The sequence below is a fragment of the Spinacia oleracea genome, chromosome 4 (genome assembly GCF_020520425.1).
Source record: "Spinacia oleracea cultivar Varoflay chromosome 4, BTI_SOV_V1, whole genome shotgun sequence".
Lineage (NCBI taxonomy): Eukaryota > Viridiplantae > Streptophyta > Magnoliopsida > Caryophyllales > Amaranthaceae > Spinacia > Spinacia oleracea.
This window is the reverse complement of record NC_079490.1, coordinates 132,147,685-132,219,773: the sequence shown is the minus strand read 5'-3', so window position 1 is coordinate 132,219,773 and position 72,089 is coordinate 132,147,685. Positions and strand designations below refer to the sequence as shown.

Here is a 72,089-nt window from a genome sequence, read left to right as displayed (position 1 = left end):
ATATTAATATAATAATTTAAAATACGGAATTTAAATAGAATAGGTAAGGAAGAAGAGAATTATACCAATCCGGCCTATAGCACGGAACAACCACGAATTAATGTGATTGGGCGAAAAAGAAATCGAATACGAACACACACACACACGTCCGTGTGTGCGCGCGGGAGAGAGAGGCGACGAGCACGGCTGGCGCGCGGACGAAGAGAGAGGGCGAGCGAGTTTGGGTGTGAGGCTGGGCGAGTGAGGGCAACACACAACACAACAACAACGCAGCAAGGAGAGGAAGGGGTGTAGGTGCTGGGCGCGCGCGAAGAGGGAGCGAGCGAGGGCGAGAGGGAGTGCAGCGCGGGGCGCGACACACTCGAAGGCACAAGGCCGCATGCGGGCGTGAGGCCGAGCACGCGAGGGCACGAGCACTGCTGTGAGGCGTGCGGTGCCGAGCAAAGAGAGGAGAGGAGAGATGGAGTGAGGGGCAAGAAAACAAAAGAGGGTTTATAAATTTTAGGGGCTCATTTAATGATGGGGGAGTCCTATTTATAGTCTCCCTAATCCCTTGATGGGCTAGGCTTACGAGATTTGAGTTGGGCTTAGGAAACAAATGATTGGGCTAGCTTAGGATTTAATTTAAACTCTTTGGATTGAGCTTGATTAATAAAACGAACTGGACTTTTTATTTAAAAAAAACCGAAGCTTTTAAAAATCATTTGCAACTCATTTAATTTCCCGACTCAAGAATTAAATTCGTTTTGTAATTAATTAAAATAATAAATATTCTAATTAATTAAAATACATTAAATACATTTAAATATTATTTAAATGCTAATAAATCATAAAATGCTTTATAAATATAATAAAATATATTTAAAAATATTATAAAAATACGAGGTATTACAGTCTACCCTCCTTAAAAGAAGTTTCGTCCCGAAACTTGGGTTCGGAAATCCAAAATTCAACTCAACTTGAGACTTTCTGAGACTTTTCAATACGTTCCTTTACAAAAGCTTTAAGTTGATGTACTCTTTACATGATTAAACAGGACAATAATAAGTGCAAATTCAATAGAAAGCACTAAATTAAGTATAAAATAGGGGAAAACAAGGTAAAAAGCACGAAATTCTACCGCACTCTACCCCCCTTAAAAGACACGAGTTACGACCCCGTAACTCAACTAACCTCGGGAAAAGCTCGGGATATTTCTTTCTCATTTCGTCCTCCGCTTCCCAAGTGGCTTCCTCAGATTCTTGATTAGACCACAACACTTTGAAAATTTTCACATCTTTAGTACGCGTACTACGCACTTTGCTATCAAGGATTTTAACAGGTCTTTCCTCAAAGGTTAGACTTTGGTCTAATTCTATGGTCTCCGGTTGCAACACATGCGATTTATCAGGGATATATTTCCTTAATTGAGATATGTGGAACACATTATGCACTCTATGCAAGTCCATAGGCAAGGCTAGTCTATAAGCTACCTTTCCGATTCTTTCTAAGATCTCATATGGGCCTATGTACTTAGGGCTTAACTTCCCTTTCTTCCCAAATCTCATGACACCTTTCATTGGTGACACTTTGAGCAACACTTTATCACCTATGTTGAACTCTTCATCCCTACGTTTCAAGTCTGCATAACTCTTTTGGCGATCCTGCGCCGCTTGAATCTTTGATTGGATGGTTCGGATTTGGTTCATGGTGTCCTCTATCATTTGAGGTCCCAATACTATGGCTTCACTAATATCGTTCCAACAAAGTGGACTTCTACACTTTTGTCCATACAAAGCCTCAAATGGTGCCATTCCAATGCTAGCATGATAGCTATTGTTATAGGAAAACTCAATCAAATCTAGGCTATCTTCCCAACTTCCTTGGAAATCAATAATGCATGCCCGAAGCATGTCCTCCAGGGTTTGGATAGTCCTTTTAGTTTGGCCATCCGTGGCTGGGTGGAAGGCTGTACTCATTTTCAATGTCGTACCAAAGCTCTTCTGCACACTTTTCCAGAAATTCGAAAGAAACCTTGAATCTCTATCTGATACGATATCCTTAGGAACTCCATGTAACCTCACCACATTCTTAATGTAGGCTTTAGCAAGTTGTTTCATTTTCCAGGTTTCCTTCATTGGTATAAACACTGCTAACTTGGTCAACCTATCTACCACAACCCAAATTGTATCATTCCCAGTCTTTGACTTAGGTTAACAAGTGACAAAGTCCATAGAAATACAGTCCCATTTCCAGTTTGGAATCTCTAAAGGTTGGACCTTCCCTTGAGGTCTCCTATGCTCAATTTTAACCTTCTGACAAGTCAGACATCTGGCCACAAATTCTGCCACTTCGGTCTTCATCCTTGGCCACCAATAGACCTTTTTCAAGTCCTTATACAACTTGTCACCCCCTGGGTGCACCGAATATGGCGTATTATGCCCTTCTTTCATCAATCTCTCTTTCAGTTCTCCACACTTTTGAGGCACGCACCACCTGCCTTTGTACCTCAAACTTCCATCATCATGGATTCAGAATTCTAACTCCTTACCTTGCGAAATCTTTTCCTTGATTCGCTCCAACTTTACATCACCAGCTTGGTTCTCTCTAATCTCATCAAATATTGACGGTTGGATGGTTAAGGCATTCATTATTCCCACAAGGCTTTCACCACTTACTATTTCGAGGTTCAAACGCTGCATGTCCTTACACAGCTCGTTAGCAACTACTAACGCATTGACACTATGACTTGATTTCCTACTCAAGGCATCCGCAACTACATTGGCTTTTCCCTCATGGTACTGGATATCCAAATCATAGTCCTTAATTAACTCCAACCACCTTCGTTGGCGCATATTCAAATCCTTCTGTGTGAAGATGTACTTCAAACTCTTGTGGTCCGTAAATATCCTACACTTCACACCATACAGATAGTGTCTCCATATCTTCAATGCAAACACTATAGCCGCTAGCTCTAAATCATGGGTAGGGTAATTGGATTCATATGGCTTTAATTGCCTTGACGCATACGCAATAACTTTCCCGTTTTGCATCAATACACACCCCAAACCATTCTTAGAGGCATCACTATACACATCGTATGCACCCCTCTCATCTGGTAAGGTTAACACTGGCGCGGTTGTCAATCGCGTCTTTAAGGCTTGGAATGCTTCCTCACACTGGTCACTCCATTCAAACTTGGTTTCCTTCTTCATTAAGGTAGTCATGGGCTTGGCTATCCTAGAGAAGTCTTGAACAAATCGTCTGTAATAGCCAGCTAATCCCAGAAAACTACGAATGGCAGTCACACTCTTGGGTGTAGGCCATTCACTAACAGCCTTAATCTTAGCAGGGTCAACTGCCACTCCTTCTTTTGACACAAAATGTCCCAAAAATGCAACTCTTTCTAACCAAAACTCACACTTTGAGAATTTGGCATATAACTGGTTATCTCTCAGGGTACTCAACACCGATCTCAAGTGTTCCGCGTGATCTTCTTCACTCTTTGAATACACTAAGATGTCATCTATGAAAACCACTACGAACTTGTCCAAATAGGCATGGAATACACGGTTCATTAAGTCCATAAATATTGCAGGGGCATTGGTTAACCCAAAAGGCATAACAGTGAACTCATAATGTCCGTATCTAGTTCTGAATGCGGTCTTTGGTATGTCGTGGTCGGTGATTCTCAATTGATGATAACCCGAACGCAAATCGATCTTCGAAAAGATTCCTGCTCCTTTTAGTTGGTCATATAGGTCTTTTATCCTAGGTAATGGATATCTGTTCTTGATTGTGACCTTATTGAGCTCCCTGTAGTCTATACAGAGCCTCATACTTCCATCCTTTTTCTTCACAAACAACACTGGCGCTCCCCAAGGCGATGCACTTGGCCTAATATAACCTTTCTCCAATAGATCCTCTAGTTGGCCTTTTAACTCATTCATTTCTGCTGGAGCCATTCTATAAGGTGCTTTTGAAATAGGGGCGGTTCCAGGTACTAAATCTATGGTAAAGTCAATAGGTCGATTGGGAGGCATCCCCGGGATCTCTTCTGGAAATACATCAAGGAATTCTTGGTCACATGCTCTAGGTTCCTCACATTACATAAGAAGGCTGGGTTCCCTTTACTGACTAGCTTCACGAGTTCCATTGCCGTGATGATTCCTATGTTCTTAGGCTTACCAAAGCGGCGATATGACACTACTTTGCCTAGGCTAGACCTCAAGTGAACCTTCTGCTTCTCTCAATCTATTTTGGCTTTGAACTTAGCCAACCAATCCATCCCTAGAATTACATCTAGCTCTCCTAACTCGAATTCGGTTAGGTTAGATAAGAATACGGTCTTGGCTATGGTCATAGGCACATCTCTATGGATTTTGGTACACTTCACTATACTACCAGTAGGTATGACTATAGGTACTTCAATCGATTCAGGCTCTTTCAACCCTAATTTCCCCAAAGCATCTACTGATATAAAAGAATAAGTCGCACCAGAATCAAATAGAACTTTAACTGAAACGGAATTAATAGAAAAAGTACCCGCTATGACGTCAGAGGAAGTCTCCGCTTCTTGCCTAGATATCACATTCAACTTTCCTTGGGCAACTCCTTTGTTATAGCCACCTCCATTGGTGTTCCCATTGTTGTTTCGATTCCCATTCTGCTGTTAGTTCCCTCCAAGCTTTCCATAGTTCTGGTGATTGCCATTGCTATTGCCATTGTTACCACTTTGGTAGTTCCTTTGATTTCCACCTCCATTTCCCCCATTCCGGTTCTGATTATTCCGGTTATTGCCTTGGTGGTTACCTTGGTTAGGCTTTCCATTCTTTGAATAGCATTCATACTCCCTATGGCCTAACTTCTGACAGAATCTACAAGTCACCAAGTTCCCATCACAATCCTTTCCAGGGTGATTCATGTTACAGCGCCTACATTCGTAGGTCCGTACTCCATTCCTTCCAGACTGATTTCCACCACCTTGGTTGTTGCGATTACCACCATTGTTAGCCCTAAACTGGAAATTCCCATTTCCTTTGTGCTTCTTAAAATTCCCCTAATTCTGATGGTTATTTCCTTGATTTGAGTTTCCACCATCCTTTCTCTTTTCAGCGCTACCATTCTTCCTTTGCTGTAACCCATACAGGTGAGCAGCTTTTCCGTACAGGGTGTCTAATGAGGTAAAGGTCTCTCCAGACAACAACAGCTGTAAGTCCATGGTCAAACCATTCTCAAATCTTTGAGCCCTGAGTTCTTCCGTTGCCACCACTTCAGGTGCAAACCTAGACAGCTCTATAAACTTAGAATAGTATTCCGTCACAGACAGACCTCCCATTTTGAGTTCAATGAACTCTTACGCCTTTTGCTTCTTCAGGTAGGGTGGGTAAAACTTGTTCCTTAGTGCAGACCTCCCATTAATGCTTCCCATCCAAAGTTAGGTGTGGCTCTAAGGGTATTTTCACATCGTTGCCACCACAGATCAGCTTCACCTCTCAGGTACTACACAGCACTATTCACCCTAAGGTTTTCGGGGCAATTCATAGCTACAATGAGTTTATCAAACTCTCTCAACCAGTTCTCCAACACACTTGGTTCAATCTCTCCGCTATAGAGAGGAGGCTTGCTTTGAGCTATTTTCTTAAACATTTCCCCAGCCGGGTCATGCATTGGGTTTGCTCTGGTTTGAGCTAAGTCACGAACTACCTCAGCTAGTTGTCTAACCACTTCAGAAATCTCTTGGTTAGCCATATCCCTTCTCCTAAATAAATAAAAAGGCTAACTTCAATATTGGTTGGACACGACATTACTAAGGTACTGGTTCTACAACGAACCTACTCACAACAACAAGAACACACACTTAGGCGCCACCTAGGGGAAGAGTTGGCGCCACTTTCGGGCCTTCTCACCCCACTATTCGATGCAAGTAAATTTAGATGGTTGCTACTAAACCACCTTGCACATAAAATTTCATTGAAGAAATAGCAAATAATCCCTTTGCGATACCCACACGACTTAGAATTGAGAATTAAACTTAAAGGATAATGAAAAGGAAATTCTATTCTTTTATTAAAACTCCAATGAATAAGTCTTACATCCACTAATGCCATAACATTTATTCTCCAACTATAATAGACTAAAACCATAAATAGTAGCTTTGCCACTTTATTACTTCAACGAAAAGAAAGAAACAAAAGAAATAAAACTAAGGATTACATTTCTCTAGAGACTAACGTCATCACGACGATCATTTCTTTCCTTGTATTGCTCTGGAGTAAAGTCTTGATCATTAGGATCATCCAAGTCTTCTTTCGGATCTGAGTCTTCATCCATAGCCTCATTATTTTGTTGTGGCTCACTATCAACCACATTATTCTCTTCAAGCTCATCTTCAGATCCACTGGATATCTCAATGGTTGGTTCAGGAACTATAGGGTTAGGATTCTCAATCTCTACCACATCATCATCACTATCCTCCTCAACATCACTAGCTTGCTCATCATGGATCATATCATCTTCACCATCACTTTCTATTCCTCCATAGCCCATACCTAGACCCGCAGAATACTTTCCATCCTCATAGCTAATTTCTGCAATCTCTAGTATAGTAGCAAGAACCTCAGAATCATACTTCCACCTACCATCACTAGTCCCATATTTGTACCTATTAGGGGTACCATCACTATAATGCATGTCACTGAACCTATTCTTGAGGTCTATGTAGGGGTTCTTATGGGGTAAACAATGTATAATCATACTAGCCATCATATCTTTGTGCCTAAGGTGGGGCATGTTCTTGGTCGAAGCCAAATAGTCACAAGCAAACACGACCTTCTGAACATACGTGCGAGGAGTCTCATTATCCATCTTCTCTAAGTATCCTAAACTGGTAAACTTAGAAGGTAGCATCCTTAATTCCTGAAAATTCACAACACAAAAGTCTTACTAACGCGTTTCCATAGAAATTCCAACCCCAAAAGGATACAATAAATAGTTCGTGGAGCCATACAATTTCAATGCACAAATATATGCTCAACATGAAATATGATGCAATTAATCACATAAAGCAAGATAAAACATGGTTAAAACATATACATGGCACTTAATAATCACATTGTCACATAATATGCATTCTTAGACTAATATGCCCTTCTTAGTCTACCCATTTCTCACTTGAAAATAATATTAATTTTCGAAATTAATTAAGAAATAACTCCTAACTTAGTTGAAATTATTCAAATTAAAATCGAAAATTAATAAAAAATTATCGATTAATTAAATAAATAAATGAATAATTTTCGGACAAAAAAAAAAAAAAGAAATCCGAAAAGTTAAATATAAATTCGAAAGAGAAAAAAAATATTCGAATAAAATAAATAGAATAATAATTAAAATAATTCGGTTAATTAAATAAATTAATTTCCGAAATTAAGAAATAAATTCGAATTTAATTCGAAATTTTCGAATAAATAAAAAAAATCGGAAAGATTAATTAAGTTAAATAATAATTCAAACTTTTCAACTTATTTCAAACGACCCGAAATAATTGGTATTTGACCTTTAAAATATTGAGTACTCAAAATAATACGTTTTGACTTTAGGAAAATAATTTTCGAAAATCCTAAAGTTCCGCAATCGTAGTTTAAGGATTTACCACTTTGCACTATTAATTAATGCAAAGCAGCTCTCAAACTAGAGCTCTGCAAATACCACTTTGTAACACCCTAATAATTCCTTGCTTTTATAAAACCATTTTCCAACTTAAAATGAAGGAATTACTAAAGTATTACCGCCACCGTGATAACGGTTAAGGCTATTACCAGAATTACGCAGCGGAATTAAATGTCAACTAACTTTTATAAACCATAATTAATAAAATATCGAGGCCTCCTACAATTTGGAACCATAATGGCCCAAAACCCAAAGTATAAATAATCCAAACATTTCAAACATAATTAAAATATTAAAGAAATAGTTTCAAAAGACGAAAACATGCAACTCTCTCAATCATCCCAAGCCACATGATTTTGATCGTACTTGATCTACCAACCTGCTATATTATTCTACTACCCAACAATGCAAGTGCAAATGATGGATCATCATAGGGTCATTAAGGCAAAGGCCATGACCGGAAACACACAAAGCACGTAGTCAGCAAAAGCTGAGTACTTACAAGCATAGAGTAATGAAACTAAAGCATGCATCACTCACTAAATACTAATCAACATGCAAAATCCATATAATAACAAATCAAACAATCATGAGATACAAGACTCGACTCTTGACTCGACTCTTGACTCACAATTTAATTAGAATAAGCTTGGAACGGGCCAAAAGAATAATCCACAAAGGGAAAAAGGTGATGGGAGCCAACCAAACACCAAATATAATAATAATAATAAAATCGGGCCATACCGAGTGTCGGGCCATACCGACGGAATTCCTGCGCATAATATAAATGAAACAACGTCTTGTATCATTAGTAGGAGTACGAGCTTTCCGGCAAGACTCCCCCCATTGTTCATACTCAAGGTATATACGTTCCAAGAGTTTTGAAGCTTGTTCCGGTTGCACTTTACGTTTATTAATATTTTAATAAAGGCGAACTCAAGACTCGACAACATGCATACATACAATTAATAAATAACAACCAAAACAATCTTATTTTAATGCTTTAAGACTTGTGATCAACCAAGGAAGACATTGCGATATTACTACCATGTTCCTCCTCACCAAAGTGAGTCTCCACATCATGCATATTAACATGAGGGTTGTGCCCTTGCACGACAAATCCTAATTCATTTCATACATAATATTCCCAACTGAACCCCACATGTGCGATGGCTTACGTGAGCTAACCCTTCACATGTGGTAAAATAAATAGTACAACGAAGTACAGACAAATGGCTCAAAGTATGCTAGACATCCCGTACAATAGCATACAATTAATTAATCCATCCCTTGCATGTGAATTGAACCATACATGCATAAATATTGAACAACATGATTGCCAATGAAATCCATACTCATAATAATTTCAACATGCTTGTTCAACAATTAATTCAATAAATCCAACATCACAAAACACATGCTCGTTCACCAAAATAAACATGATTTCACATAATGTAATTCACATCATCAACAATCATGTAATGTCATCGACAAAAAGGTGTGGTCGCCCTAGACTTGTACGTACCTTGAATACCTAAGCGTAGGGGCCACTTTGCAATAACGAGCACTCAACTAGAAATCACCTCTTATCATCAAAATAATAAAACTTAAATTATTTCCATGTTCATTAAATTTCCAGCAACTTTATAAAAATTAAAACTTCCTTTAGACTTTAGAATTCAATCGTTTTTCAATAATAAAGTCGTCTCAATTTGCAAAATCAATCCCTAGTACAAAAACATACTTTTTCCGCCTTTAAAATCAATAAAAATCGACACTTTAAACCTTTATTCAAATCTGAAAATATAATTGATTATCATAATTAAAATAATCACCTAATTATGTTAATCAATTGACACATTAGGTCTAGGTTAAAACCCTAACTTGAAAATCCCAATAACACTAGTTTAATATCATAAAAATCCATGCTTTACTAAATAAACAAATCTGAAAATTCATTCTTTAATAATTAAAACAAACCTAATGAATCACAACACACAAATCCTCAAACCACGGTATTCATAACCGGTTCCCAGCATTTTAATTACTCAAAACAATATTAATATAATAATTTAAAATACGGAATTTAAATAGAATAGGTAAGGAAGAAGAGAATTATACCAATCCGGCCTATAGCACGGAACAACCACGAATTAATGTGATTGGGCGAAAAAGAAATCGAATACGAACACACACACACACGTCCGTGTGTGCGCGCGGGAGAGAGAGGCGACGAGCACGGCTGGCGCGCGGGACAAGGCAGCAGGGCACGCTGGTGCGCGCGCGGGACAAGGCAGCAGGGCGCTAGGCGCGCGGACGAAGAGAGAGGGCGAGCGAGTGTGGGTGTGAGGCTGGGCGAGTGAGGGCAGCACACAACACAACAACAACGCAGCAAGGAGAGGAAGGGGTGTGGGCACTGGGCGCGCGCAAAGAGGGAGCGAGCGAGGGCGAGAGGGAGTGCAGCGCGGGGCGCGACACACTCGAAGGCACAAGGCAGCGTGCGGCGCGTGAGGCCGAGCACGCGAGGGCACGAGCACTGCTGTGAGGCGTGCGGTGCCGAGCAAAGAGAGGAGAGGAGAGATGGAGTGAGGGGCAAGAAAACAAAAGAGGGTTTATAAATTTTAGGGGCTCATTTAATGATGGGGGAGTCCTATTTATAGCCTCCCTAATCCCTTGATGGGCTAGGCTTAGGAGATTTGAGTTGGGCTTAGGAAACAAATGATTGGGCTAGCTTAGGATTTAATTTAAACTCTTTGGATTGAGCTTGATTAATAAAACGAACTGGACTTTTTATTTAAAAAAAACCGAAGCTTTTAAAAATCATTTGCAACTCATTTAATTTCCCGACTCAAGAATTAAATTCGTTTCGTAATTAATTAAAATAATAAATATTCTAATTAATTAAAATACGTTAAATACATTTAAATATTATTTAAATGCTAATAAATCGTAAAATGCTTTATAAATATAATAAAATATATTTATAAATATTATAAAAATACGAGGTATTACAAATACGACTAATACGAGGAACTAACTTCTGATTTTGGACATGGTAATTTAGAGAAAAGATTGAGAAAGAATTAAGAATAAAGCTGAAATGTATGGATTAACCTAGATAAGTAGATTAGGATTGAGTACCATCCATAATTAAGCTATAAGATGTTAAACCACAAGTGCACTTAAATTTCATGCTGACTGAACTGGCTGATATGCTGACTGAATTGGTTGACTGCTGCTGAGTTGTTGCTGACTGCTGCTGCTCACTGATCTTATGATCTGTTGCTGACTGCTGCTCATCTGTTGTTGACTGCTTTATTCCCTTATTCATTAGATTTTCTATGACAGTAATTCTTCGCTTTAGTTAGAAGATTGCTTTCAATAATCATCTATTTCTCTTTCATTCAGAGCCTCGAATCAGTAAGTCACAGTTTTGCTCTACTCTCACGAGCTCGAAATCAAAAAATATATAAAGCAATGCACAACGCAATATGTTTAATAAACACATAAACTAAGTTTTATTTCATTCATTCAAACACCAAAAGCTTACATTTTTCAAGCCATTTCAACAACCTAAATGCTCTACTTCATTTGAGCATGACTGATCTTACCCTAACCAACAATACTAGCCTATCTTCTTTACTAAAAACATTCCCAAGATCATGAAAAAACAACAAATTGCAACAATAACAATTAACATAAGTATTCACTGAAATTGCCTCATTCCCCCCTTCCATTTTCATCTTCTTTCTGTCAGAACTTAAGGCCTTGTTTTTCTCCTTCAAACTATCCATTTGATTCAGCAAACACCTCCTTTGCTCACTCAAATCATCAACATCCCTCTTCATCAGTTTCTTATCCAACAACAGATTGTTGATCACTTGTGTTTGCCAAGCTGTCTCATCCGGTTCATCCACCCACTCAAAAGCTTTACATCCCCGTTTTTCTGTGATTGGATTGTAGAATTTGCATGACCTGAATTTTCTGCTCGGATTCTCCCTAGTCCAACCAGTTAACATGGCAAGTGGAACTCCACAGGCACATTTTTTCTCTTTTGAAGGTGAGTTCGATACAGACATGAGCTTGATCCTACAATTGACATCAAATAAATATTTGTATTAGTTTCTAGTAATACGAATCAACATTCCCTAACCTTGATTTGTAAAAACATTCAACATTCAAAAAATCACCAATTTGAATTTCATATGAACTCTAACTTTTTTTTTTTGAAAAATTTGGTGTTACTTTCATTGATTGAATCGATAATTGACAAACCAAAATACAAAATTCGCATACCCAAATCATTCACACAAATTTGGCTCAATTTCTGTCAACATTATCATGAATTTCAACATGAAAGTACCTACGAAATTCAACAAACGATCTAAATCCATACCTTATTGTACCTTGATTCTTCTTCTTTCGCCCAACAAATTCTCGAAAATAAAAAGCTAATGAAATCCCTCAATTAATTTCAAGTTTTTTTGTGGAAATTTGTGAATTACATGATACATTCGAAGAAGCAGGAATAAGCAATTGAAAGAAGTTAATGTCGATGTTTTAATAACAAGCAATTGAAAGAAGCTAGCTGTTGGGAGTGGGCCATACTTCACGCCTGTTAACTATTCTGTTAACAGATGGTGAAAAAAAAAATTATATTTTTTTAGGTGGTTATTTAAAAGTTTGAGATTTTTAGGTGGTAAATCAAAAATTTGAATTTTTTTTAGGTGGTTATTTGCAAAAAGTCCTAACTTCTAAACTCCATTACACTACCAACATATAACCCGGCCCAAAAACTAGTTTATTTACTAAAATATCACCCGATATATTTTGCTCGTTAACTTTGACCATTATCCAGGCAGCTTTGGTGCGTCATAAAATACGGAGTATAAACGCAATGGGAATCGAATCGGAGGCCGAGCTCCCGCCAACTGCCAACATCCGCAGAAGTCTTGTAACTGTAGTTCTTACCCCCAAAGAAACCCAGAGGTAGTTGACGACTTTGATTAGGGTTTTGCTGGATTTTCAGTAAAAACCCTCACCTTTCATCTTCACTGAATTTCGATTTCCCAAAAATGGCTGGTACTTTTCCTTAATTCCCTCCTTCAATTAAATGTTCACTTCGTCTTTTCGAATTCCATTTTTTTCGTATTGAATTTGATTTGTGCACTAATTGGTGTAATTTTGATTATTTGCAGAAGTTAAAGTGTCATTGGATTTGACTGAGGAAACTCTTCAGAGCATGGAAGTTGGCATGGCTTTTCGCGATTATGTAATGTTTCTCTTTCTATCTTTCTGCGTGCTTAGAATTTTGCAATTTTGCCTCCTATTGAGTATTTAGGAACAGCGAATTACGAGATTAAGGTTGTAACTGGTATGAAATACTAATCACTTATGCTACGCAAGCAATATTAAGCAATGATCATATTTTTTTGGGGTAAATATGATCGATTATTGTAGTTTCCATTAATGTTTGCGTATTGTGTGGTCGGTGAAGGCACATTTCAATTGAATTGGCTGTAGTTGATGTATCGTGGTCAATTTATGGATATATTTTAACAATTCTATCGCTTATGTTGTTGCAGAGTGGAAGAATTAGTTCAATGGACTTCCATAGGGCCTCGAGTTACCTGGTCACTGCTAGTGATGATGAATCGATCCGCTTGTACGATGTTGCCAACGCCACGTAGGTTTTTCAGCTCTGAAATAAATGTTAAGTCTTTGTCTTCCATCTCCCAAGAGGATAAACCTTATTTTGGGAGTAGTAGTGTAAAATTAAAACAAAGGCATCTTTATCATTTTCAGTTTGTTGTTGCTGGAAGGTTTATTGAAAAGTCTGCATTTGCATGAGACTTTGTTTGAATACCTTATCACCTAGTGTCTCCCGTTATTGCTTATATCTATACTAATCTATTAAAAGGCGTTCTTAAGAACGTATACGTGTCATGTATATTCCTCTTTATTACGCCACATCACCACTAATTAGCATCATGACATGTCATTGACAACCAACAAACATGTAACAAGGGTCGAACATCAGACCTCTTTGTTAAAAGTTATACTTACCATCTTAACCAACTACAACTTATGTTATATCTCTCCATATAAACATATGTATTCTTTGAAGAATAATAATAAATTGAATTAAAGTAAATGCAAAAAAAAAAGGGAATGACTACTTAATTTGAAATGTATAGTTAACTTTCCTATCTTAAGCCTCAAAAATAAGAAGCTCGGTGTAATAGAGTGTAATAATGAGTAAGTGGGGAACATCGGCGGAGGTTAAGTAATAAATCAACTAATGATGAAGGAAAGGATCCGACTTTGTTTTGATTTTCGGATGTGGGGTTTCAGATTGGAAAGGTTTGGGAAAACTTTAATATTGAAGACATAGGAGGCTTTATGTTTGGGAAGATCGTCATCTGTTACTATTTTTGGCAACAGTTTATTTGATGTATGCTGAGGTAGTAAATTTTCCCTGAGAAACAACAAACCATTGTTAGAAGGGTTCTTCGGCACCAGACTTTCCTTTCTTTTCCTTTTTCTTGTTAATGCTAGTGAATGTCAAAGGTTGTCATTGGTGATTTATTAACAGAAAAGACCTTATTGGGTACTTAAGTCAATATTACCCCTGGGTTCTTCGGGTGTTGCAGAAAGAAATTTGTTACATTCTCTAAATAGTCTGTTTCTGAATTCTGAATTAAGCTCTATAATTTCAGTACTAGTGAGAACCGTGATGGCTGGCTTGAATAAATCATCTGCTCTGTTTATTGTTGAAGTTTAGCTTCTTCATCCTGCAGTTTTTTCCCCATCATAGAACTTATATTTAGAAGTTGCTGTCATCCTGCCTATACTGTCTATTTCCTTCTGATATACATATAGAGTATTGAGAACTTTGCTGTTGATTTCAGATGTTTGAAAACAATCAATAGCAAGAAGTATGGGGTTGAGCTCGTGTGTTTTACTTCTCACCCTACAACAGTGATCTACTCGTCAAAGAATGGCTGGGATGGTATGTTTGCTTGACTTTAGATCACGTAAACATGTATATTTAAGATTTGTAATTGGGTGTGTGTTATCTGCAGAGTCATTGCGGCTTCTCTCCTTGAATGACAACAAATACTTGCGGTATTTTAAAGGTCATCATGATAGGTATAAGGTCCTTGGCCATTCATATACGTGACTGTTTTACCCCCCACAATGCATATTGCCTGACATACTGTTTTCAAGTTTGCAGGGTTGTATCTCTTAGCTTGTGCGCACGCAATGATTTCTTTATATCAGGTTCTTTGGACCGGACTGTTCTGTTATGGGATCAACGGGCTGAGAAATGTCAGGTAAGATTGTTGCCTGCCTGGCCTATCCAAAAACATGGTATTCTTTTCTTTGTTGCTCTGGTCAATGATTCCTAAATGGTTTTTCTTTTAGGGTCTTCTACGTGTCCAGGGAAGGCCTGCAACAGCTTATGATGATCAAGGATTAGTGTTTACGATAGCTTCTGGAGGATATATAAGAATGTTTGATGCTCGTAAGTACGAGAAGGTTTGTGTCTCATGGCCTTGATATGCTTATCTAAGAAGATGTGGGTTCTTTAGAAGTGTGACTGATGGCTGATTTCTTGTTATTCAGGGCCCTTTTGACGTATATTCTGTCGGGGGAGACTTCTCTGATGCGCACGTAGTAAAATTCAGCAACGACGGTAGACTTATGCTTTTAACAACCACAAATGGATTTGTTTATGTGCTTGATGCGTTTCGTGGCACCCTTGTTAGTTCCTTCCCTTCCAGCATTTTTATTATCATAATTCATAGCAAGTTACTCTGAAATCTTATTTTTCCCATTTCTTCTGATGTTGTATCCAGCTATGCTCATATAGTGTGAAACCAGTATCTACCAATTCAACTCTGGAGGCCTCGTTTAGTCCTGAGGGAATGTTTGTCATATCAGGTAATGCAAAAAGTTATTTCTCTTTTAGTTTTATCATTGAATCTTGCATCCAACTCAATCGGCACGAACTGCCTGATTGGCTATTGTTGATTTGCTTTATCTTGTAATTACCCCTTTGATAAATTGTTCACCCTATTTTTTGTGGAGCTACGCATATGCGGGGTGTAACTTGCTTTGGAGCCACCCATATGAGTCGAAATGACTATGAGAAAGGATTTAGTTTTTTTTTTTAATAGGTTTTTTCATTTTTCGGGTTTGGGGTGTGTGTGTGAGGTGGGAGGGTGGGGGGGGGGGGGGGGAGAGTAAGGGACACATCTCCTATAACAGCTATAAGTTTATTCTATACACGAAGAGGCACCCTACCGTTTCCGTGGCCTGTACTAGTACATCATATCTCTTACTGAGGACCATGCCATTGGCGAATTCAAGATAGGTGATGTTACATATTATCACTTTTCCCCAGTGTTTCTTTTGCCCATCTCTTCCTCTCTCATAAAGTCATAAGTCATAATCCCTCAGATTGATCCTTGCAGACCTCACAGGAGCGTCTGTATGCTTCCTCTTCACATGCATGGACCATAGAGCCTCTTGCATCTTGTTTTTTTTTTTTAAATGTTACACGAACCTTTTTCTGAAAAGATAGTTCATGAGTTAATTTTTTGCTGTGAACTCCCCCATTGTGTCTTACACGCCTCTACCACCATTACCTCATGCACACTTGTTTATTGGTGTACGCTGGAACCTGTAGAGAAGAGTTGTATGTTAGCTATGCTGTTGTGTTTTCCTGGAAGTTTCAGCAAGTTTCCTAAGAAACTCCTCCATTTAGCCACTCATACTCAATGCAATACGCTTCGCCCCTTATGTGCATTTTCTTGATGATGATCCCAAATATTAGGAACACTTTCTTTTTCTTAAAACATATACAGATCTACTCCAGTTCATATTCATGTTATCACTAAGGACCTACTTGGATTTTTGGAGCCTAGGAAACATGTATAAAAGAAGCCATTCAGCTTTTATATGTTTGGTTAAGATTTTTTGGTATCCTTCTACTTCATTCTGTCCGATTCTCCTCACATGGAACTCTGCTTTTCCCTGAAATTTCAAGTACCGTCACCAAGGGGAATCGCTGTTGGAGCCTTTCAACTCTGCTGCAGCTGCATCATGCATCAGCTTTTCACGATCATCACCGTTGATCCACCTGTCCCGTTGCTATGATGGCTATATCTGTGTTACTGATGCAGGGTTATGTTTCAGCTGCTAGACATTAGTCAACCCTTGGAGTAGGGGGATAGAAGATTGTTGTCATGAGATGGTGAAACTGGGCAGCCTGAAGATGGATATTTAGTTGGAGATTGTTTGGCTAAGAATGGCGGGGTAGGTTGAGTTTGCTTGGGACAAAGGTCTACGACAGCAGAGTTCCCTCCCCCCCCCCCCCCCCCCCCCCTTGTTAGGAATAGAACATTTACAAGATACAACATCGTAGTACAGTAAAGTTAGAGATTAAATCAAGGCAATTCCAACTCCATAGTTGATTTTATTCTGATTCCAGGTTGAACTTTTGAACCAAATGCCCCCTGAATTTACATTCCCAGTTTGTATTAGCTGTGTTTATATAAGCCCCTTTGGTTACAAAGTATCTGCCCTAGACCCCAACTTATCTTTTATTCCCTGTCTTAGGTCATTAACCAGATTTGTCATCTGTGAAAAGTGTACACCATGGTAGATAGCCCCGGGCCTTGAATTCAGCTATAAAACTTGTCCATAACTGCGGAAATAGAAATTGACTCAAAGTAGGCCTTGATGCACCTGACATTAATCTGGTATCCCCTCTCAGTACCCTAAAGTAACCATTGTGTCATCTACATATTCTTTAGCCATCTAATGTAGAAATTTGGCACTGCCTTTGCTTCTAAACGTCTCCATAGTAATAGACGCTTGGTTCAAGGATTCGATTATGTGCCTTTTTTAAGTTGATGAAAAATATATATAGATCCCTTCATTTTGTTGCTAAAATGTCCCAAAACTCTTACGAGAAAGATGTGGTTTCTGTGGCCGATTTTTGCCTGACGTGAAATGAAATTGATTCTATGAGATTGGTATGTTTTTTCTAATTCATCCTTTCTCTAATACTCTTGTCCAAGCTTTCTGATGTGACAGAGTATATTAATGACGGTATCTCTTTTTGCGAAGGTGCTAAACCTCCTTAAGTTTAGCATCTTGGTAATCTTGAACTTAACATTTGAGTGTTGTACGCATTGGAGACAATTTTGTTTGTTATGTTCTGCAGACAAAAAATTATTTTTGGGCTTTTACTTTCATGCATTTGATTTGTTTCTGTGTAATGCCTTGGGAATTTTAACCTCTGTTGATTAATACGTCTTATATAATTTAGAAATCATTTGGAGAAATTTAAGATAAATTAGTGAAGGGACCATTGTGATCTCCCAACACTTCCAAGTTTCGAGTGTGCTTGTAGTCTGTTGTCAACAAAAATATGTTCCAGTGTGCATTCCTTGGCGCTGTTAAAACTGAATGGTTTATAGAGACCAAGACAGAACTCAAATTGATAATTGAATTAGGATACTACATGTTTCTCTGTTTCTCCCACTTTCTCTTTCCATCTTCCCGCTCCCACTCGATGGCCTGAAGCACTCAACTAGAGTAAGCAATTTTGCTGGTAGAAGGTACATTTTTAATATGATGGTACATGATGGAGAAAATCGGAGAAATTGTTAGAGGCTCCATGAATCACAGATCTGGAGGAATTGAAGTTGGGACTGGTTGTTGATTAAGTTGTGTGTCATGCCTTTGATGTTAATTAGTCGATCTACTATGTAAACAATTGTGTTAGCCTCCTAGCCCTGCCATCAGTGGTAGCCTAATAAGTCTTTGTTGTTGATTTAGACGTGTTATGAAATAGAACACCTATTCCCACGCACACAAACTGAATATCACAGAGAAATAAGAGAAAAGTCGAAGGCTTTGATTCACAAGACAATTAAAGGGTTACAATTTAGTAGCTTAAGGCTACAACTCCCCAAGGTTTGAGTGACTTTAGGTCACAAGTCTCAATACACTTCACAAATAACACAATGCCTTTCTCTCTTTTTCTCTTCCTATTTATGCACTAGGGGCTGTCCTCCTAGTACACTTCATTAATTGCAGCTGCTTCTGTTCTTGTCCTGTAGCCGTGGCAACGGTTCTTTGCATCCACTCCCCTCAGTTGTGATGGTTGCCATGGTTGCTCTTGTGTGGAACTCTGACTGTGGCAGGGTCTTGTTTCTGTTGTTTGTGTCTCCTTCTGTAGACCAACGTGGCAAGTTAGAATGGTTCATTACATGTTTCTGTACATGATATGATTGAAGTCTTTTATCAGTCTGCTTATGCTTCTCGACTTCTGAGCAATTTCTTTGGTCTTTTCGTCTTTTTTTGCAGGTTCAGGGGATGGCAGTGTATATGCTTGGAGTGTCCGCAGCGGCAAAGAGGTATGGAATACAATATAGTTCTTGTTGTTACTTAGATTGCTTAATTGAAGGTACTAGTTACGGAGTACTGAAAAGTGAAAGTCCCTCTTAATCCTTTATATGCCTTGATTATAAAATTTGAGGGAAGAAAACGTTGCTCCGGCTTCCTTGTTCTTCCTTTGACCTTCCTAATATTTGGATTCCTAAGTTCGCAGAGCTACCAATAGATTGATTATTTGTCTGTCCTCGTTGTGGAAGCACATTTTCCAAGGTTTATCTCGGAGCTCTAGTTTCATTTTCCCTAGGCATATTTTGGAAGTTAGGATAGCACTACCTTTGGATTTCATCCATCATTTTTTCTGATACCAGACTGCCCACACTTTCATTCAGCATTGTGCATATTTCCCTTTAACTGTTTATGTGGAGAAGTGAAATCATGTCAGTGATAAACAGTATAAAGATCCATAGTGCCCAAACATAATATTTATGTTTATATATTGTTCAGAATATGTATTAAAAGTAACTTTGAAGTATTTGATGTATTCAGCAGATGTAAACACCAATAGGCATTTGTTACACCTTGCTCAGAGCCTCAAACAGTTCAGTTCTGGCCCAACTTTTACGCCATATAAGAAAGTTAACAACTTAAACCCTTATGGCATTGAAAAGTATTTATATTAACATTCCCATATACATTGCTGAAGACTTGAATTTTTCACATAGTGATCAGGGTGTTGGATCATACCGGTTACTCGTTCGTGATAATTAAATTTCTCAAGTCCTGTATGATCTTTCTTTGTAGGTGGCAAGTTGGATGAGTACTGAAAAAGAGCCTCCTGTCATCAAATGGGCACCCGGAAACGTCATGTTCGCCACTGGATCTTCTGAACTCTCTTTATGGGTTCCTGATTTGTCTAAACTGGGAACTTATGCGGGAAGAAAATAGCCATTAGGCAATATGGAACCTCTGCCTGAAGAAAAGGCCAGCAGACTTTCTGTAGAATGGAAATTATGTTGGAAGACAATAACCATGAGTCCATGAGACCACCCATGGAATGGTCAAAGTTAAGGCTCTATGCTTATTAGACATGCATGCACCTTTTCTAGTCTACTCGAAATGCAGCTTGCAGCATAAATCATGATTCGTGATTGAATCTTGCCTTGTGTCCTTGCTGTGTTGTGATTCAGCTTCAACAACTTGTATTCAGGACATTCAGATAGCACAAGTCACAGTTAATATCGTTTTGAATCTTCTCGAGGGAGAATTGGTGAAACTTTGGCTGGATGATGTTCGACTCATGTCCTTTCACCCAGGTACAAAAGCCGAGAACTCTGTATAATACTCTTATTTTCGTTTAATTCTGTGTAACATTATTGTTATTTTCTTTGTTGAACTATATTTCCATGACTTAGCTCATTAATTTTTACCTCTACTATGTAACATATTTATTAATTTTTATATACTTTTAAAAAAATCTCCCATGTAACATATTTATTATACTTTAAAAAAATCTACCGTGTAACATTTTGCATGTAACTGTGACCTTACATTGACGGTTTGAAGGGGTCATGAATTGAAAACTTTGTACTTGCATCCCCTTGATTAATTTCATTGGAGAAGTTGACATCATCATCACAAGTCGGCTCTTGTAATGATTCATTTTCCCTCATCTTTTGGTTGTAAATTTGTGTTTATTCCCATTAAATATTTAAATGGTACTCATTTTGAAGTTCTTGTTTTACTTGGTCTATCCTTGTGGAGGTCATCACTTGTGTAGGACTTAAGAAATAAGAGCTCCTAGTAATGGACAGATTATTTGATATGTGCATCGGTCAAAGTTGCTAGCTTACCTTGTATGGAGTGCTACAATTTGGGGGGGGGGCGGGGGGGGGGGGGGGGGGGGGGGGGTGGGGGGTAATGAAACAAGTGTAGTCTACGCCTCTATGGTTCTATGAGTTCTATTGCAGGGATATCCCTTTCTCGCCCCTTGATAAAAGAAGTTGAACCCTGCGCCACACGCGTTGGAACATGCTTTTGTTGTTGTTGTTGCTGCTGTTGTTGTTGTGTCATGTGTGTGTCTACGTGTGGGGACTGGGGAGGAGTATGAAAGAAGGAAGGCATTCAAATAAGCAAAAGAAGGGTGACATACGTATATAGTCCTGATGCACATGCACATAGTCTCAAAGTACAAATAAAACTTATGTAATGCAAAGCAGAGTTTGTACCATGTACAGTACCACTTATATAATGATGTTTTGGGCTTTTAGAGGGGGGGTTTGTACTTAAGGTTTGATAGGGTGAATTCAAAACCAACCATGCAAATAAAAACCCAAGTGAAACCCAAAATGGGCAAGTATTACAAGTTGCAGTTGTAAGCTTATGAAAGCAAAGCTTTCATGAAAATAGCCCCTCAAAAAAGCGTGATGCATGGTCACGCTTCATTTTCCTAGTTAAGGACATTACGTACTTACCGTCTGAAAAAGTTGCCAAGATTTCCTTTGGATCTACAATTAAAACTTCCCACTTTGTATTTTCCTGTCTTAACTAGGGGGATTTTTGTCTTTTCGTTAACCCTTTTCTCTCTCTCTCTCTCTCTCCTATATATCTCTCCAACAGGCAACAGCAAGTGCCCTAAATTACATTAGGGGTCACCCCTTGCTACAAAAACTGAAGTTTTGTCAAACCAAATCAAGGAAAGGTATCCATCCAAAATCTTCTTGATTGGGACCCCACCGGCCATCATCTTCCTCCTCTTTCAAAGTTATGCTGACTCAATTGCTTTTCACTATTGGAACTACTTAAAGAGTATTGAACAACTTAGGGGTTGTTGTATAGTCCGATAAGTGGAGTGGTGGTTCGTATGGCGGTCGTAATGGTGGTGACTGGTGACAAGATAAGATGATAGAGTTTGTTCACTATAGTCTAAAGTTGTGGATCTTATTCTTATTATGAACATCCAACTTTAGCTAATTAAGATATTCCCCAACCTAATATCTTAACAAGTGTAACCTTGTGAAGGTAGACTAAGATCAAATTCCTACGATACTAATGGTTGCAAGTATAAAAACACTATAATGAATTCATTGAATAAATTTATACAAAATGCATCTTAAAGTTTCTATTACTTCTATGTGCGTAAAGAAGTGGTGGCTTATTAGCTGATCTTGCACATTGTGTGTCTCCATAGTCCATACTACATTATTATACTCGGTACTTTAAAAACCTAGCATAGAGTATATTTTAAGTAAAATAAGTTGGAACTTAATTAGGGTGTGTACTTAAATGTTTTGGCTTATCACAACTAATATAGACTTATTTGAATTAATATTAGCTTATCCAAACTTAATTTTTCTAAAATGATTAAACTTATCTAAATTTAATTTGGTTCGGATTTATCTCATACTTGACCTAAAATCATAGAAATACTGAACAGCAATAATGGGTAATTTTACTGTAAGAAACTTTAGATAGGATATGGGCTAATAATTGTAGCTAAGGAGTGTAAGGTACTTTATTGGATTGGGGAAATCTCTAGGAGTTGGATTGGTAATTTTGATGGGACAAACAGACAAATGATATGCGGCATATTCTATGAAGTTCACAAACTTCAAAGTCGATAAAGGGAAAACCCCACAAATTTAGTTAAACTTTTTATCTATTGAATAACGGCTCACCTTGTGTTCTTCCCTTTCATCATTGGCTGGGGAATTTCTCGAGGTTCCCTACTCAGATTTTGTATTTGTGCAGGCTAATATCTTGTCATTTCTACTCTCTTTGATAAATAAATAATAAATAAATAAATAAATAAATAAAGTTACTCCTGTGCAAAACACTAATTCACACCTTGAACCTATATTGGTTAGATAGGGTTCACTTCCCACCAAACCACCTTTTTGGGGGTTATGTCTTTCATCTAATCTCCATTCCACATCTCCACGTGCACACATTTTTTAATCTCCGTAATACGGAGTACTGTATACCAGTATAATATATACTAGTACTGTACTACCTTAATTCATGCGGAATAATGTTGTTAATATTTACTCCCTCCGTCCCTTAATACTCGCACCGGTTTGACTGGTGCGGAGTTTAAGACAATTGAATTGGCTTGTTAATTTAATAGTGTTACTCCCTCCGTCCCGAAATACTTGACCTGTTTTCCTTATCGGGCCGTCTCTTAATACTTGACCTGTTTCTAAAAATGGAAATATTCTAACAATATTATATTATTTCTCACTCCTCCCCTATTAACCCACCTACCCCCTACTCCATACAAAAAATAATTAAAAATTCAACCCCTACTCTCCCCCAACCCCACCTTTTAACCCACCTCCCACTAATTATATTAAAATAATACCCCACTATCAACTACTACCTATTAAATTAAATAAGTCAATTCAAGTTCCTTAAACTTTGTGCCGGTCAAACCGGGTCGAGTATTCCGGGACGGAGGGAGTAGTTGATAGTGGAGTATTTTTTTAATATAGTTAATGGAAAATGTGTAAGGGATGGGGAGTGGTGAATGGGGTATGTGAATTTTTAAATGATTTTTTGTAAGGAATAGTGGTGTAAGTGGGTTAATAGGTAAGTGTGAGAAATAATATATATTAGTAAGAATTTTCATTTATAGAAGCGGTGCAAGTATTAAGGGACGACCCGAAAAGAAAAGCGGTGCGAGTATTAAGGGACGGAGGAAGTACTATTTATAAGATATTAAGACAAAAACGAAAGATCGAATGCATGCAAATATAGGTGCGTGTAATAAAAAGGATAGATATACTTTGTCTTTAGAGTATTGGGGGCGTGTTAAACGAAGAAGATAAATATGAAGAGGTTAGAACATCAATAATAGGGAGCTCTTAGCCCCTTTTTAAAGAAAAAAAATTTAAGAAGTAACTCTTAATAAACACTAACTAAGAGTTAGCTCTTATTTAGAGGTCGAAAAATTAAAAAAAAAGAAAAATTAACTCTTGTTAATAGGTGGTGATAGAAGTGGATGAAGAGAGATACTAAGAGGGAGCATGCATATTAAGAGTGAGCCATTACTGATGCTCTTACGGCCCGTTTGGTAGTCGGTAATAAACGGTGGGAATAGGAATAAATCCTAGTGTTATTTGGCAAGAAATTAACATCATGATATCCATGGTAATGGAATTTTGTCTCAAACTTGGTGTTTTTCTTCATAAATTTGCATTTCCACCTAATACCACTCCCTAAATGGTAATAGATGGTAATGAAAATTTATAAAGAAAAAGAGATAATTTTGATTCGATTAGAATTACCATGGGAATGAATATCGATTTTCCTTACAAATTTACATACAAATTCATTCTCATTGCCACCAATTATGACCGGCTACCAAACGGACCGTAATGTTATAAGTTTCCGGGGGTTGTATGAGGCTATTATCAAGCGTATGCTATAGTATAAAATACGAGTAAACTTCCGTTCAGAAAGATGTACTCGGAAATTGTTGTTATTATGGTTGAGTGTGATGGTGTGTTAGATGATGAATATTAAGTACTAGGTGATGAAACCTTAAGCTTCAAAAGGCAAGAGTGAAGCTTCCAGGAAGGACCCCCCTCAAACCAAAGTGCACAATTTTTTGTATGGTTTACGTATTCTATTTTTAAGTATGGAGTATATCCTAGTGTAGATGGTAAGTTATTTAGGATAATGTTCAGAACTACTCCATTTATCAATATCTTTTATAACTCTTTGTGAAGCCTGAAAAATTAGGTTTAGGATTGATTAGCCTAAGCTACGAGGTTAACAAACAGAAGACAATGTGGAACTGAATTAAATCGAATGGAATTGGTAGTTCTGTTTTTGGTGATGTGGTATACTGATATCATTTTGCCTGATATGATGATATTAGAACACAATTCTCTGTATCTCTTTTATTCACGTATACACAATGCATGTGATTTCATCTATTACTTTTTACTAAACAGACACCAGGAATGACACATGTCACTTCCTGGTGTAAAATTTTCCCACCTAAAACATTTTCCTAAAATATATATGTTATTTTATTTTATTTTTATTCTCTACCCTTTTGATAAACTATATATGTATGGAAAAAATATTAGTTTATAAATTATGGCAATAATAGATAACACGTAATAATAATATTTCTAAATACTCTTTTATACGGAGTATTATTTTAGTCAAATCAGTACATTAATAATGGAAATTATATTCACTCGATATGTCGGTCAAAATAGCATATTACACATATTTAATATGCATATTAGATGAATAAATTTAAATGAGTATGTTTAAAAAAAATTATAATTATGCAGTAGTTTGGGGATATTTAGTTAAATATTTTGTAAACAAAAATGATCATAATCCGTGCGTGCACAGGATCTAATCTAGTTATGTGTAATGAATAAGTTCTTTTTATCGATTTATTCTTTAATTTAGCTTGGTGACAACTTTTACCTTATACTCCGTAACTTAAAGATTAGGGTTTCAACTCAATTGTATACTACTAAAATCATAAGAAAATCACAAGGTTTTACTTTTTTACAAATTTTGTGCTCCAAATATCCTCTTTGTTTTGTAACTCGTTAGTATATATACATTTTAGACTTGATTTACATCATCATAAAGAAAATATGAAATTGCTTCATACCTTAATAGACGTTTCATTCAATTGGGTTGAGTGTTCTAGCATTATATTGATCATTGATATCGTGGAAAATTAATTAAAGTAGTATGTAATATTTCTGTTTAATTTACTTATGCTGAAAATCAAAGTTCTTTAGTATCTTGTGAAAAGAAAATAAGCCTGTGAGTACTACATAATTTCCTCAATATTGTTTGTATATTATATGTAAAAAAGTAAATAAAAAAAAACTTATATTATTACCTTGCATTTATTATTTGAAGAAGACATCTAACAAGAAATATTCATCTGGTTATTAATAAGAGAGTGAGGGAGTGTTTTATTTATTTGTTGAGGCAGAAAGGATTTGTAGGGCTAGTCCTGTTGTTGTAGGCTTAGAGCTTCTGAAACAAACTTAACAACAGGTCATGTGTACTTGTTGTTGCACTGTTTTAGTCAGACACCAAGAGAAAGAGACACATAGATAAAGATCCAGACCCATCACTCACTTGTTCCTAATTTACAAATTAAATTACTGTTTTACGCTACTATAATCCAACATCAAAACAAAAAAAACTTGCAGGAGACCATATATTAATAGAAGTATACTCACTTGGATTATCATAGGAGATATAAGTACATTTTAATTAAGCCGCGTACCGCATAATTAGAAGTAATTAAGAACCTAGTACATACATGAGATTGAGAACTAGGGTCTTGAAAGTGGAATGGATAAAATTCCACATGTTTAAGACTAGTAATTAGTAAAAGCTTAGCTTACTAATGATATAATGATTTTGATCAGACTAACTAAAAGTAGTTAATAGGTAATTAAGATTAAACAGTCAAGGACGAATTAAACAAGTTAACCCTTGGAATAATAATAGTTTAGAGATTTGGGGAATAGTAGCCATAGGCATAGCCATAGGAGTTTAGGCTGAGCTCAAGGGAGGTATTATCACCGCTAGCATTGGAGCATCGATAGCCAGCAGTGTAGTAGCCGTCTGATGGACGGTTGATGGTGTAGAAGCCTTGATCATGATCGTGATTATTGTGTTGCTCTTCATTGTGCATAGGGAAGAGAGGAAGGGTCTCTATCTGTGGTGTTTCTTCTGTCCCATAATGATCTTGGTCATAATTGTAATTGTAATTGTAAGGATCTTCACCAATTGATGATATCTTCCCCAAGAAATTTGAGTAAGATGCAGGAGTGTATTGGCTGTAATTAGCTCCAACTGCAGTCCACTGATTTCCTCTTCCTCCTGATATTGAACAGTCCTATTTTTTCAGGAACATACATACATATATAGTCATTACTCATTAATTAGTCAGTCTCTTGAATTGATAGAGTAAGAGTAAAGAGTATAAACATATATAGGGCATACTACTATACTCTTGTTTAAAGCTACAAAATAATTAAGCCGTTGAGACTTGAGACAATTAAGTTATTAAGTTGAAGGTAGCATCAAGGTTTAGGGCAAATTAAAGAGATAAGTCTACTTACACTAAATTTGTTCTCCATGGTAACACCGAAACTCCCCATCAATTGCCCACCACCATTTCCAACCGATGAAACCCCTGCAACATATAATATTTCACAAAACACCCACCCAAAGATAAAATAAAATAGTTTGAAATTTGTAAAAATCTTTACCAGGATTATTCATGGTGGAATGGTATTTAGCTTGAAGAGTTACATCCTGATGATCTTGTTTCCAAGTAAGACCACCATTTTGTATGGGATGGTTTCGAGTACCATTATTATGGAATTGAGTAGTAGGAATAATATTGATATTGTTATTAGTAGTAGTAGTAGTAGTAGTAGTAGTAGTAGTAGTAGTAGTAGCAGCAGCAGCAGCAGCAGCAGTAGGGGAGGTGGGAGTAAGCCTCTTCTTCTGTCTTTCCCTGGCCTTATGATTCTGAAACCAGTAAAACACATTCTTGCCTTCAATCTTACCGTACCGCCTTAATCTAGCACAGATGCTCTGAATCTGATCAGCAGTAGGAGACCGAACACCATTGATGTAGTAAAGCTCCTTAAGAAGCTTGATTTGTTCTGTTGTAGGTGTCCACCTTGTGCTACTTTGCCTACAAAGGTAGTTGCTGTTTGTTGTGTTGTTACTTCCCATTTTCCCACCATTTAAGTTCATCATGTTCATTTCCTCTTGCGAATCCATTCTAGGAAGTAAGGATTCAAAATCAAATAAATTAATTCAACACGGTTTTTTAGTTTGGAGTGGACGGACTGAGAGAGAGGGATCGACTTGTATAAAAAAGGTAGGGACAAAACAGGAGGAAATATAGCTTGAGTGAAAAGTTATGAAGGCCTTTGATTTCAAGAGAGAGAAAGAGAGGTGAAATGAATGAATGAATGTTATCAAAGTCTCTTTATTTTGTGATTTTTCACTAGGGTTTTTCTTTTTCTTTTAATGGAGATACATTTTTTTTTTTTTTTTTTACCTTGTTGTAGAGGTCCAGATTTCTGTGCTTGGCAACGTTACTCGTACTCTTTAATTCACCTTAACTATTCGTGTTGGATTCGCAGCACTCTAATATCATGGCGTGAACGCTCCCTACACTTTTTTTTGGCCTATATCATGGATTAATGGAAGATTTTCACTATTTAGTCGAGTCTAACATATAAATACTTATCCGTGTCCAACACTAGCTAGTACCCGAATCCGAGTCACATGGTACTCCGTACTTGGTACCCTCGTATGTGTTTGGTGTTCTTTTTTCTACTTTAAAAAATAAAACAATAAATTAGGGGTGCTATTTTCAATAATAATCATTGTAGTTCCAGAAAAGTAGATGCAAATTCTGGGAAGGTAAATTAAGATGAAGAATTACAGTGCAGTAAAAGCAAGTAAATAGGGTGTATTATACGTATATTTTTTGTCATTTAAATAAAGAATAGGTTTTACTGTTAGAGAAAGGTTAATCATGGATTGGTGTCTACCGTTACATGTTAAGAATGATATATTTGTGTGTAAGTGTGAGTTCATCATATGTTGATGATGATGTCTTAGTTTAATTAATTGCACCTTTCAAAAAGTAAAAAGTAAATAGAAAGTAATTGAAATTTCTGATGTTTTTATGACACTAATAAAGTTTTAGTGAGTAGAGAAGTGAGTGCCATTTATTGCATCTCCTCGTACTTTCATGATTTTAATGAAGATGCAGTCCAACATACTTAATTTAAACATCATCATGTTTGTTTTCTGTTTTGTTCGGCGTAATCTTGGTTGAGGGAAGGGTAAAAAAGTTAAATATGTTTTTATTTATACGTAACTACGACGTACTCCCTCAATAGATACTTGTAAGCTTACCCGTGATGAGAATAACAAAGTTTAGAAAGAATGGAGATGTGAACTTTTGATGAAACGTACTTTGCCACGCAGAAACTTTCTCTCGTGCTATGGCGTGCTTTTGAGCGCATTCATTGCTTTGAGGGTAGTACGGAGTAGATAATCTCTCTCATGTCCTTAGAGCTGTCAAAGCAGGTGATCGGGTCGGATTTGGGTTGGGTCATCTCGGGTTTCGGGTCATGATCAGGTCGGGTCGTGTCGGGTCAATATTTCATTCGGGTTGAGTTCGGGTTCGGTCGGGTCGATTTCAGGTCGGGTCATATCGGGTTTTTTCCTATCCCGGGTTCAGGTCGAGTTCGAGTCGGATCACATTTCGGTCAGGTTTGATTTCGGGTTCGGGTCTTATCGGGTCGGGTTTAAATCGGTTTGTAGCAGATAATTTCGGGTTCGGGTCTTATCGAGTCGGGTTTAAGTCGGTTTGCAACACAGTTATTTTCGGGTTCGGGTCTTAGTTTGGATCGGATAATAATCCGATCAAATAGAATTCAGATCGGGTCACTCTCAGGGACGGGTCAAACTCGGGTCTGATAATTAACCTATACATTTTAAGGATTTTATATTCTAAAAAATTTTGTTTAACTTATTTTAGAGTTAAATTTTTCAATATTTAGCAATAAATAATTAAAATAGATATATCAATGACGTTAATACTTGGTCGTGTCATTGATAACTCGAGTAAATCGAGTAGCGGGTTCTCACAGGTCGGGTCAATAGCAGGTTTCATCGAGTTACAATCGGTTTCGGGTTGACATCGGGTCGGGTATCAAATCGGGTTCGGGTCATTGTTCGGTCGGGTCAGTTCGGTTATCGGTCATTTTCGGGCCGGGTGTCGGTTTCGGGTTCGGGTGTTACGACATTGGGTTAAAATCGGTTATCGGTTTTTTCGGGTCGGGTACAGGTCGGGTTTCGGGTTTCCTGTTTTACCGTAATTTCGGGTCATGGTCGGTTACGGGTTCGATCGGTTCAGGTCGGGTTTTCGGGTCGGGTCAGTTTTTGACAGCTCTACATGTCCTCATGACTTATGAGAAAGATTATCTACTACCTAAAACAATAATAAGGTAAACTCTTATTTATGGGGCTCTTAAACTATTTCTTATGACACCTAAGCACCAACTCCAAATAAGAGTCTCATCTTAAAAGTTATGAAAATGGACTAACTCTTAACACTATCTCTTATTCTCTCTTACCCTCTTTTTTTTGGAGTGAGCTCTTATTTTTTTTCTCTCCTTAGAAGTCCTATAAGAGCTCCCCACTATTGTTGCTCTTAGAGCATCAATAAGGGGAGACTCTTGTTTTGGTGTCTCTTAGTCTCTCTCATATATCCACATAAGCTTTAACTCCAAATAAGAATCCCTCCCAAAAATTGTGTAAACGCACTTGTTTTATTTTATTTTCAAAGAAAAAATGTTGACATGGCATTAGCTCTTATTTCAGAAATTTTCTTACACACTCTAATTAAGAATCCCCCATTTCTTTCCTAAGAGTTAGCTCTTACTATTTCTCTTTCTTTAAGAGACACCTAAGAGTCTCCCACTATTATTGCTCTTTGGTTCCTCAATCACATAATCATTGCCCTTATTTTAAAAAACGATAATACGGAGAACCTAAATCACTGGTGCAACCTCATATACAAACCTATATCTAAACTGCTTGTCTCTAGACTTAGACTTGTACCCCAAAACCATATACGTCCATTTCAAAATGTTTTATTCCGGAAAGATTCATTCATGACAACTTACAAGAAATTCTTAATACGCTAATCAAAATCCAAATCTGGATGGTGTGTCTTCAAACTCGATATGGAAAAAGCTTATGACATAATAAAATGAGATTTCCCCTTGGCAACTCTGCAAGCTTCGTTAATGGGTAAAAGCTGTGTCTATCACTGTTTCCTATTCCTTAAAAATAAATGATGCCACCACAGAGCATTTCTCCCCTTCCAGGGGAATAAGACAAGGAGATCATCAGTTTTATGGGCTATGGAGACATAGAGATGTCTAATTGATTATATGGATGTATACTTGATGCATTGAGACTCAACCTAACTAGATTCTAAAAGTAGAATCAAACTTCTATATTTAGTAGATTCCTTATACATGAGTATGTCTTAATAACCATGAGACAATTAGTTTAACCTTGACGCTGTTAAACGCCGCGCCGTAAAAGGAGGTTATAAAGACAGTGATCAGGTGGGCTAAGAATTGAGTGGGAGTTATGGTCATACAAGAGTGAATAAGTCCTCCTATTAGATAGGAATGGTGTCTGGGCCTCTTGATGAGCGAGAACTGAAAAATTGCATGGCCATGCAGAATGAGATTAAAATGTTAATCTTTATTTGAAGAGTTCGAACTCAGCAATCAAGAAACAAGAATTTGAGAATAACATCGTGTTATCAAATTTTGGCATTAAGAGACTTAAGGAATTTAGCATTAAGTTCTTGTCTTCGGACAAGTGGGAGATTGAAGGAATTGTGTCCTTAGACATTTCCGGCAATTACTATAAATAGGAATTAATTATGAAGATAATAAGTTAATTATTTTAGTAATCATATTTGCTTGTTAGAGAATAAATGTGATTAGTAGGACAATATTGATTGGACCTACAACTAAAATATATTAATCCTATAAGGTCACACATATAAGCACTAATTGGAATGGGCCCAAAAGGCCCTATGCAACCGGTCTATTAAGGGAAAGCAGGTTGGGCTTTGGTTTTGTGTTAACCTAAAACTCTCACATTATAATAGTTATAATGTCAGGGATTTAGAAATAACGTTCATTCAAGATATCTGACAAAGAAAAGAAAAACACAAAAACCCTAACTCTCATTCTCTAAAACGCCGTTCTTCCCAAACAAAGCAGGAGATTGATCGTGATCGTTCTCTTCCGTACTAGCATACGTGGGATTTAATTGGTGCTTGTGGACTAAGTAGAGGAGTAACAAGTGGGGCTCTCGGATCTTCGAAGCTTGCATACGAACGGGAGAACACACTACAAATGTGATTATTCTTTCATCTTAATCTGATCTATACTATTGTTATGCATGTGATCCTGTGATAGATGTTAGGAAACTGTTTCCTGTAATTCCGCTTTATGCATCTATATTATCCTACAACATGTTAATACAAATAAAACGTAATGTGATTAAACTAGTTTGTTTGTTTTTCTACTTCTACCAAATTAAATACAAATAAAACGTAATGTTAATACAAAAGTAACTTTTCTATCCTATGGAATATATTTGTTGTCTCTTAGAAATAGTTTTCTCAAAACTTAAGGTTCATATATTCCATCAAAAATTTACATATACTCTTCTCAGGGTCTCCTAATCTTTATTAGCAATAGATTAAAGGAGTTCATTTTAAAGGTGGATAAGGAATCGATTTTTGTTTTTATTTAAAAAAGAATTAAATGTTTGGCTACAATAAATATAGCTAGTAGGTTAATTTGTAACTGTTGATTCCTGGTTTTGATGATGACAAGCTTACCTTCTACTAATAGTTTGTTTTGGAGAATGTCAGGAACAGGTTAATATTTAAAAGAAGGACAAATGCAACAACCGAAGCAAGCTAGGGAGCTTTGAAGTAATTAAGTTCAAAGTACGTGGCAAGATTAAATCAAGGATCAAGTCAAGCAAATTCTATAAGGGTCGAAAGGTATAAGACCAATGTAATTTAGTACATGCTTAGTATGGGAACAGAGTATTTTGAAGAGTCCTAGTTATATCGTGAAACGAAATAAATCAGTTTTACTTTTACAAAAAGATAAACATCAAATGTTTTAAACTGATTTTACAAAACCGTTTGAAGTTATACTCTTGAATTTGAGTTAACATATAACTCTCAAAATACGAAAAGATTGATTTTCCTAAACGTGTTTGAAGTCAGATTTGCGAAAATCTATCTATTAAAAAGAGTCCTAAACTGGGTTGGATTTGAATCTAGGTTAAACACTTGGATTCGTATAAATACAACCTTTGTTCTTTGCGAAACTTTTTATCAGACTTATTTACATCAACCGGAAGCTTTCAGGTATCACCCTTAAAGTCTTAATCTTTGAAGAAGTCTGTTCCTGTTCCCATATAGAGCAGTATTTGTTACTTAGTCTTATATCGTATGTTAAGTAGTTAATAAATTCTTATACGTTTGATTAAAGTGTTGAGTTATTGTATGTTAAGCCTGAGTCAGGCTTACTTGAGCAAGAGAGAAGATCTCACGAGAGATCAGTGAGTAGGAACAGTTGAGGGACTGTTTCCATAAGGGAAGGAACAAAGAGGGTTGTTCCTAGTCATCTGCAATCAGAGGCGATTGGCAGATTGTGGCCCGAGTAGATTAGGTTTGTAAAGAAACTAAGTTGTTTTGCCTAATTAGTGAAAGTGTTTAAGTCCCCAAAGGGGCCGTGGTTTTTTCCTCTCTATTGGGCCTAGAGAGTTTTCCACGCTAAATCTTGCTTGCATATTTTACTATTTCTGTTCCTTGTAGTTTAATTTTTATAAATACGTAAAATATCAATTCACCCCCCCTCTTGAGGAACTCTGTAAAACTAACAATTGGTATCAGAGCCAGAACCCTTTAAACTGGAGGTAACGCTGACGGGAAAAACGATTCTGAAGCTATGAACACTACGGAGAAACTAGAAGAGGGATACTCAACACAACGACCTCCAATGTTTAGCGGCAAATACTATTCCTACTGGAGAAACAGGATGGAGATTTTCATTAAGGCTGAAAACTATCAAGTATGGAGAGTGATTGAAGTTGGAGACTTCCAAGTCACTAAGCTGAACTCCTCTGGAGAAACTGTTCCCAAACCTGTTGATGAATTTGACAAAGCCGACTATGAAAAGCTTGAACTCAATGCCATGGCCGTCAAAATCCTTCATTGTGGACTAGGTCCAAATGAACACAACAGAGTTATGGGCTGCAAGAACGCAAAGCATATTTGGGATCTGCTCCAGGTTACTCATGAAGGAACAAACGAAGTTAAGAGATCGAAGATTGATCTCTTAATGCACCAATACGAGCTGTTCACCATGAAGACATCTGAAACGATTCAAGACATGATTACTCGCTTCACAAACATTATCAATGAACTAAACTCTCTTGGCAAAATCATAACTCCTGAGGAACAAGTCAGGAAGGTCCTAAGAAGTCTACCACAAGATCCCTGGATGGCTAAAGTCACAGCCCTCCAGGAAACTAAAGACTTCACAAAGTTTAACCTGGAACAACTGGCTGGATCTCTCCTAACTCATGAACTTCAATTAAACGCGCGACCTTCAGAGAACACCAAAAATAGAGCTCTTGCTCTAAAAACCGAAAATGATGAAAACTCTGAAGAAGATGAGGAGACAGCTCTGTTTGCTAGGAGGTTCAGAAGAATGTTTAGGAACTACAAAGATGTGGAACACAGAAGCAAACCAAATAGAAAGTTCCCTAAAACTGACACTGGATGCCATAAGTGTGGAAACTTGGAACATCGCATTAGGGAATATCCTCTATGGGATCAAGAACGAGGAAAGGGAAAGGAAACAACAAAAGATAGATTCAAAGACAACAGAAACTCCTTTTCCAAAACTGAGGTAAGGAAAGCCATGATTGCTGCATGGGGAGATACTTCTTCTGATGAGGAACAAGAACAACCCAACGAAGAAATTTCTCACCTGTGTCTTGTAGCTGAACATGAAGATGAAGAATCCGACTCAGAATCTGATAAATTCCAGGCAAGTCTTGTTCATATTAAAAGTAGGCTTGAATCCATGTCTAAAGTAGAACTGTTTGACTTACTTTCTTGTCTCACTAGTGATTATGAGGATCTCCTAAAAGAAAAACTAGACTCAGACAGAAAACACCAAGACATTGTCAATAAACTCACAGAGGAGTTGGAATGGACCAGAAACTCAAACTTAGATATTGACAATCGTTTCTTTAAACTCTTTGATCAAAACCTTCATATAAAAGAAATGTGTGAAGCCTTACGCAATGAAAACTCCTGGCTAAAACAAGATATGATTGACCTAAAAATAGCCAAAACCAAGAAACTCTATAAAGAAGAACTAGAAAAAGCTCAGTTAGAACTAGTGAAAATTCACCAAGAAAAGACCCATCTAGAAAGTGAATTGACTAAAAGGACCAGACACAAAATAGAGGGAACACCAAAGTGGATAGAAGAAGCTAGAACCAAACGCACAGAAGGTTTAGGTTTTAACCACAAAAAGCACCATCCTAGAAAAACCAGAGTAGATTTATACAGTGACATAGTATGCACCTTCTGTGGTCAAATCGGTCACTATAGAGTTTCTTGCCCTAAAAACCAAAGGTACTTGGAAAAGAACATCGAATTCACCAAAACTAAATGGGTAAAGAAAAGTGATTTGATTCCAAGTAAGAAACCTAAGCTATGCTGGGTTCCTAAAAACTCTAACTAAAAACTTCTTGCAGGTCGAAGTGAGGGGGAACAACACATGGTACCTAGACAGTGGTTGTTCCAAGCACATGACTGGAGACAGAAATAGATTTCTCTCACTCACGACCTACGAAGGTGGAACTGTGACTTTTGGCGATAATAAGAAAGGTAACATCATTGGCATTGGTAAGGTTGGTAAGTCAAAGTCTCATTCCATCGATAATGTGTTTTTGGTTGAGGGACTAGGTCATAGCTTATTAAGCATTTCTCAATTCTGTGACAAAGGAAATTATGCAAAATTCTTCTCAAATAAATGTCTAATCATCAATAGCAACACAGAGACAGTGATCCTAGAGGGACAGAGGAAAGGGAACACATATGTGGTTAACCTCAACTCGGTCCCTCACTCCAATCTAACCTGTCTCAGTGTTATTGAAGATGATCCTTTGTTATGGCACAAAAGATTTGGTCATGCTAGCTTTTCTCTAATGAACAAATTAAAATTGAAAAATTTAGTCACAGGTCTCCCAAATACAAAGTTTGCAAAACAATCAGTCTGTGATGCTTGTATCAAAGGAAAGCAAGTAAGAACGTCCTTTAAATCAAAAGGGGTAATCAGCACAACAAGACCACTGGAGCTGATCCACATGGATCTGTGTGGACCAATGAGGACACAAAGCAGAAGCGGAAAGAAGTACGTACTCGTAATTGTAGACGACTTCTCAAGATACACATGGGTGATCTTCCTATCCAACAAGGAAGAGACGTTTGAAGAATTTCTGGCTTTCGCCACAAAGGTTCAACGACAAAGCAATCATAAGCTGGTCCACATCAGATCAGATCATGGTACAGAATTTCAAAATAAAAGATTTGATGATCTATGTAAAGATTCAGGAATAGATCACAACTTCTCTGCTCCCAGAACACCTCAACAAAACGGTGTTGTAGAAAGAAAGAACCGAACTCTTGAAGACATGACAAGGACTATGTTGATTGCTAGTGGACTTCCAAAAAGTTTCTGGGCCGAAGCTCTAAATACGGCATGCTATGTGCTCAATCGAGTGCTAATTAGAGCTATCAAAAACAAAACTCCATATGAACTGTACAAAGGAAGAAAACCCTCTATAACCCATCTTAGAATCTTTGGTTGCAAGTGTTTCGTTCACAACAATGGAAAGGATCAACTGGGAAAATTTGATGCACGAAGTGATGAAGCAATATTCCTAGGATATGCCTCAAACAGCAAAGCGTATAGAGTATTCAACAAAAGGACCATGTGCATGGAAGAAAGCATACATATTATATTTGATGAAACTGACTCCCAAAACTATGTTGCAGGTACAACTTCTGATGGAAACTTCGAACTAGGACTCACTAGAGAAACAGAAGACGAAGAGATAAGGAAAAGTTCCCAAACAGAAGAACAAACCCAAGTCGAAGAAACATCTGAAAATAACATAGTTGAAGAGGAACCAGCACAGGCCGAAGATCAAGCAGAAACAAATGAGCAAGTTGAACAGTCTGTTGTGGAAACAAACACACCTTTCCAACCCAGACCTTGGAAACATCAAAGCTCACATCCCCTTGACCAAATAATCAGTGATCTTGGACGTGGAACCACGACCAGATCCCAACTCAAAAACTTTTGTGCTTTCTATGCTTATTTATCCATGATTGAACCTAAAAATTACAAAGAAGCACTAACTGATTCTGATTGGATCATTGCTATGCAGGAGGAGCTTAATGAATTCGAAAGAAATAAAGTATGGCATCTTGAGCCTATACCATTGAACAATCGAGTAATAGGTCTCAAGTGGGTATTTCGAAATAAACAAGATGAGCATGCTACGATTACCAGGAACAAGGCCAGACTAGTTGTCAAGGGATACAACCAACAAGAGGGAATAGACTTTGAAGAAACTTTTGCTCCAGTTGCCAGAATGGAGGCAATACGCATACTAATAGCATTTGCATCATATATGGGATTCAAACTCTATCAAATGGATGTAAAATGTGCCTTCCTAAACGGAAATCTCAAGGAAGAAGTCTATGTGGAACAACCTCCAGGCTTTGAAGATCCAGAATACCCCGCACATGTCTACAAACTAGATAAGGCACTGTATGGACTGAAACAAGCACCAAGAGCCTGGTATGAACGTCTCTCACACTTTTTGCTAGACAATAAGTTCAATCGAGGTAAGGTTGATAGAACTCTGTTCCTTAAGTCAAGAAATACAGACATACTAATTGTTCAAATCTATGTTGATGATATTATATTTGGAGCAACTAACGAAGATCTATGCAAGGAATTCTCTGACCTAATGCAGCAAGAATTTCAAATGAGCATGATGGGAGAACTCAACTTCTTCCTAGGTCTCCAAATCAAGCAAACGGAACAAGGGATCATGATACATCAACAGAAATACATAAAAGATCTCATCAAGAAATATGGAATGGAGTCCGCTAAGAGCAACCACACTCCAATGGGAACAACCACGAGACTGGATGAGGATCAAGAAGGTAAGAGTGTAGACCAAACAAGGCACAGAGGTATGATAGGCTCCCTACTTTATCTTACAGCAAGCAGACCAGACATTGCATTCAGTGTAGGTGTCTGTGCCCGCTTCCAATCAAATCCAAAAGAATCTCACCTTACAGCTGTCAAAAGAATTCTAAGATATCTAAAAGGAACAGACGATTTGTGCCTATGGTACCCTAACTATGATCACTTTGATCTCAAAGGATATACAGATGCTGACTATGCAGGTGACCTAGTAAACAGAAAGAGCACATCAGGAATGGTTCAATTCCTAGGAGCATGTGCAGTCTCCTGGGCTTCAAAGAAACAAAACACAGTGGCTTTATCCACAACAGAAGCTGAATATGTAGCTGCGGCTTCATGCTGTTCCCAAATGCTATGGATCAAACAACAACTTAGAGATTTTGGTATGAAATTAAAGTGTGTTCCTATTCTATGCGACAACACAAGTGCAATCTGCATATCAAAAGACCCAGTGCACCACTCAAGGGTCAAACACATTCACATTCGACATCACTTTTTAAAAGATTATGTGGAAAAGGAACTAGTCAAACTTGAGTTCTGTCCCACAGAAGATCAAGTAGATGACATCTTGACCAAACCACTTAACAGGGACAGACACGACAAGCTCAGGTTAGAACTCGGTATGATACGAATACAATAATACCGGTTGTCCTTAACATTTTCTAACCTCACTGGAAAATATCAAAAAAAAAAAAAAAATGTTCTTAATTATTTTTTTTGTGTATGCACCATATTTTCTGAATGGACTAACAACCAGGTTCGGATTGCAAAAACCAGCTGTGCATTACCACAGCCACGTCTGCACATTATTAAGTTAATCGCACTTTTTCCCAATACTTGCATTCAATTCGAGGTCTAAGTGGGAATTCTAAAAATGAATGGAAAGCAATTAATTTGATTCATCGAATCTTACAAAATCTGGTGCATGCATTACAATTCCATATTTACTCACTCAAACACGCTTCCCACACTCCGATTCCCAACACCAAAACTCTTCCCATTCTAATCATTCCGCCTATAAAAATCTCGGAACATCCCCTCCTTATCAAATTCCCAATTTTAAAATTCAAAATTCACCTATCTCTCCTAGTAAATCGCAACAGCCCTGCCTATAAAATCATGACCCTCTACAAACTCCAATTCCCAAACCCTACAAATTCATCTTCTCCTTCTACACCCATCATCACCGTCATACCTCTTCAAGCCATTTATCCGGAAACAATGCCTCCCAAACAACCAACACCAAAACCACCAGCCACAAAATCAACTACAAAACTCGCCACCAAACGGAAACTGGTCTTGAAGAAGGAAGTTGCTGCTTTGACTCAGGGGGAACCTCATCTTCCAGCTGAGAAGAAGGTAAAACTCGAACCCACAAAATTTTTCTATTTTCCCCCAGATCGTATGCTCCCTGGTCTTAGCATAGATTTTGGTTGGTGTCGGGAAATAGGGTTTGTAGAATTGTTGGAGACGATCGAGTCTCAAGGTTGGACCTATCTTTTTGAAGTTTGTTCTAAAGCTTGCATGTATCCAGAAGCAATGGGGGAATTTTGCTCAAACTTTGTCAATCAAAAGGGAATTTGTAGTTCTGAAGTCAATGGGAAACAATTTAGCTTCGATTCTGAGAAATTAGGGTCTTGGTTCAAAGTCCCAGTGTTAGGGGAGGAGGTCTATCACAAGGGAAAGGGTCCAATTGAGCTCGGAGGTGCAACAATGAAGGAAGTTTACTCATATTTTGGTGGTCAAGGGAAACACCCAAAAGCTCTCAACCAGTCTGTCCTCACTCCTTTTCAAAAGGTCCTTTTTAATGTGGTCCGACGAGGTATTGTTCCGCGTCATGACAAGCGTGCTTTGGCAAGCAGGTTAGATCTGATCTACATCTTTCTCCTAGAATCTCAGCGTCAAATAAACTTTCCTGTCATTTTTATCTCCCATCTCACTCACTCCATCTCCCAGAACAATATGATTGGGTATGGGTCTCTTCTCACCTTCATCATGAGAAAGGTTGGGGTTGACCTTACTCGTTACTCAGCTGAACCTCTTACTCCTGCCCATATCCTTAACAAAGCTTGCTTGAATGGGATTAGCCTGAGTGTAGTGGATGGAGTCGTCTGTGTTGGTAAGACGAATGTGGGAGATACTACACCTCAGGAGGAAGAGGGAGAAGAAGATGTCGATGAGGAGGAGGATGATTTAGAAGGAGTAGAAGAAGAGCTTGATGAGGGAGATGAACTGTCAGCTGCGGAAGAGGAGGCACCACTTCCTTGCCATGAGACAGAGGGTCAGACAGAGGGTGTTCCTGTTGACCTATGTCCAAAGGAGACAAGTCCAATCAAAGCCACCTCCTCTCCCAAGAACATTCCAACCACATCATCTCATCAGCCTATCCGTCGCAGTAGCCGTCTAGCCAGCTCTTCCAAAGGAATTCCTCCGGTCTACAGGGTCGAGGATTCAGAATCAGACAAAGATGGTGAAACCCAATCTGCTGCTCCCTCACCAGACGGTTCAGTGCAGCTCTTGGTGGCTAAAGTGGATCAACTGCAGCTGGACAATGTGATTCTGTTGTCAGCTGTTACTTCTTTGCAGGAGCTCATTCACAAGATGCAGCAGGACCAGGCAGAGTTCTTCAATGACATGACAGAACGTCTTGCTGACATGATCGTCGAGGAGGTGACACATGCTGAGGATGCTGCTCCTGGATCTCCCCAAACCTGACCCTGCTACAAAATCTTTGCTTATCCTACCCCATATAATCTGCTGTCCATCAAACATTTTATTTTGTTTTGCTGGCTCTTTAAACAATTTTTTTGGTTTGGTTTTTGGATGCGCCAAGTTTATGACTAATGCTCATTAGTGCGCTTTTCCTACGTTCTGATAGTTGCCCCACTCTGACTTGTAGAGTTTTTGCTTGTATTGTGCTATATGTTGCGTTTATCTTGTTCTGCTTGCAGGGGTGCGGTCAAACTCGTTGACCGACTTGAGCTGCATGATGACTATCTGCTTGCTAGGGTAATATGATTCCTATATCCTCCTTCTTCTTCTTCTCCTTTGGTTCGGCGTTTTTCCCTACTCCCTTTTTGATAATTCCAAAGGGGGAAGATATTGAGAGGACAACTTGTGTTCCATTATATTTGTTTTTATACTTGGGTTCACCACCTAAGCGACTCATTTGTTCCTGGTTAAGTTTTTGACTCTGGATTGTCAGGTTACATATCTCATTCCTTAAGTTATTTACTCCTATCAAGTTGTAAGGTTGTCATCATCAAAAAGGGGGAAATTGTTGATTCCTGGTTTTGATGATGACAAGCTTACCTTCTACTAATAGTTTGTTTTGGAGAATGTCAGGAACAGGTTAATATTTAAAAGAAGGACAAATGCAACAACCGAAGCAAGCTAGGGAGCTTTGAAGTAATTAAGTTCAAAGTACGTGGCAAGATTAAATCAAGGATCAAGTCAAGCAAATTCTATAAGGGTCGAAAGGTATAAGACCAATGTAATTTAGTACATGCTTAGTATGGGAACAGAGTATTTTGAAGAGTCCTAGTTATATCGTGAAACGAAATAAATCAGTTTTACTTTTACAAAAAGATAAACATCAAATGTTTTAAACTGATTTTACAAAACCGTTTGAAGTTATACTCTTGAATTTGAGTTAACATATAACTCTCAAAATACGAAAAGATTGATTTTCCTAAACGTGTTTGAAGTCAGATTTGCGAAAATCTATCTATTAAAAAGAGTCCTAAACTGGGTTGGATTTGAATCTAGGTTAAACACTTGGATTCGTATAAATACAACCTTTGTTCTTTGCGAAACTTTTTATCAGACTTATTTACATCAACCGGAAGCTTTCAGGTATCACCCTTAAAGTCTTAATCTTTGAAGAAGTCTGTTCCTGTTCCCATATAGAGCAGTATTTGTTACTTAGTCTTATATCGTATGTTAAGTAGTTAATAAATTCTTATACGTTTGATTAAAGTGTTGAGTTATTGTATGTTAAGCCTGAGTCAGGCTTACTTGAGCAAGAGAGAAGATCTCACGAGAGATCAGTGAGTAGGAACAGTTGAGGGACTGTTTCCATAAGGGAAGGAACAAAGAGGGTTGTTCCTAGTCATCTGCAATCAGAGGCGATTGGCAGATTGTGGCCCGAGTAGATTAGGTTTGTAAAGAAACTAAGTTGTTTTGCCTAATTAGTGAAAGTGTTTAAGTCCCCAAAGGGGCCGTGGTTTTTTCCTCTCTATTGGGCCTAGAGAGTTTTCCACGCTAAATCTTGCTTGCATATTTTACTATTTCTGTTCCTTGTAGTTTAATTTTTATAAATACGTAAAATATCAATTCACCCCCCTCTTGAGGAACTCTGTAAAACTAACAGTAACTCAAAAGTAAAAATGAAGAAATGAGAACCAAGATCTGAAGATGAATAATTGTAGAACAAAAATGTCCATATTCAGGACAGCAGAGCTACCAAATATTCAGTATATACAGTGGACTCATATTAGTAAACCTAGTTTGATACGATCAATTATAGCTTAGCTCCAACATTGAAGTCGGCTAGAGCCTAGAGCTGAGGGTGGTCCAACTGCTGAAATATTACACATGAACAATTCACAAATGTACATCTATCACAATTTATGATACGTTCTATTCACCGGATTTTCACTTGCTTTTTTGAACTTAATTATTAAAATTTATTTGTTATAGAGTGGACGTAGTACTTATGTAGCCCTTATATTCATGAATGTATTTTATCTGAACTTAACTGAATTTGTTTAAACTAAACTTAATTGAATTTATTTTAACTTATTTTTCCTAAAATACGTAGAAATATAATGAATACGATAGAGCCTTACTCTGTTAATCTACTCCCATTTTTTTTTTTGTTAATAGGAGATTTTGTTTTTGTGAGCGAAAGGAGTCACAAGAGCGCGCAATTAATACTCCGTATAAATTGTACATGTGCAAGGAGAGTTTGGACTTGTCATATATTGTACATAGATCCTTAGTTAAGATATCATTGGTTTTCGATAGGAGATTATGGTTTGAGTTATGTTGCTAAACTTTAAGGGGATTTTGTTTTTCCTTTGTTGCCTTGAAAATTAATACTTGTTAAAATATTTTGGAATATTTGGATTTTCACTAATTCCACTTTGGTACTGTTATGAAATCTAAAACGAAAACGGTGAAATTACTACTCAGTCAGGAGTATAAGGTACGTAGTTGTGTCAAACTTCAGCAATCTCATTTGTATAGATTAGCGTGGACCAGGGTGTTTTTGTAAATTAACATGAATCGGGTAATATTCACGCAAAGACGGATTACTACGTGCAGAGTCATCCCCAAATCGATCGCCATTCTCGGAAATCCTCCTCCACTCGATTCTCCGGTTCCTTCAAACCCAGAAGTGGGTCTCGCAAGATCTCCCCTAATGACGACGGATCTGGCGGTGGTAGAAAGGGCGACCAGAAGAAGAATCAGCAACCATGGAAGGAGTGTGATGTTTATGAAAAAAAGAAGGGTTAATTGGTGACGAGGAGAGACAAAAGCCGATGTCGTGGTCGTGCATCCAACTCCAGCAGAATGATGATAAAAAGTCCGGAAGTTCACCGGAGTCATCATCATCACCGCCGATGGAGGATTTCGAAGAGAGAGAAAGCGATCGAGTTTATTCGAGATCTGAAGCGGGACCTTCAAGAAGATCCTAGGCTATTGCGTGAGATATGGAAGCCTATGCCTTCCGCTGTTATGTGTTGACTTTCATTTTGGGTTTCTTTGTTTTGTTTTCTTTCTTTTTTATTGTTATGTGCTGGCTTTCATTCTTGGTTTATTTGTTTTGTTTTCTTTCTTTTTTATCATATTGTAAATATTTCTATCGTATAGCAATAGTTATTCTTATATATCATATAGTAACTCTTTTTATTCTATAATTACTATTATAATCATAATCATGTAATTAATGTTATCAAAATTAAAAGAGTAACTATTTCAAAAATAAGATTAATTATACATTTATTCTTGTTGACAAAAAGAGTAAATTATATAAACTATATGTTATGTAGAGTAACTATATCTTCATAATAGTAACTATATAAAAAAATATTCCTTCGATAACAATAACAATTATATCCAAAGAGTAACTATATGTTCGGTAAAATAACTATATCTTCATAATAGTAACTATGAATAAATAATAATATAGTCATTTCAATAAGAATAACTATTCTTTCCAAAGAGTAACTACATCATATAGAAAAGTAAATTTAACTATATAACAATTACTACGAATTATATTTTAAAATAAACAATATAATATAAAAAAATTAGAAACTATATGCTCTGTAAAGTAACTTATCTTCATAATAGTAACTATGAAAAAAAATATAGTCATTTCGATAAGAATAACTATTTTATCCAAAGAGTAACTATATGTTCTGTAAAGTAACTATATCTTCATAATAGTAACTATGAAAAAATAATAATATAGCCATTTCGATAAGAATAACTAATCTATCTAAAGAGTAACTAAGGCCCTGTTCGGCAAAAGTAGCGGTAGCGGGAAGTGGGTAGCGGTGAGTAGCGGGTAATGGTTGGAGTAGCGGGTAGCGGTCAATAGTAGCGGGTAACGGTTAGCTGTCAAAGTAGCGGGTACCTAATATGAGTGTTCGGTAAAAATAGCGGTTGATATTTATAAAATAAAATAAGCTGAAATATTATTTAAAACTTTAATATAAATTTGACAAAAGCTACCCGCCACCTTAAACGCTACTATTTTTAACGTTTGATAAAAGCTACTCAACCGCTACCTCTACCGCTACCTAAACCGCTACCTCGCCAAACACTTACAAATTTTACAAGTAGCGTCTTGACTCGGTCAAAACGCTACCCGCTACCTCAAACGCTACTGCCGAACACGCCCTAAATCATATAGAAAAGTAAATGTAGAACAATTACTACGAAGTACTCCCTCCATTTCATTTTGATGTATCCATTTGGAATCTGGTGTGGTTTTTAAGAAATTTGGAATATTGGTTTGTATTGGTATAAGTGTAATGATTGGGTGTAAGAGAAATGATTGGGTGTAAGAGATTATAATAAATAAAGGAGTGAGAAAATAATAAAGAAATAAGGTAAGAGAGAGGAGTGATAATGATGGGTGATAAAGGAGGTGAGAGAGTGGGTATATGGGGAAGGGAAAATAATTAAATATTATGGGTGGGGAAAATTAGGTGGGAATATGGGTAGAATCTTTACGTATTTTGGTAATTAGATAGAAATGTAAGGGTATTTTAGGATAAAATGTATGTCCAAAAATAGAATAGATTCTAAATGGATACAACAATATGAAATGCTTAAAATGGAAACGGATACAACAAAAAGAAACGGAGGGAGTATATTTTAAAATAAACAATATAATATAGATGCTTTAGAGGTCATATAGTAACTTTTTCGATTATAGTTACTATTATTTCATATAATTACTTAAATAAAAAAAGAGTAACTATATCAAAAGTAAGAGTAATTATAACTCTTGAACAATAATTAAGAAAACATTAACTACATGATTAGTTATTTTTAGCTACGACATTCTAATTATTTACATTTATTCAATAAGACACATTAAACTCAAATATTTTTGAACTAAAAAGTACTAATCGCCACGTCCACGTCCCTTCTTTACACCAACACGTCCTCTCCTTCGACGTCCGCGTCCTCTCTTTTCTCTACCACGTCCTTGGTTTTCATTGTTGTCAAAATTTTCTTCTTCTTTTTCTCCTGCTTTTGTTTTCCTTGAAGAAGTTATTCTTCGCACGACTTCAATTCTAGATGAATCATCTTTGTATTTCTGAATTAATAATATGTAAAATAAGTTAATAATTTAACATTTAAGAGTGAAAAAATGACATAGTAACTATGTAAAACATATAGTTTCTATTATGCATCATACAATAACTCTTAGTATTAATGATGGTAAGATATTCGCAGAATTGCAGATATAGTTATTGTTATAGTCATATAGTTACTGTCATAATAATATAGTCACTCTTATTACTAATAACATAGAGACAAAAAAAACATAAAAAGAACAAAATGATAACATAGTAACTATTAAAAACATATAGTTACTATTATACATGATATATTATATTTTAATATTAATGATAGTCATATATAAGCAGAGTTGCATATATAGTTATTGTTATGATCATATAGTTAATGTGATCATAACATAGAAACTCTTATTAATAATAACATAGTGGACAACAAAGAACATAAAAAGAACATTATAATATACATAATAACTATATCAAACATATAGTTACTATTATACAAGATATAATACTTATAAATATTATTGATGGTCATTTAGTCACATAGTTGCAGACATAGTTGGTGTGATAATAATATAGTAACTCTATCACTAAAAATATAGAATAACATCAAAAACATGCACAAAACATAATAAATTAAAATAGTAACTATTTCAAATATATAGTAACTATATAAAACATACAAATACTAATGAAGAAAATAAACATATGGTAACTAATCATGATAAAATAATAATACCTATTTCAAACATATAGTAACTATATAAATAATATAGTAAGAAAATAAACATATGGTAACAAATCATGATAAAATAAACATAATACCTATTTCAAAAATATAGTAACTATATAAAACATATACTACCTCCATTTCAGAAAGTTCGTTACAGTTACTATTTGCACGGACTCCAAAGCAATATTTAACTACTAATATATCCAATTTCGTATGTGGAAAAATTATAAAAAATTGATATTCTGAAAATACATACCGAGACCAATCTAACAAGATCGTACATGTAACGTTTTGATGTATATAATAGTAAGAATTTACGGTCAAATTTTTCATATTTTGGACACATATTTCCAAGCGTAAAGAACTTTCAGAAACGGAGGAAGTAGTAACTATATAAAACATATAGGGACTATTATTATAATATAGTAACTATTGTACACATATAGTAATCATTATAATCATATAGCCACTATCTAAGAAGCGAACAAAAACATACTCTAAAAATAACATAGTACATAATGTAATCGTATAGTAACTATCATTTATCAAAAAGTCACTATAAACTGTTCATAACATAATAACTATCTTAAACACATAATTACTGTTTTAAACTTATAATAACTTTCTAAAAAATCTATCTATATAATATAATAAAAGAGAGGAAATCAATGTGGTGATGACAAATGTCACTCATTGATTCACCTCTCTTTTAATATGAATTAATACATACATATATATATATATATATTAAATCACCTCTGTTATAAGTATATATAGAATAATTTCAAAATCTTAATTATACAAAATAAATTTATACAAAGTAGTATATATGCACATAAATATCTTTGACTCGTTAGTCATTACTAATTTACATACTAATTAATGTGTATCCAACAATATTGCAACATTTATTTCCATAATAAAAATATTATGTAATGCAATATAATGTAAGAATATAATATACAGATTTTAATTAAAAAGTAGACATATATTTTAGAGACTCATATAAAAACTGAAAATGAATATATTAAAACTCTAGAAAACAAATGAAATTTTAAATGAGAATAATTTAAAAGGAGTAAGAAAACATAACGGAAATGTTTTCCATAATTGGTATAACAATGTTTACTAAATTGTAATACAAAATTAAGTTTGTTAAATTTGTTTACTACAGAGTATTATTGTTATAGAATATTATTAATAATTAATAAATATAGTACCATGAATAAATTTGTCAGACCAATTATGGAAAACATTGCCATTTATTTTCTTACTCCTTTTGAATTATTCTCATTTAAATTATTTTTTTCTAGAGTTTTATTATATTCATTTTCAGTTTTTATGAGTTTATGTGTCTACTTTTAATTAAAACCCTTATATTATATTCTTACATTATATTGCATTATGTAATATTTTAATTATGGGAATAAATGTTGCAATATTGTGGGATATACTTGATGATGGGGCGAGTTTGAATTTTAGGTTGGGCTAACTACAAAGATAAACATAGATGATTAACTATTATTGACTAATAAATAGAGATTTGGTATTGGTGAACGGGTATAAGGATACCATGTACCCACCTTAGTGAAGGGGTGAGTTTGAATTATTGGATTTAAGAAAACTCACCGAATTCTAATTATTTGTGTCACTTTTTAAATATCCTTTTATCAATATTATAACTAAAATAATCAATTTTAATAATAGACATATGTCAATATATTCAAATGTTAGCTGAAATGATTTGTTGTGACTTGATTACCGAATATAGAGATGTTAGATTGTTAGGAGGACGAGTTTTTGTAGACCCGACACCCCCGCGTGCAACCACCCCAAGTGGGCGGGGTGGAGGAAAATTTGGTGGGTGATGGAATTAAAAAATGTATTATTCGCAGCTGTCAGGGCGAGGATAGATCTTAGATTGTTCCCACCCGTCTCTCTTATCCTTCAACTAATTGATTATGAATACATCAACATTTCTTTACTACTAACTACGTATTATAATGTTTCTTTATTTACTCAATTGCTTTAATCAGACAAACGAATTGTCGAAAACTTTAGAATGGAGTTTTAAAATTCTATAAAGAGTGTTAAATATAGGTGGTCTCAGACAGGTGTGGATACACGGGTGGGTGATGGAGCAGGGATGATGTTTATTTTTCACCCCTCGAGGCGGGATTGGGAGGGGAGGGGTGGGAAAAAAATGGCTATCTCTAGCTCAAAGTTATCTCTAGCTGAATAAAACAAATGGCGGAGGTAAGTGATAAAAGATCGGGTAATGAGGTAGATGCAACGAGTATTGATTGGGTATGAGAGTATGACTATCGAAGTGAATGGTGAATGAGAATATCTTTATGCTTAACACAAGGGATGAATGTGGCTGATAATAATTTTGTCTATGTACCCTTATTTGCTATTATTTTTTAGTAAAATAAGATACCAAATGGGAAAATAACAAATTTATCCATCATTAATTTTACGGTTTTTTCATGAAATGCCCCTGAGGTTTCACAAAATGCACCAAATACACCCGCGCGTTTCAAAATACATAATATACCCCTATTTCTTAAAAACATGCACCAAATGCCCTTGAATATCTTTAATGACTAACGACCGTTAACTCCGTTAGTATTAACCTCTAATTGCCTCTAATTAACTCTAGCTAACAAATACAATTGAATTTGAAGCCCAAAATTGAAGAACAATAAATCTGAAAATTCAAGAACAAAACCCAAAAAATTGAAGAAGAGAATATGAAAATTTGAGAGTTTAATACCTAAAATCGAAAATCTAAACTACAAATTGGAATTCTAGTGGCTCTAATCTCTCTCTAATTTACCCAAATTCTGCCGTTTTTCGCCCTTTGTTGTTGTTGTTGCTGCTATTATATACTCACGAAGAACCCAACTGCAAAATCTAAAATAGGAAAACCAACAAAAATCAAAATCTGAAAAACATAAAACAATTCCTGCTGCGCTATTCTCTATCTCCTCTAATCGCAGCTGCTCCCTTGAACCAAAAAGAAGAACATAAATGCTAAAGAACAAATTCTAGAACGAAGTTCTAATTTGTATTGGGCGAGGTAGAATAACAGCTAGGAAAGAGAATAGCGCAGGGTAGTTAGAATTAGATTAGAGAATCAGAAACAATTCGTAGATTAGAATGAATTTCGTCTTCAAATTTTAATTTCTTTTTGGATTTTGTTTTCTTATTTTCGTTCTTGGGGTTGAGTTCTTCTGCAGAAAGAGATATATAGCAGCAGTAGCAGCAAATAGGAGAGTAGAATAGCAGCGATTGGAATCGAGGGCAGCCAAATCAATGTCTGTCAACTTGACTTTCCATTCACGAGAGCAGCAAGCACAAATACAACCACCACCACCAATGGAGGTCCAATCACCCATCAACACCACCTCCGCTTTCAACACTGTCTCTCCTCTTCCGCCGCCCTCAAAGCCATAAACCACCCCTCCGCCCTTAAAGCCTGAAACCACCCCTCAGCCGCCAGATCCTAAGAAATCCGCTCCTGAACCTCCCGATTTCGTCACCGTCCCAAGCTACTCAAGTAACCAACATATATCATGAAGTACATATCTACATGAGTTAGCAATTGATGTTTGATGAAGATGGTTTGAAGAAGGAAATATTGTGGTTGGGTTCACCATTTTGATACCCAGAAAAGGCGTGAGATTGAGAGGATAGAGGAGAGTGAGAGGAGAGAGGGGAGTTAGAGTTAATTAAGGTTCATTAGGTGTTAATTAGGATTAATTAGACTAATCGGTATTTAATTATGGTTAAATTAGGATTAGTTAGATTAATTAAGAGTTAATGTTAACAGAGTTAGACTTCCGTTAATTCTAGGGGCATTTGGTGCAAATAAGTTTAAATAGGGGTATATTATGTATTTTGAAACGCGCGGGTGTATTTGATGCATTTCCTGAAACCTCAGGGGCATTTCATGAAAAAACCGTTAATTTTAACTAGAAGAATATTTATAAGCACTTTGATGATGATTGTCTACCGGTATAGTTTTAGTTTCATATAAATTTATATTCAGATTATAAAACGTGCATCACACGGGTACTATACGAGTTTTAACGACTAAATTTGATAATTATAACCGTCATTGATTGTTCTATTTTATACGTAGTATATTTAATTAACAACTAACTTCGAAAATTATCACCGCCATTGATAGTACTATTTTACTACTTTAAAAAAATACGTAACCTCCTTAAACATGAGCATAACTCGCGTAATGTAATATATCTACTACTCTATTACGTACATAATTCCTTAATTTTCGATGCAACTCTTTGATTTGTACACTATCTACTATATTTCGGACTCCACTTTCTCTGTTTTTTGGTGAATACTAATACCTTATGATGAGCAAAGTCATGCAACAGTTTGTTAGTTATCTATATACTTCGATAACACTACCAATTTTTTAAATAATTTTTTTCTAATTGATAATTTCAGATGTTAATGGTTGAAGTTACTTTACTAAGAAACGTGAAAATAAAAGTGGTTTATCAAAAAAATGGAAGAAAGAGTAAAGACAAGAAAATCGATGCACAACTAAAATGTGACCCTCTCTACTTAAAAAAAAGCTCCTCCAATATTTTCGGCCAAACAATTGAATTATATTTTAGTCAATTATTAACACTATTCAGACTAAAAGAGATGCAAATCTATGTAGAGCTGACAAATACCGCTCTCTGATTTGCCTCTCTTATAATATACTATGTAAAATAACTAACCTAGGCGAGTATTTACCGGGTATTACTATTGAAGTGAATATATGACAGATGGGATAACTTTATTCTTGACACAAGTGATGAATGAGAATGAAAATAATTGTATCTAAGTAACCCAAGGTGTTTTAATTGTTTTAATAATAAATAAGACACTGAAAGAGGAATAACAAGTTTATCCATCGTTAATTTTAATTAGGAGATTATGTATAAGCTTTATTTTGATGAAAATTGTCTACCAGATTTCATAGAAATTTATTTTTATATCGTGCATCGCACGGGTGCTATACTAGTATAGTAACTATTTTAAACACATAGTTACTGTTTTAAAGTTATAGTAACTTTTTAAAAATATAGTTACTCCAAAAAGTACTACTAACATAAACACAACGAACATTCCAGTGACTATTAAAAACACTATTTCGCAACATTAATTAAAGGTAACTATATCATTTATATAGTAACTATGTGAAACACTAACCCTAATTTCAACAAAACAACAAACATTTCAAATCACTCAACAAAATAATAACAATTGTACACATATAGTAACTATTGTACACATATAGTAACCATTAAAATAATATAGTAACTATTGTACACATATAATAACCATTAAAGTTACATAGTACCTCTTTAAACGTATCACATAGTTATTGTATTACTCATATAGTTACTATTTAAAAACGTGAATGTAACACCCTAATAAATCCTTGCTTTTTATAACACATTTTCCAACTTAAAACACAGGAATTACCAAGATATTACCGCCACCGTGATAACGGCTAAGGCTATTTATCAGAATTACGCAGCGGAATTAACTAACTTTCAAAACATATTAAATAAATAGTTAATGGTCATTAAAACAAGTTGGAACCGTTGAGGCCCAAATCCAAAGTATTAAACCATTTAAAAATCCATTAACTTTAGATAGTATTAGTCATGACTATAAATAAAAATAGAGTTTATAAAATACGGAAGAATTAAACTCTCAACTCGAATCCCATTATAACTTCTCCCGCAAGTTATCTCTACAAACCTGCTTTATTAAAATTCTACTCCCCAACAACGCAAATGCAATTGATGGATCATCATAGGGTCATTAAGGCAAATGCCATGAACAGAAGACATGAAGCACGAAGTCAGCAAAAGCTGAGTACGAACAAGCTAGAATAACATTCTATCCTAACATGCTTCACTCGACAAATTAAATGATCCACATGCAAAAGCCATGTAATAAACAAACAACCATGGAGACAAGACTCGACACTTGACACGACTCTTGACTCACAGATTAATAAAAAGTAGCTTCGAACGGGTAAAGTAAGTATCCTCAAAAGGAAAGAAAAGGGTGATAGGAGCCAACCTACACCAAAATAAGTCGGGCTACTACCGACAATCGGGCCATACCAACAGGAATTCCAATGCACAACAACATAAAAGAAGAATGAAACAACGTCTTGTATCATTCTAGGAGTACAAGTTTTCCGGCAAGACTCCCCCCATTGTTCATACTCAAGGTATATACGTTCCAAGAGTTTTGAAGCTCTTTGGGTTACACTTTACGTTAATTAGTATATTATGTTCAAGGCGACTCAAGACTCTACTCAAGACACAACATACAAACAATTGAACAATTAAACAATTCAACAATGACACTTCATTATTTTAATTCTTTAGGACTTGTGATCAAACATAGACTCAAGTGAAATTACTCCTATTGTTCCTTCTCAAAACACTATTTGAGATAACCCGACATTGCCTATTAACAAGCGGGGTGTGCCCTTAGCACGAATTGTCCTTAATTCAATTCACATAGACTCTCTAACATATTCTACCCCTTGGTAGAATATATATTGCTCACTGGCAATATTCGACTGGCTCAATATTTATGCTAGACATCCTGTACTATAGCATAATAATAATAATAAGAACTTGCATGCGCACTACTCATACATGCAAACCAACTTGAACAACATGCTTGACATAATTCAACGATTATAAAATTCCATAACATGATAGTTCAATAGAATCTACAAAGCATAATTCACTTACTAACATGCTTGACATAATTCAACGATTATAAAAGTCCATAACATGATAGTTCAATAGAATCTACAAAGCATAATTCACTTACTAACATGCTCGTTCACATAGATTCAATAATAATAATAACATGCTCGTTCTCAATATCAAACATGAATTCATAATAACATATTCATTCCCAATCATCAAACATGAATTCATAACAACATATAAGCTCACATGATTCGCATTCAATACACTGCACAAAGTCCTACAGGGATGGGTGGTCACCCTAGTCTTGTACGTACCTGGAATACCTAAGTACGGAGGCCACTGTGCGAATCACGACTCACTAGAAATCAATTCCTATAAACACAAAAGGAGAACTAAATTATTATCCATGTTTACTAAATTTCCAGCAACTATTTAAGATTCTAAAACTCCTAGTTTAATTAGAAATCATTCATTAATTGTTAATTTAATAGTCTCAAATAGTCAACTCAAGCCCTAACATAAAAACATTGACTTTTTAGCTTTAAAACCATTAAAAACCAACTTTTTAAAGCTTATAAACAATCTGAAAATTTAAGTTGATTCCCATAATTTAAATTGTCATTAAATTATGTGAATCAATCGCTTAATCAATTGGAATTAAAACCCTAATACTAGTTTATCATTAAAACATGTTTTGACTTCAAAAATCAACACTTTATAAACTCATTAAATCTGAAAATAATAATTTCAATCATCAAATCTAATCTCTTTAATTAAAATACAACACTAACCCAATACGGTGTTCATAACCGTTCTAATCAATTTAAATAACCCAAATATTTAAAATAATCACAACAATTAAAACAATTTAAACTGGAAATTAATAGTTTGAAAATATAATTTGATTAACCCAATTGAACAACACACACACACAAAACAATTAATCGTGTTGTGTGTGTGTGTGCCCGATCGAAACAACGCAATAACAACAACAAGCAACAACGCACGCACCGCAACACAGCGCGCGCGCAAAAGGGGCGACGAGGGACGAGGGCGCTGGCGCTGGCGCGGGGCGAGACACACACACACACAACAGCAGCGAGGCTGTGCTGTGACGCGATGCGGGACGAGGCAAGGAGAGCGAGCAGCGAGGGCGCACGGCCACACAGCACGCAGGCACACGCGTGCTACGTTGCGGCTACGAGGCGGGCAAGGCTGGGCGAGCACGGGGCTGCCTTGGGCTGCAAGCAAAGACGGCGAAGGAGAGTGTGGGGCGTGGGGTGTGCCGCAAGGAGAGAAAAGAGAGGAGAGAGAGGGAGTGCTGAATTTTCTTGTGAGGGTTTAATGTGAGGTCTATTTATAGTTTTTCTCTCCCATGTGGGCTAGGTTAATGTAGTTTTGAGTTGGGCTTATTACCGGGCTCATTTAAGTTTACTCTTTGCAAGCTTTGTTGGGTTTGATCATGGCAAAACGACTGGGCTTTAATTAAATTAAATTCGTTTTTGAAATACGACCCAACAAATCCTGATTAAATAAATTCATTGAATCTATTTAATAAAAATACGGTTTTCGTAATTAATTAATAATTAAATTAATTAAAAAAATAAAATGCATTTAATTCCCATTAAATGGAATTAATTTATAAAAATACTTTATAAATACAACGAAATGCTTTATAAATATAATACAATATATTTATAATTATAGAAAAATACGAGGTATTATAGTGAAGTCACTGATTGAATTCGCGAAGTGAAAACGATATTTCGGAAAAACACAAACATTAATTTCTTCAAAACAAAAAATATTTTCAATTTTAAATTAAAATAGACTTAAAATTCTTTAAAAAACAACAAACCGAGACGTGATCTCTAAAAATTCTTGCGAAGATTTGTAGACGAGCGCAAATTCTTCGATTCGGTTTCGGCAACGACGAACCTCCTTCTTGATCTACTACTTCCTCCAATTTTTCCTCATCTAATAGATTCAATTATAAGAATTATAAGATAATTACGAAGAAAATCGAACAAAACCTAGAAATTTGGGCTAAATTTTGAAAAGCATAGAGAGAAAATGAAGAGAGAGAAATGAACAGAATGCAGATCTGAAATTTTGAAAAATAAATTTTTTTAAAACGTATATAAAATTTGGCTAGACACAAATCGCATTGAAACTCTACAAAACACATAGTAACTCTTTAAAACACATAGTAACTGTAATACGCATATAGTTACTATTTAAAATCACAAAATAACTGTCACGTGACAATTACACATGTTGCCCATACAAATTACTCTGTTGCTCTGGTCCACGCTACAGATTTATATTAGTGTAAATAAAACTTCAGGCCATCATCAAAGTTGAAAAAAGAAGATCGAATACAGAAAGTTTCCTAAGATATACGAAGTATTTTTGTTATCTCTTAAAAAAAAAAAAGTTTTCAAAAACTTAATTACACCTGTACTATTAAAAGGAAGAAATGTATAGACTATAAGGGGTAGGTTTAGCAAACTGGTCATTCAGATTGAATTTAGGGTGAGTTTATCCCTAGTTTTGAAGGGAGTCTCGAGTTGAGTCTCAAGCCTAAATCTTGGGATAATGTGGCAAAAGACTACACTAAGTTTTGAAGTGAGTTTGAAAATCCAAGACTTACTCAAGACTCACCTAAAACTCCACTTTTTTCCTCCTCCAATCAAATCATGCCACATCATCAAACTTTATTTATCTTATTTCACCCAACTAAATTATTGATGGTTTATGTATTATTTTGTTTCATTTGCCTTTAAATTTATGTTCTAGATCTTTTGACTTTAATATGTTGTATTATTGTTTCTAATTTGTACGGAATATATGTCAAATTCGAAATTAACATTTTTTGTTTTATTTTTCATTTTTTTCTCGAATTATAAATTACTTTGTTTGCATATAAGAAAACATAGTTTCAATATTATTTGGAAAATGTACCAAAAAAAGATATATACATAAAATATTATTTTAAGAGTTAGGTGAGTCTGAAGTGAGTCTGGGGATAATGTGTAAACATAGGGTGAGTTTTGTGTGAGTCTGGATAATGAAAAAGTTAGTGAAAAGCTAATATGACAGACTCTGAAAATTGCAGGTGAATATGGGGATAAACTCACCCTTAGCACGACTAGATTCAATTCAAATCTCAACAGAGAGGGTGTACATTACTTGGTTTTGATCGGTCCCACCTGAGATAATATGGGAGTACGTCTATTGTACATTAGTCTATTTTGAAGATCAATCTACATCTCATATCGATATTAATATAAAATTATGGTTAAGTTAATTTCCTTTCGAGTAAAAATTATATGGAGACATGGAGTACTCCGTATCATCTTAGCTTTATTACATATAATTATACATTTACAGTGAACGAGTATCTATCATTCTATTAGTGTTACTCCGTAGATGTTTTGAGTCTAGATTAGGATCATGCTATAAATTCTAGTGAATTACATCTAGAGTCCAAATGACCATATAGGGGTTTGCATGCTAGACGTCTATCTTAGTCTTCATTGTGCTCTTATTTTACAATTGTCTAGTACTTGATAGTCGAACAATCAACTCTAACACCAATGGTAAGAGATAATATGTCTTCAACCGATTAAATTCCCTTTCGGACAATCTGACAGGGGGACTATTACCTAAAAAGTTAGAAGAGAATTAAGGTAATTAAACAAAGTGGGTATTGCTGATAATCCATTGTAATGTTCACCAGACCGGTTTTATATAGCAAGTTTCTGACTTAATTTGTTTGGACCTGCTAAATGTTATGAGTTGTTGATTGCCCTTAAGAGCAAAATCTAAGGCCATGGGGTTTCTATTACATCTGTCATTTATGAAATGATTCAAGTCAAATGGAATTTGTTAGAATATGCACTGAATCGATTAAGTCCCCTAGCAAACAACCTAACACTATTCTCTAGGTCATAATCTAGTCGTATTATGTAATTTGTACTATTCAAAATCAATAAAGCGTTCATTTTCTATGCACGTGGACGTAACTAAACACTATTAGTGAACCACGTTAAATTATGTGTTATTTATTTATGTTCTTAATTATTTTTTTGTATCCATGTAACGGTAATACTAGAACTGCATCTAGAGGAGAAACATTTGGATTATACACCCGGGTGCACAGTGCTCATTGTGTACCCTGTTGAACATTTATTGAAAATCTAATGAACATTGTGAATGATTTCAATATACATGTATTAGTGAAATATTTAAACTATATGTTCATTGACTATATGTTCTTTGGATATGAACAATATGTTCTTTGTATTTGAACTATATGTTCATTTAAAAACAGGGTGCACAGTGAGCATTATGCACCTGAGTGCATAACCCATATGAAACATACAATACACAATTTAAGTTATTCAACAATGACGTTCCATCTTGAAACCAATTAACAACCAACATTCATCCACTATACGAAGAACTTGATTAGTTTATTACATTTCTCTTCCATGGTAAGATAACTCTAAAAAAAAAATCTTTAAATGACTAATGAAATTTTAAAGGTCCATAAAAATTGAAAATTTTGTAACATCAATCAATGTAGTCCTTCCTAATAATGATTACTAGTAAGAAAGGCAGGTTTAGCAGAGCAAAGCGGCTGCCTCAGTCCTCGTTTTTCATGAGGTAAGCAACTCATTATTTGATACTTAGAAAATTTTGCAATTTCCAAATCCTTTGCTATCAAAATCTTTTTACTCACTTCTTCCGTATTAAAATAATTTTTACAGTTACTATTTACACAAATATGAAGATAAATAGGATAAAGTATGTAAAAATATGGGTTCGTATAAAAAAATATGAAAAGAGTAAGATAAATGTGTAAAATAAAAGTAGGTAGAATAAAACACAATATAAAGAACTAAAACGAATTAAAACAAAAAACGTAAAGATTATTTTGAAACGGAGTTAGTTATCTATTCATACGAGAGCATACTAATGTGAGCCTATAGTGGAGCTCGATAAGTGATAACCTTTTAATGTCCAATGATGAGATATTAGAGCATGAATAAGGGGAGTCTCTTAGGTGACTCTTAAGGAGAGAGAAAAAAATAAGAGCTAGCTCTTAGGTGTGTAATGGGAGTCTCTTATTTGGAGATTGTAAGAGAAATTTCTGAAATAAGAGCTAGCTCTTATAAATAAGAGCTAATGCCACATCATTATTTTTGTATAAAAATAAAATAAAATAAGAGGGCAAGAGAGTATAAGAGCTAGTGTTAAGAGTTGGTCCATTTCCACAATTTTTGGGAGGGGCTCTTATTTAGAGTTGAAGCTTATGTGGACATAGGAGAGAGACTAAGAGTCACCAAAATAAGAGTCTCCCCTTATTGATGCTCTTACTATTTTATTTTTGAGACCCCAATATCCCATGGTGAGACTATTTAAAAGAACACTTCTTATTTAAGTAATGTTCTATACTTCTATTCAATCACTTGTATTATTTGATCTTATTGACCATGTACTTATCTTATCTTATTACTAATGATATTATTTTATATTATCTGAATTTTTTGGCTCTATTTTATTTTATCTTATTATATCTGAAATAAGTAGTATTAATCAATTTTTTTTTTTTTACTGGAGCTTTCCCCTCCGGCCTAGCAAAGTTATCAAATTAGGTAACTTTTCAAAAGGTTCTCAAATTTAAAAAATCGTTCAAAAAGTGTAGGTCTTGGGCGTATTCGGGTACAATAAATTTATTATATATCGGAATAAATTTTATCTAACTTTTTGCAACTTATAACATGTTTTGATTTACATTTTTTATGGAAAAACTTTATGAGTTAATCATGTAAATTATGAGTGATTGTGAAAGGATATTTTTTATTAAAAAGAAAAAAAAAATTATCACTAGAAAATATACTTCCTCGGTTTTTTTTTTCTTGCACCATTTTATGTTTTACGCTTGTCAATGCAAATCTTTAGCCATTGATATTTATTATATATTAAAAAAAGTTATAAAAAGTTGATATTTTTAAAATATATATCTAGACGAATCTAACAAGATCTCACATGACTATATAATTAATTATGTATAAATCATAAACAATTGATAGAGTGTGCGAATAGTGTAGACTTGCAAATGGTGCAAGTAAAAAGAACCCAAAAGAAGTACTTCCTCCATTTTTTTTAATTGCACCATCTGGGATTTCACGCTTTTCAATGCACTATTTTAATCACTAATATCTCTCATTATACATTTTAAAAAATTAAAATAATTTGATGATTTGAAAGTATATTTCGAGACGAATCTAACAAGATCCCACATGAATATTTTTTTTTTTTGACCTATAAATCACAAAAAATAATTATATAAGAATATGTGAATAGTGCTAAAACCAAGATGGTGCAATTATTAAAAGATGGAGGAAGTATAACTTTTACATTATATAAAAGTAACTTTTAAGCATTTTAAGTTAACTTTACTTGTCTTTCAATATTTTTTGTACACCAAGTGTAATTGAGAATTGTGCTCAAACATTTATCAAGTTAGATACAACCACATATAAATTTATTTATTAAAGTGTTAATTATAAGTTCTATAAACGAAAATTATATTTATAAGGCATATTACTCCCTTTGTATCTTAAAATGTTTCATGTGGTAATCGGGATTTCCAGAAAGCGTTTCACGTTTCTATTTTAAGCCATAAACGTTTTCCACTTTTTTAGAAATGCGTGCCAAAAGAACTATAAAAAAAACATGATTGTTTTTTCTTATACACACTTGCTTTTTCCCACCTAACCATTCACACATCTACTTTTTTGTATGTTTTCAGTAAGCAATCATTAAATTTTATACATTTCCAATATAAATACATGTCAATTATTAATTTTCTTATACACAAATAGAAAACGTTTTAAGGAACTAAAGGAGTATCTAAATAGACCATACCACAAAGTAAGAGTAGTAAATCACTCTAATTTAAAAAATAGAAAACAAATCTAAGTGTTATGGAGTATAAAAATATTTGGTAAAAAGATAAGAGACACAATGGATAGTAAGAAGGAGCAGTACCAGTATTGGTAATGTTGTCAAAAAAAAAACCAGTATTGGTAAATGTAAATGCAGAGAAAGGGAAAGCAAAGCAAAAGTGTGATGATGGTAATGTCATTTTCAAATAAATTACACAAATCTCTGAAAAGTTGGTTTAGAGTAAGCGTACGTAGGCCAAGAGAGATTTTATTTTTTTAAAGATAACAAACAAAGTTAGGGTAGTCTTCTCTCAAGGCTGTAACGTAGGCCAAGAGAGATATTGAGAGAAAGAGAGGCCTGGATTTCGTCAGAGTTTTGGGACAAAATGGTATGCACATACATAACATACGGAGTAACCGGGAAATACCTCGTGTATAGGAACCTCTTCGTCCATCGAGACCGGAATAAATACACGGATTTTTTTATGTAATATCCACGAGGTTTGATTTTATTCACCAAATTTTCTCGTAGTTTCAGGAATTCACCATATAATCATGATATTTCATTTTCTTGCATGATTTACCCCTGACGTTAACAGACCTTTAGAAACTTTATTTCACCATATACCCCCGTATTTCATAAACTTTATTTCACCATATGCCCTTTTGGTTTCTGATGCTTTGACCATATGCCTATATGTTTTCTGATGCTTTCACCATATGTCCCTGCTCACCAACTTTATTCTCAAGTTGCTGCAACAGAACATCAACATACCGCTTCACCAAGACAACTTAATATTCAACATTACTCAAAATGGAAATAACTTGAAGAACAACAAGCAAAGGCATTTCCCCTTGTTAAGCTAAATTTGAAGTGATAGCATAAAATCATAAAATCCATCCACTACCTTTTCATCGTATTTAACAACATTGTAGTTCTGCAAAGAGCAGCATAACCGAAAAGAAGGCACTAAAATCACGGACTAAATTTCATAAATTGGCTAGCTTGTTCGATAATCAGGTGCTATTTGTAGTTGAAAGGAAGCTTACAATTTCCGCCGTCGTCGAAGTCGCCGTCGATTCTCTCTAAGTCCGATCAATAGACGACAAAACTGAAGGCGGCGAAGATGACGTTAACGAAGAAGAAGGCGGCACAGTCGAAGTGTCCATCTCTTGCGTTCGATTGTTAGGTATCCGGCGAGCCGTCGCGTGATGGAGATTGTGATGGTCGTTACCGATGTGGAGCTTCCGTAAAAGATGCTTCATCTTCGACGTGTTTTCTTGGTTGTTGGAGCTCGAGCTTTACATTAATGACGATTCTTGAGAAAGAGAGAAAATGGAAGAAATCCGAAAGGTTTTGCTTTTCCACTTTTGGGGGTTAATAGCACATTAACGTTGACTTAACGCCGTAAACCATTAAGGGTCATTAAGGGTATTTCATGCAAGAAAATGAAACCTCATGGGTATATGGTGAATACCTGAAACTACGAGGGTATTTGGTGAATAAAGTCAAATCTCGGGGGCATTTCATATCCGTAACGAAAACGTTAACGGAGTTGACGGAAAATGGCCATTAAGGGTATATTGTGCACGTTTACAAAACCTCAGCGGGGTATATGGTGAATACCTGAAACTACAAGGGTATTTGGTGAATAAAGTCAAACCTTAGGTGCATTTCATGAAAAATCCGAAAAATATATTATCTCTAGTTCGAACCCAAGAAAATTAAACCATGTATAATTGGCCACTTGAGAACGTACCCGTCCCTTGCCTAAAGAATTTTATGATTCTAAATACTATAATCAAGCAATCAATGAATGAGATAATTTGGTGTTGATAGCTTATGCGGCTGATGTACTTCATTCAAGCAAAACTTGACTGTTACAATGATACATAAGATATATATACCCACTAAAACCTAGGGATTTCTACCTAGGACAATTAGGTGATATTTACTATTAGCCTTCACCATAAATGGACAAAAGTAGCTAGGTGAGTGAAAGCCACCAATCAGAAATGGTGTATTGCAGTCCTTTCAGACATAACTTTTGAGGAACTTTTCCTCCATATTTCATCACCCCCCCCCCCAGCCCTAAAACTTGGTGTGAGAGGAAAGAACTCCAAGTTTGGGAAGGAGGTGATCATGTTGAGCCATGGATATAAGTTTAGTGAAAAGATCAACAATTTGATCTTTAGATGAAACATAGGTGGTACTGATGCACCCATCATCTACCTTCCCTCTGATGAAATGGCAGTCCAGTTCAACATGTTTTGTTCTCTCATATTGAACTGGGTTAGCATCAATGGAGAGAGTTGCTTTGTTGTCGCACTTGAGGACAGTAGGACCTAAATGTTTGAGGCCCAAGTCCTTGAGGAGTTGAGATAACCAAGTGACTTCACATGCAGTTAGAGCCATGACCCTGTAAGCTGTTCCCGCTGATGATCTGGTCGCCACTTGTTGTTTCTTTGACTTCCAAGAAACAAGATAAGATCCCAGTGGAACACAGAAACTAGTTATGGATTTCCTAGACATAGTACAACCAACCCAGTCACTGTCTTAATAAGCAGTTAAAGTGGCTGCAGATTGAGAAGCTAGGAGTATTCCTTGACCAGGACAATAATTGAGATATCTTAGCAGTCTTTTTGCAGCCTGCATATGAGTGATGGTGGGTTTGTGCATGAATTGACTCAGTGTATGGACTGCATAGGAAATATCAGGCCTTGTGATAGTGAGATAGATTAATCTCCCTATAAATCTCTGGTATTCACCGATCTGTAGGGTTATGAAGGATATCTTCCAATTCAGGTGTGAGTTTGAGACGAGTTTAAATAGGCAGCCTCACAGGTTTAGCCTTGTGCATTCCATACTCCTTAATCAAATCAAGAGCATATTTTCTTTATGGAAAAAATCCATGGTTGCTCATGTCCACCTCAATTCCTAGGAAGTACCTCAAAGCTCCTAAGTCCTTCATGTGAAATTGAGAGGAGAGAAAGGTTTTCGCTTTCTGTATAAGAGATTCATCATTTCCAGATATGAGTAGATCATCAACATAGACTAACACACCTACAAAGGACTTCCCAACCACTTGAGTGAACAAAGAATAATCAGTTTTAGATTATACAAAACTGAATTATTTTAGAGACGAGGATAGTTTTGCAAACCACTGCATTGGGGCTTGTTTAATTTTAACCCATAAAGTGACTTTTTGAGTTACAGACCTATGTTGACTTGGTGTGAGCTTTCTATGAGAATTTACCGTTCCACTTTGTGTACCCTGCAGGAAGAGTCATGTATACTTCTTCTTTTAATTCCCCATGTAGGAAGGTATTCTTGACATCCATTTGCACTACTATCCAATTCTTTATGGCAACCACAACTAGGAGAGATCTCCCTGTGGTCATGTTAGCCACATGAGAAAATGTCTCCCCATAATCAACCCCATATTTTTGTCTGCATCCCAACACTACTAGCTTTGCTTTGTATCTGTCCAAGGCACCATATCTGTCACTTTTGGTTTTATACAATCATATGTTCCCTATACATTTCTTCCCGGGGGGAAGGTCAGTAATTTCCCATGTGCCACTTCTTTCTAAGGCTTCTATATCCTTATTCATGGCCTTTCTCCACTTTTCCACCTGAATTTCTTCTTTGAACTGTATAGGATCATCAACAACAATGAGTGCAACAAGGAAGCTAGCAAAGAGAGGTTGCATTGTGATGAATACCATGTTGGCTAAATAGTTCACTCCACTGTCTGTGGTTATGTTGTGCTCATAATCTATCAACCAAGAAGGGGTTTTCTTAGGTCTAGAAGTTCTTTTTGGAGCTTCTAGAGTAGTTTGGGAGATGACATGTGAAGGAAATAATGCCCTTGGTCCAAGTATGCATTCAATGCTAAGTCTAATAAATGCGGTTCAGTATTAATTAATTAAACAAGTTAATAATTTAGTGAGACCAAGTGAGCTGAATGCCTAGCTAGAGGCCGCTTCAGTTCAAGTGGAATTAATAATATTAATCCACAGCTTACTCTTGACTGAACCCATAGGGTCACACAAATAGTGCGTGAACGGATAAAGTATTTAAGTGAATTAAATACTCTATCTATGAACATTCGGAAACGACTGATCTCGGTTCCAGTGGGAGCTGAAATCGGCAAAAGGCAAAATATGAATACTCCGGAAATGATGATATTGCCGGAAACGGAAATATGGATCATGACGGAAATATAAATATTATCCAAGTCGTAGATGTTGCTGGAAACGGAAACATGGTACATATCGGAAAATATTATCGGAAATAGAAATATTGCTGGAATCGGAAATATTGCCGGAAACGGAAATATTACCGAAATCGGAAATATTGTCGGAATCGGAAATAAATTCCGGAATAGGAAATATTAAATATTTGTTCGAATCGGAAATAAATTCCGGTATCGGAAATATTAAATATTGTTCGAATCGGAAATGAATTCCGAAATCGGAAAACGAAACGGAAGCGCGACGTACGAAACAAGGCCCAGCACGAAGCCAGGCCCGCGCCTAGCGAAGCTCGCGCGCACAAGCGAGCAGCGAGGCAGGCCCAGCGCGCAAGCGGCAAGGCAGGCCTAGCAGCAACGCCCATCAATGGGCCGCGTGCTGCCAGCGCCCAGCCTTGGGCCGAGCCGCGCACCAGCGCCCCTTGTGGGCTGCAAGGCTACGTACGACCGAGTCCTTGGTCGTTTAGGATTGCTTGCTTAATATCGCTTTCCTAATTCTACTCGAATTGAATGTTTTTGTTAAATCTGAAACACTTAGGTGTTTGATTAAACATTAAATTCTAATGGATTAATTTAACTAGAATCCTAATAGATTTAGTTATTTGAATCCTAGTAGAAATCTAAGTCCGTTATTTCCACCTTATAAATACGTGGTTCATAATCACAATTTATGTACAACAATTCAATAAGTATTCACATAGATTAAGTTCAAGTGGAAATTTAATAATTTTCCTAAATTAATAATTAACCTTTCCGAATAAATATAATACCTTAGAGAATATCCTAGTTGGTTGAATCTAAGGCGGATCCGAATGTGCTGTGGACTATCTACGGAGGGGCGACATTTGGAGTCCTAAACTTGTTCTAGTTCGGTTCGGGAGCAGCTAGGGAAGGCACACATCACATGTATATATCCTAAATTATGCTAATTAACTATGTGGCAATTAATTTGGAATCCTGGCTTTATGGTTTTTCCGCATGAAATATATGATTTATATTTGTCATCACCTAACAACATGTACTTGTGTTTGAGGAGGTGAGGGTTCAGGTGAGTTTGGTATTGACTGTGGTGAGTTAGGTGGTGATCCAGTGGGTGTATCTTCAGCGTAATCATCCCCCTCTGTAGGACCATTAACATCGTCCATAGTAGGAATATGTATAGGTAAGGGTTCTTTGTATAGGAGAGATGAGGTGTTTATGTAATAGGGGAACATTGTTTCATGGAACTTTACATCCCTGGAGACAAAACATTGTTGAGTTCTCAGGTTTAGGAGTTTGTAACCCTTCTGAGTGACAGGATAACCTAAAAATACACATATGACTACTCTTGCAACAAACTTATCTTTCCCTACATTAGGATGGCAAACCATTACCATGCACCCAAACAATTTCATGGCTGAGTAGTATGGTTTCTCGCCAAAGAGTTTCTCATAAGGTGTTACACCTTTTAACACAATGTTGTTGGAAGTATGTTAATGATGTAGGTTTCTATCAAGACAAAGTCACCCCAGAACTTGAATGTGTTAGGTTATGAACAATCGAATGTCATGCGAAATAAACAGAATCCAAATTAATTTCACATAATCAATTAGCATAATTCAGTATACATACTTTGTGATGCGTGCCTTCCCTAGATGCTCTCGAACCGAAAAAGAACAAGTTAAAACGCCAAACGTCATCCTTCCGTAGATAGTCCATTACACGTTCGGATCCTCCTTATACCGTACCAACTAGGATATAAACTAAGGTTTATGATTTCGGGATGTCACTTTTAGGTGATAGGCAAAGAGTATGAATTGATGTGTATAATTTATGACTATAGGTCATGTATTTATAGGAAAATAGGAAAAACCCTAGGAGCCAAAACCCTAGAACGAATTATAAAGTTTTGGGAAAATTCCCAAAACCACCAAAACCCTAAGGCTTCCCGGCCACCTTGATGCACAAGCAAATCCTTGAGGCTTGCTGTGCGCGTTGGGCGCTGGGCCTAACGTGCTGCGCTGTGCACTGGGCCTTTCGGCTTAGAGTGCATCACCATGTGCTGGGCCTTGCTGCATGGCGTGCTACAATGTGCGCTGGGCTGGCTCGTCGAGCGATAGGCTGGCCCATGCGTTGGCCTGTCGCTCGTCGAGATTCTATAGTATGTTTTTCCGATTTGAACAATATTTACGTTTTCGATAATATTTCTGATTTCGACAATATTTTTGATTTTGAAAATATTTCCGATTCCGATAATATTTCTGCTTCCGGCAATATTTCCGATTCCGACAATATTTCTATTTCCGATAATAATTCCGATACAAACCATATTTCCGTTTTCGATAATATCTTCATTTCTGGCAAATATTACCTCTTTGCCTTTTGATGGTTTCTTTAGCTCCCAATAAAACCAATATCCATCATTTCCGAATATCCATAGTAAGAGTATTTATTGAATATAATATTCACCTAAATACTTGTTCCGTTCACGTACTATTTGTGTGACCCTACGGGTTCAATCAAGAGTAAGTTGTGACATTAATAATATTAATTCCACTTGAACTGAAGCGAATTCTAGCTAGACATTCAGATCATTTATCTCACTGAATAATTAACTTTCTTAATTAATACTGAATCGTATTTATTAGACTTAGCATTAAATGCATTAAATGCATTAAATGCAAATTTGGACCAAGGGAATGATTTCCTCCAGTCTAAGGACAAGTGTGAATTTCCTAATTCCTTTGCCGCTTGATGCCTGCTCACGAACATAAGATAAGAATGGTCATCCTTATTACATTCAGAGTTATTCGTTGGTGTCAGAGTTCAACTGGTCTAATAGACAGATAATCATACCCTATGATTCATCTGAGCACGACCATGCATTTTATAGTTTCTAGCTCTCCGAGTGGCCTTGTACAACTTTTGACATCTCATCCCGATTTATAGGAGGAAAATCCAAATCTTGCGATCTTGAGGTTAGACTTCGTTTGATAGGTGATTACCCGAGCGTTTCCGTTATAGCCTCCTTTTACTGTGCGACGGTCGACAACGTCAAAGTAACAAGTTCTCAAACAAGTAATCTCAAATCAGTCAGGTATTGAGGACTAGTGTCTAATAAGATAATGAAATTTAGTTATGAAAATTTTCATCTCTTACAGTAAAGTTTCATAGGTCAGTCTGATACTAATCTTAACAAGTAAGTATCTATGAAAATGATTGCGACATTTCCATGTCCACATAATTCAAGAAACATAACTAATAGACATCTTGTATTCTAGTCATCCAGCATTTTCTATGCGTCAACCTTTATAGAAAACTTCCGACCAGGGACCATTTTTAACTTTTAACATTCAAGTTCACTTGATAGACGTTTCTTAGTCACAAGACTGGTCCTGACATTCTATCTTGAATATTGTCAAAATGAAGGGACTCATCATTTTATAAACCACAAAGTTAAATGGAAAAATGAAATTATTCATTTCTATGGATGGTTAACCAAAATGTTTTAAAAAGTATTTAAACGTTAAAAACTTTAAAACTTTAAAAGATATCAAAGCCATTCTCCAATATGCTTGATTCCCATAGCTGTAGTGTGCGAGTTGTGCTTCGCTTGCGGCAAAGGTTTTGTCAATGGATTTGAGATGTTGTCATCAATTACAATCTTGCTTACCTCGACTTCCTTTTTTTCAACGAATTCTCGTAGAAGGTGAAATCTACGAAGTACATGCTTGACTCTTTGGTGGTGTTTAGGCTCTTTGGCCTGGGCAATAGCTCCGTTATTATAACAATAGTGAGCCATTGGTCCTTTAATAAAGGGACTACACCAAGATCACCAATGAACTTCCTTAGCCAAATTGCTTCCTTTTCTGCTTCATGTCCACCAATGTACTCCGCTTTAATTGTAGAATCCGCAATCACTAGTAGAAAAAACCCCTGTTGCAGCCCCCTTGTTGCAGCGTACATGTATTAATACCCTGCAACAACCAGTCGGTCAACGCGGGTCAAACCCTGTAAATGGTTATCGCAGCGTACATTTTTATTGTTCGCTGCGAAATTGTTTATCGCAGCGTACAAAATTAATGCCTGTAGCAAAATCCAGACTTTGTTGCAGCGTACATGCTATTGTACCCTGCAACAAGTCCGTGTTTCAAAATATGTTGCTGCAATACTATGACTACTCCGTATTTCGTGAACAATATCTCAAAATTTTAGAAGTTTATTCCCCGCGCTCAACTCAAACTCTCCAAGCATTATCTTTTCGCCGTTGAACCCTTGCTCGGCCCTGCGTCGCCGTCGAACCCTTGCTCGGCCCTGCGTCGCCGGCGAACTCAACCCTTCCTCTGCGTCGTTGTCCTCGCCGGTGGATGTCTGGTCTCGCCTCATCTCAAACTCCGCGCTCAACTCTAACTCTCTGAGCATTGTCTTTTCGCCGTCGAACCTTTGCTCGGCCCTGCGTCGCCGTCGAACTCAACCCTTCCTCTGCGTCGTTGTCCTCGCCGGTGGGTGTCTGGTCTCGCCTCATCTCCCCCGTCGCGTCGCTGTCCTCGCCGGTGGCTGAACCACGACTTTTCAGTCGCTGAAAACTCTCCTTTCCTCGATGTCCTAGCTTCCCCGTAGTGGGTGTCCGGTGCTTGCTCGGCCGTCACTCTCCTCGCCACAACAAGTAATTATCTTCCTACCTCTTGATTTTCGTTTTCAGATTAGGGTTTGTTCAATTTATATATATTTTTTTGATTTTTTTTTTGGCTGTTGTTCAATTCGTTCATTAATTTGCACTTAATTTGTGAAGATGAGTAGATACACATATGGTTGAAGAAAGGGGCAAATGATCGTACTGCCTGCAGAATCTATCAACGTGCTTGTCTGAATTTCAACAATTGCATAAGGTATTGATATATTTAATTATCTTCATTAATTTTCTCTTTTCCTCTTTTGAAAGTTGAAACCAATAGTACAGTAAGTGCACATCATTTTTATGATAAATAAAATTTGGACTACAATGACATAATCAAAGGGAAGATCAAGCTGATGTTGTGAACTTCTGACTAGTTAATTGTATGATTTCGTGTGAAGTTTGTATGGTGTATGAAGCTAATTTCAACTCATTAATTAAGTAATTTGTAGTATCTAGTTTGGGTGCGGAAATCATCTTTGATGAACTTTCTCTTTGAGGAAATAAAGTAGACAATTGGATACATCATCTAGAGTTAGCGTGAGGGTGACTGGGATACATAGATGGGGTGGGGTAGAAGACCTAATGAACGTTTTAGTGTGTTGGGTTGTTAGTTGGTGACTGGGATACTTGTATGTTAAGTGTAATAATAAAACGTGTACATTAGTATTCTATGCTTAAGTATCCATTCCGTTTTACTTATTAGGATTGTTTTTGGACTTCTAATATCACTTCAGTGAAGCATTGATAAGCTTAAATGATGTAATCAAAGATTTGTAGAACTTCTTAATGATTTGTGTGACTTCTTAATATATGTGTTTATGTGTGGAACCTTTTGTTGTTGTTCTTAGAAATGAGTCGTCCTTGGATGTATGGTGACCATTCTACGGCAGAATACTTGAGTGGGGTCGCAGAGTTCATTAGATGTGCTTTAGCACACCAACGAAGTACAAAAGCCGACAAAATCTATTGTCCCTGCCGTGATTGTAACAATATCAAGCGGTTAGGTGACATTGATGAAATTGAGGATCATTTATTTCGCTGTGGGTTTAAGCAAGATTACCATGTTTGGTTTTGGCATGGTGAAACAATACCTGATCGTCCAAGTTCTAGTGTCCATGAATTTGATGTTCAGAGTAATGAGAGTGATGATGATATTTATGAGAATAATGAGATGGATGATGATGAGCAAGAAGATGATGAAATAAATGAGATGATGGATGGGCTGAAAGATCACTTAGACGAACGACCTCAGATGTTCGAACAAGTATCAAAGGCTGCTGAGACTCCTTTGTATCCCGGTTGTACAAAATTTAGCAAGTTGGAATGTGTGTCAATACTTTACAACCTCAAATGTAAAGGTGGTTGGAGAGATGAACACTTTGACACCTTATTGGAGTGGGTAGGTGAATTTTTGCCGGAAGGGAATGATATCCCCACATCTACCTATTATGCCAGGAAATTGATGTGTCCCTTAGGCTTAGAGGTCGACAAGATAGATGCTTGCCCAAATGATTGTATGCTTTACAGAAAAGAGCATGAACATTTGGATAAGTGTCCAACGTGCGGCGCATCTCGTTACAAACGTAAAGGGGCAAATTCAGCTAAGAGGGGCCCGCCTGCTAAGTCTTTGTGGTATCTTCCAATCATACCTAGGTTTGAGCGTATGTTTTCATTAAAGAAACAAGCAAAAAACTTAAGGTGGCATGCTGAAGTGAGGAAGAAAGATGGACTCCTTCGACATCCTGCAGATTCTGTTCAATGGAGAAATATTGATAAGAAATATCCTGAATTTGGTAAGGAGGTTAGAAATCTAAGGCTTGCTTTATGTGCAGATGGTGTGAATCCATATGGAACTCTAAGCAGTCAACATAGCACATGGCCGGTTCTTCTAGCAATTTATAATCTTCCTCCATGGCTATGTATGAAGCGGAAGCATATCATGTTATCACTCCTCATCTCGGGGCCTAAGCAACCTGGAAATGACATAGATGTGTATCTGGCTCCACTCATAGATGGTTTGAAATTATTGTGGAATGAAGGTGTTTCAATGTTCGATGCACACACCAACTCAAGCTTTACATTGCGAGCTATGGTTTTTTATACCATAAATGATTTTGCGGCATATGGAAACTTGTCTGGATACAAATCCAAAGGAGAACAAGCATGCCCTATATGTGAAGAGGACATGGAGCCCACATGGTTGCATAATTTCAAGAAAAATGTTTACCCAGATTTCAGGAAGCACCTTAGTCGATATCACCCTTATCGTAAGAAGAAGAAAGAATTCAATGGGTTCACCGAGGAAAGAGTAGCTCGTGTTGGAATTTAAAGATGGAAAAGCGCTCAAAACCTGCCTGCCAGGTTTTGGAAAACCGGCAGGTTTCTCAAAACCTGCCTGCCAGGTTTTCCAAAACCGGCAGGTTTCGAGTGTAAGTTGAAAATCGGACTTAAAAGGCATTTTTTAAAGTGAACCGAAAACCGGCCAGTTTTGGAAAACCGGCAGGTTTCGAGATCGGTTCTTGGTGTTGTCTGTTTTTTATCTTCTCTTTGGATTCCTCCTTTATGATAACCTTTTAAGTATTATTTATGGACAATTATCATTCTGATTATGGTGATTAAGTTGGTCCATTATTTCTCTTGATTATGGGGGTTATCAACTCTTCATTATCATGGGTTTATGGTTGATTAATATCATTGAATTACTTTGAAACCTTTGATTTCTTTGGATTGTTTTGTATCCTCCACACATCCTATAAGTACTCTTCATTTTCTGAGTTGTTGGTACACACATATATTGATCTCTTCCTCTCCTCCTCCTTTCCCTTTTGTTTTGGATGGAAGAATTTTGGTTCATGATTAAGTCATGAATATTT

General features: G+C 36.3%; 4 protein-coding genes across 4 annotated transcripts; 2 read left to right on the top strand and 2 right to left on the bottom strand.

The window, feature by feature from the left end:
- Positions 1-12,502: 12,502 nt before the first annotated feature.
- Positions 12,503-20,596, top strand: LOC110800534 (protein ANTHESIS POMOTING FACTOR 1). Its single transcript, XM_022005847.2, has 11 exons — positions 12,503-12,732; positions 12,849-12,922; positions 13,236-13,336; positions 14,562-14,662; positions 14,736-14,802; positions 14,888-14,987; positions 15,079-15,192; positions 15,280-15,417; positions 15,513-15,597; positions 19,036-19,085; positions 19,867-20,596. Exons 1-11 carry the CDS (start codon positions 12,726-12,728, stop codon positions 20,008-20,010), a joined length of 981 nt encoding a protein of 326 aa, XP_021861539.1. The 5' UTR covers positions 12,503-12,725; the 3' UTR covers positions 20,011-20,596.
- Positions 20,597-26,393: 5,797 nt separating this feature from the next.
- On the bottom strand, positions 26,394-28,265 carry LOC110800537 (protein WUSCHEL-like). Its single transcript, XM_022005850.2, has 3 exons — positions 27,333-28,265; positions 27,183-27,256; positions 26,394-26,956 (listed from the first exon to the last, which is right to left on the bottom strand). The coding sequence occupies exons 1-3, from the start codon at positions 27,853-27,855 to the stop codon at positions 26,567-26,569; spliced, it is 987 nt and encodes a 328-aa protein (XP_021861542.2). The 5' UTR covers positions 27,856-28,265; the 3' UTR covers positions 26,394-26,566.
- Positions 28,266-33,659: 5,394 nt separating this feature from the next.
- LOC110800536 (uncharacterized) lies at positions 33,660-35,494 on the top strand. Its single transcript, XM_056842256.1, has 3 exons — positions 33,660-33,956; positions 34,002-35,362; positions 35,485-35,494. Exons 1-3 carry the CDS (start codon positions 33,660-33,662, stop codon positions 35,492-35,494), a joined length of 1,668 nt encoding a protein of 555 aa, XP_056698234.1.
- A 26,901-nt stretch (positions 35,495-62,395) lies between these two features.
- LOC110800535 (uncharacterized) lies at positions 62,396-64,032 on the bottom strand. Its single transcript, XM_022005848.1, has 4 exons — positions 63,846-64,032; positions 63,561-63,695; positions 63,253-63,388; positions 62,396-62,828 (listed from the first exon to the last, which is right to left on the bottom strand). Exons 1-4 carry the CDS (start codon positions 64,030-64,032, stop codon positions 62,396-62,398), a joined length of 891 nt encoding a protein of 296 aa, XP_021861540.1.
- Between the last annotated feature and the right edge of the window lie 8,057 nt (positions 64,033-72,089).

Bases quoted from the DNA above. Each gene is read 5' to 3' on its own strand.
- LOC110800534 (XM_022005847.2), top strand. The intron at 12,923-13,235 runs GTAATGTTTCTC...ATGTTGTTGCAG, and splicing joins GCATGGCTTTTCGCGATTAT to AGTGGAAGAATTAGTTCAAT. The intron at 15,598-19,035 runs GTAATGCAAAAA...CTTTTTTTGCAG, and splicing joins GGGAATGTTTGTCATATCAG to GTTCAGGGGATGGCAGTGTA.
- LOC110800537 (XM_022005850.2), bottom strand. From the start codon at position 27,855: ATGGATTCGCAAGAGGAAATGAACATGATGAACTTAAATGGTGGGAAA. The intron at 27,257-27,332 runs GTAAAGATTTTT...TATATGTTGCAG, and splicing joins TTCCACCATGAATAATCCTG to GGGTTTCATCGGTTGGAAAT. The intron at 26,957-27,182 runs GTAAGTAGACTT...CTGAAAAAATAG, and splicing joins CCATGGAGAACAAATTTAGT to GACTGTTCAATATCAGGAGG.
- LOC110800536 (XM_056842256.1), top strand. From the start codon at position 33,660: ATGAACACTACGGAGAAACTAGAAGAGGGATACTCAACACAACGACCT. The intron at 33,957-34,001 runs GTTATGGGCTGC...GATCTGCTCCAG, and splicing joins GTCCAAATGAACACAACAGA to GTTACTCATGAAGGAACAAA.
- LOC110800535 (XM_022005848.1), bottom strand. From the start codon at position 64,032: ATGGTATTCATCACAATGCAACCTCTCTTTGCTAGCTTCCTTGTTGCA. The intron at 63,389-63,560 runs GTAAATTCTCAT...TGTTCACTCAAG, and splicing joins AGGGTACACAAAGTGGAACG to TGGTTGGGAAGTCCTTTGTA. The intron at 62,829-63,252 runs GTACTTCCTAGG...TACTATGTCTAG, and splicing joins AAGGACTTAGGAGCTTTGAG to GAAATCCATAACTAGTTTCT.